A 71,768-nucleotide genomic window follows, 5' to 3' on the forward strand; every position below is an offset into this window, starting at 1 on the left:
ATACAAAGAGTCCAAACAAACAGAAAAACTGACTGTGGCAAAGACTTCTGCAGTTAGTTTGACATCTGATTTGTGGACCTCCATTAACACAGAGGCTTACCTAGCTGTCACCTGCCATTTCATCGATTCTAACACTGCATTGCATTCTGTAGTGTTAGGAGCCTCATCTTTAGCAGCTTCTTCATCAGAAGCTTTTCAGCCTGTGACTCAAGGTATATGAGCACATTTTGATTTATTATGAGGCGATCGTGGCTCAAGAGTTGGCACTTCGTCTTGTAATCTTAAGGTTGCTGGTTCGAGCCCTGGCTTGGACAGTCTTGGTCATTGTGTCTTTGGGCAAGACACTTCACCTGTTGCCTACTGGTGGTGGGCAGAGGGAGGGCCTGGTGGCGCCAGTGTCTGGCAGCCTCGCCTCTGTCAGTGCGCCCCAGGCCATTTTTTTACCATTTTATTGTATTTAGTTACTTTCATTTATTTTTTTCTTGCAACTGTGGAAAAGCTGCTATTTTTCAATTAAAAAAAAACTTCTCCCTAGTGTCATAGGCACTGTTATAAAGTCACAAGCACATTCACATCACAACTCCCTCCCTATTTGTTTCCATTTCCAGCTGTGTTATACACAAACATTAATATAATATTAAATATAACTAATATTTAGAGTTTAGTTATTGATGTCATGAAAAAAAGTAATTTATTTATTCAACTTGAAGCTCCACACACTAGTTTGTGTCATTATCCAGATGTACATAAGCATGATTACACAGTTTTACAATCATTCCAAAACTCTGTCCTGAAACTTTCCACTTTCTTTTTTGTATCAGACATACTGAAACAATATTAGGGATAAATAACCATGAAAACAGCTCCAGAGAAAATACCAAACTATACCCAATTTACAGTACTATACTTTGAATAGTCTCATCTTTGAGCTTAGAATAAAGGGAAAAACGATCCCTTTACCCGTCGGCTTCCCGTGGCTGTCTATTGCACCGGCTATTGCAGATAATAATACAACCGCTTCTTGCCAGTTTTTGTGTTTCTTTTTATCGCTGTGTAACTGATTTCAATTGAAAGCCTGCGTGCGCTAGTACCTCTTGCCACGAGTTCCCAGAATTCTTTGCGGTTTTACCCTTGAATGACGTCACATTTTCAATCTCTATAGCTGCAAAGACACCTGCAACCTAGCTCCTCATGTCTAGTTTTATGACCCAAAGATCATTTCCTGTTGTTCTCTTAGGCAATATTCTCTGCAACTCTGCAAAAGCATGCTGTTCTTCACACTTCCTGTTTTGCTAAGCTATCCAATGACCTATGACACACTTTATGATTCAAAGTTGCCCTGCTTTTAAACAGGCCTGTTTTTAAATGCATGAAACAAAATACACAGAAAATAAGCATTTTTCTAAGACACCATAGGCTGTGTCCCAATTCAGGGTCTGCACGCTTGAAGTACGCATTTTAAGTGCGATTACGTTACCGCCACGCGACGACGGCTGTCCCAATTCGAAGTGTACTTCAAATACATACTCCAAATGCGCCGTCGATTTCCCCAAATATCAAGCATAGTCCGGTGCACGCTTCGTGGTCCAGTGCACGCTTCGTGGTCCCATATATCCCACAATTCATAGCGCGGCGGTGGGCGTGGATAATTTTGCCGCAAAATACGGCAGAAGGCAGTGCCTTTGTTTACGTACGCACATGGCGGTGATGTAGAATGAGAAGAGCGAAAGCGGATCGTTAAATGAAACGGATGAACCAGAATTGGTTTGTAACTTCAACTTCAGTGATGTGGAACTGGTTTGGCTTTCGTCCGTCAGATACACAACAAAGCACTATTTTTGGTCGTTGTTATTACCGTGTTGTTTGGAAAATACGGCACACTTAAAATCAATCCTTTGATTATTCTGAAAATTGACAGTGCCCCTTATAATCCCGTGTGCCTTATGTATGAAGTCGGCTTGTGTTTACTGACCTCGAAACGATTTTATGTCGTACACGGCGCTGGAAAATCTGTCAAATGTTTTAGTACGACTTTGCTAAGCTACGAAGCCGCACCGCTTGATGGATTGTCGGAGCATTACGGCTATCGTAGGCAGGAGCCTCGCGGAGTGATACGTACTGTGCTTCAGCATAATATTACTGTATTGTGTGTGTATAACCTCGTTTTAAGTTTTGTGGATATTATACATGGTTATGCTGAGGATATGTTGGCCAAACGGGTGGTTTGGTTAAACTGTCAGCAAGGAATTTGCACTGTTACGTTTTTATATAACTTTAATGCACATAAAAAACAGCTGCTTGTTTAAGTGAAAATACATTGATGGGGTTTTTTGCACTAATAAAGTTGAGGAGTTGTAAAGTATTTTGTCTAGTGTCAATTATATCGTCAGTTATATCGTTATCGCAGATTTTCAAATGTATATCGTGATAAATATTTTGGTCATATCGCCCTGCTCTATTGCTGCCTCTGTTTGGTGGTGTCGAGCCAAACGGACTTTAACGTGTGTTTGAACGAGCTGACGGTTCACTCGTTAAGCTGAAAGAAAGATGCTTTAATCACAGGAGTCACACATGTGTCCACTGCACCATCTGGGAACTCTTCTTGTTTAGCACTCGTAATAACACGAACACTAAATCCTCCTTCTCTTGTGCTGTTTTGTAGCAGTGTATACACCTGAGACTGTCACCTGTCTGTCTGTCCTGCACTCTCTTTTTCTTTCTCTCTGATTGTGTAATAAAAGTATGAACATGTATTTATAAGTTACACTTGTGTTTGAATCCTGCAGCTTATCACACATTTGATTTCCATGTGTGACAACTGCAAGTGTCCAGAGTGAGGACAGACTGAGGGACCCACTGCTGCACATCATCTGTGAGGCTTTGCACCCCTGATGATCCACCAGGACAAACTCAGCAGTGTGTGAGGAAGAGGAGGAGGAAGAGCCAGCAGCAGCTGACAGATGGAGAGAATAGACAGACTGTTCCCTGTTAGTGAAGGACTGCTAGAAAAGTTTAACATAACTAATTGTCTGTCCTGAATCAGTCTTATTAGGTAATGTTCAAATAATTTTATCATTCCAGTGTTTTCAGTGTGGGAGAAAGTACTCAGGGCCTTCAAGTTGAACACTATGAAAGGCAGCAACAAGTTTAATATTCAGAAACCTAAAAGTATGTATCAGCAGCAGAATGGAGCTAAAAATAAATGTTTGTTTCAGTTCTATGAAGCTTTGAGTATTTTGGATTAGTAGCACTGCTGTGTTTGTTGCATCATATTGCTGTAATTGTTTATATGCTTTATATATCCTGAGGTAAGTTGATCTATAGTGTTACATCATATTCTATAAGGATGTTATGTGTTTGTATACTTTCTGCCCAGTTTGACCCATTTAGCAGAAGTCAGCCTGTTTAAGGCTCTGATATCTATTCTGTATGACTTAAAGCAGTTATGACATGGTCTGATTTTCTCACCCAATAAAGGAATATTTAATATATCAGTCTACTCTTCATTCTATCAGAAACAGTTATCACAGCTCGTACGTTTTCTTTTTACACATATATGTAAGCATTGAACCAAATGTAATAATGCCAACATATTAAACGAACAATATTTGTCTCTAATATATAATACATCTGTATACACACTGCCACAGATACTTGTCTTTGACTGAAGATTTAAGGTGATAGGAAATATAAATAACTGCAACTTGAATCTTTGACCCAGAGTTCAAGCTCACTGCTATAATATATCCTGTAATATATACATATACATATCATAATAATCTGACAATACTATAATATTGTCCATATTATATTTACATTACCACAGTGAGATGACTTTAGTCTCATGAACAACATCAGCTAATTGTTATATACTAACTAATCTTGAAATGACTGTTCAATACAGAAATGAAGCCCAACAATCATGTTTTACAGTCCTGTGGTCTCAGCCTCAGATACTCAACTAATCAAAGTGATGTCATGACAAAAATGAATGACCAACAAAACATTTTTCTCCTTCATTTCTGTCACACAAAGCTGAATATAACGTTTCTCGCGGTTAGTATCATGGTTGCTAGGCAACCTGACCAGCGCGACAGAGGCTAGACGTCCCATTTCATAAGCCTCTTACTTCCGCACTTCTCGTACTTATAGTAGGCACCGTACGTAGTACGCGTAGTGCGCGTACTTAAAGCGTGCAGACCCTGAATTGGGACACAGCCATAGGCTGTATCCCAGTTTAGGGTCTGCAGCCTTAAAGTACGCAGCCTCAAAGATCCTCAAGGGCCGCGTACTCAAAGACCGCTAAGGCCGGAAGTGCGAGGCTTGTGTTGCGCTGATACTGTTGTTTGTCAATAAAGTAAAAAAAAAAAAAAAAGCCTCCGTTGCGCTGCCCAGGTTGCCTAGCAACCATGATACTAACCACTGGAAACGTGTCATACAGCTGTGTTTGACAGAAATGAAGGAGAAAATCTTTTGTTCATTTGTTTGTTTGTTTCTACATGAGCTTTGATCATTCTCTGTAAGATTAAAGTCAGCTATTGAACGGCGTATATTTTAAAGTAAAGGCTTTAAAACCAAGTTAGTACAAACATCACTAATGTCACATAACTTTGCCGACATGTGGCCAACAGTAATGTTTAATGTTCTTCGTTATTAAACATTTGCACATAAATAAGTGACATAATATTCAGTACTTAAAGTGTACTCTTCGGCCGCCCCTCATCCGCCGTTTTTTTCTGCAAATTTATCCACACCCATCGCCGCGCTATGCATTCTGGGATATGTTGGGCCACGAAGTCTACACTGCCACAGCCTTAAAATTCAGGGAAATGAAGGACGCATTTCAGGGCCGCATTTCGAGCAGCCTTTGAATTGAGACAGCCTTCGGCGCGCCGCTGTGACGTAATCGGCCTTGAAATGCGTACTTTAAGGCTGCAGACCCTGAATTGGGATACAGCCATAGAGAAGACTTTCGTGCTTGCAAACCTATGCGTAAATATGCCTAAGAATTGCGCAACAGCATTTGCGGTGAGGCTGGCTTGACTGTGACTTCGTAAGTGAACGCTCACTTGACCGCAGTTAGCAACCGCCAGATTATAATGTTGCAAGCAATCACAAACTCTACAGTCTGCCTAACTCCAGTGTATACCAAGCAGTCTATTGTTCGCAACAGAGATAAACTCAACATAAACTGAACCCGCATTAAAGTTAGCTCGGTGCTTACCTTTAGATGAGCCCACAAACCGACAGAAACTCCGTGACAAAGCTGGAAGTCTTCTAAACACAGGAAACAGATCAGGGAGCAGAGACCCACGTGGTTCACGCTGATCTCAGCTACGATCCAGGAGACAAGGGTGTGCAGATCGATGCAGATATCGATCCAAACGTTGGTAGTGGTATATGTTCCTGTAAGTTTACTGCTTTACTCCCGTTTCATGAAAAGCAGCTCTCTCTATGCTCGCCTCATCTACCGCGCGCACACACCTTGCTCCGCCCCCTTTCCCGGGCTCTGCTGTGATTTGTTGCTGTGCGGTCACGTGACTCAGGTGCATAACGAAAACACGTGGGGTGTTATTTCAAAATTAGGGCCTAACTTCTCACTGTAATTTCCCTGTCATGAGTGAATTAGTGATGGTAAATTTGATTATTTTTACTGAATCGAGTTTTAATGAGTCACTCACCAAAGTGAATCGCGTTTTTTGAGCCATTTGATTCACTGAGTCAGTTGACCAGAGAGTGCAAAAAATGTACATTTTCACTCAAACTTAATTTGTTTCTTTTTTCATGTAAATCCTACTGCTAAGATGAATGATTCTAAAAGAAAACAACTATTTTATAGAGCAAAAAAAGCAAAAACATTTCTAAAACTAAACAATTTCCTATCAAAATTGCTTAATAAACATTTATTTTGTATATTTTTATTTTATTAGTATTTTCCTTAAATGTGTCAAATATATATTTTCTCATCTAAATTTCCACTGAGCTGTGAGCCAGGGGGCGGTAATGCGCCTTAACATTGGTTGCCAACCAAGAAGAAGAAGAAGCTGTGAGCCTGGAGGGAGGGGGTGAGCGAGTCCTGAGTGATTCGCTCGCTTTATGATTCAGCACAGGAGGGAGGGGGTTGATGTACACATTTTACGTGCAGTACTCGAGCTGACTTACCTTTGTTTGAATGACGACTTGTACGCACTGACTCCACAGACAAGGTACGAAAATATGTCAGGCTACTTAGTTACTAAGCAAACTCAAATGCCACAGGTTGCAACAAGAAGCTGAATACATTCAGGCCTTCACTCAAGCCTGTTTCTAGATTATATGTACTATATGTGTTTTGTAAGCGTGTATGCAGTTTTAATCTTCTGTTGCTCTAAGTCACCTACACAATAGATTGCCTGGACATTCGCGCCAAACAAAGCTTGAGACCTTTATTTGACTGAGCTTTAACTCTTTACTGAGCACAAAATGCAATGTGTATAAAATGGTCTTAGCTGTACCTGTAATAAAAAGGTTAATGTAAAGTCAGCAGGTTTTAATAAACATCTTAATGCAGTATCAATACTATAGATTATATCATTAATGATGCTGAATATATTGTAGCCATAAAATTATTTCTTTAATTCCACATTCCCTCTCTTGACGTCTCCCTCAGAGACGTCACCACACCGTTTGTTGTGTCACTCCTCGGCCCACTCAGTTACTTCCAGCTCCATCAATGGCATCATGGCCATTGGGGCCTGTCCGAAAGTCTCCTTATATTTCAATCGCATCGCTATAAGTGGAACGTTAATTTCTGCCGATAAGTTCCACTTTGTTCTTACTGTTGCTGCGGTGATGACGTCACATGCTTTTACGACGGTCCTGCCGTATCACGAGTCGGAGGAGCACTAGGCATGTTTTTCTTCATGAGTGTGGGGGAATAGCGATCTCCAGCCGTGTGCGTTCCTGTGCAAATGTGAGTCAAAATCCCTCCAGTTCTACGAGTCTATTTCCACTTATAGCACGGGTTGTACTTTGACGTTAATTACAGGGGGTTTATGCTAGGAGATTTATCGAGATTGGTAGAGGCATGTGACTTACCACCGTAGCATTTGTTGCGGGTTGGATCTGTGTACCGCAGTCGTGTTATTTAGCCACTAGAGGGCACTGAAGACCATGTAATTGCTGACCTTTCCTAATTTGGGGGCATTAGGTCTTTTCTGTTGTCTGAGATATGCAGATATTCTTGTTTCCTGCCTGTTCAAATGGGATTGTGGGACTTTCTTATGTCAGAGCATTCAGCTGATTATTTGTGTTACAGTTCATTATATTGGCATGATGTTGGGAAGTGACGATTGTTATATTTACATGTGAAAATTGTTTCTCCTTGTTTCTTGTTATTCAGAACCACACGTCTGTCCACCCCTCCCACATTTGTTAAGTATGCCCACTGCTGTACTGTTGAGCTGCTGTTGACTTCCATTAAAGTATATCCGGACATCACTCTCTGTGCCCCACTCTCTGACCGGAGTTTAAGTCCTGAGGGAGCTATCATCCCAGCATCCCAGAGATAACTCTCTAACAAGTGGTCCTTCGAGCCGGATGATAGCTACACTGAGGACGACATGGAGTTTAAGCACCAGGATATCCCCGACATATCCGTGCGACGGAAAACTCAGTGAGAGAGACATCACCCGGCTTACTTTGATGATTATGAAGTTGAATACCAACCCAAATCAGGTACATCCACTGATAAACCAACAGCAGGTGCAGAGGCAGGGATGGCTATAGATCAGCGCTCTGCCAAGCAGCGCTCGACCTCTTCACGATCACATGCCTCAGGTTCTCAATGCAGCAAACCTAGATCCCAGGCTAGTGGTCACTCACCTTCGGGAGGCTCTATCATCGCAGGGCTAACTGATTTGCAGACAACGATGTTGGAAGAGAAGATGAAGGGCATGGAGCTAGCAGAATTGCAGCGGCAGATGATGGAAGAGAGCCTAGCTGAGGAACAGTGTTTAATCTTGGATGCTCAGGCCCGGGAAGCCCTCAGTAAGAAGGAAGAACTATAGATGCAGCAAGAAAGGCAAAGACGTCAATTAGACGAAGAGGCACGTACTGCTCACAACACCAGAGAATCTATTACCAGACGTCTATCAATGCAGCGTCGACTCAAAGAGAAGGAGATGGAGCTAAAGAAAGCTTCCCTCATTGCTGCTTTTCTTCGTGATCAGGAAGATGGGCTGCCACCACCTAGACCTTTAAATAACTGTGAGTATGACTCGGGGCTTCAGGCTTACAGCAGTGGTGTAAACTCCCAAGTGAATCTGTCAGAGCAGCCAGCACATAACGGACAGCGACGTAATATGACCAGCTATGCGAATGCTTTCCCACCTTCGATCTTGCCAGTGGATGCATCAGTACCAGATACGCAGCCCTTACATCCCCCCAGCTCCTCGGCTGACCTGGAGCCAGTATCTGAACCTCTCCATGGGTGTCCAACGCAACATACCAGTCCCACTATGGATACTCCCTCAGCTGGTCATCAGTATGGTCAGCAGCTAGGTGGAAATCACCCCCCTATTACCTACTCGACTCAGACTCTCCGACCTGCAGCAGAGGACAGCTCTAATATCCCTAACCGACAATCGCAGCCTCCTGGAAAGGTGAAACATCAGGGATGGCTTCCTCCAGTGCCATACTCAACACCTAATCAGTTTCTACCGCTTCCTGATTTACAGTCCCGCCTGCGGGATAAAGTCGGACCAGCTGGCTGTGGGCCCACGGCGCCGTCTTTACAGTCAGAGATACCGTTGCCACCTACTGACAGCAATGGCAACAACTTGATGGAACTGCTAATTGCCAGCTCGTATGGGATCCCCAAGCCAGCACTACCTTCTTTCGCCAGTGGTAAGGAAAGTGATTTTGCACTTCTTAAGATGGCTCTGGACAGTCTGCTTGGCAGCCATACTCATCTCACAGAGCAGTTCAAATATCAAATCCTTCTGGAGCAGTTAAAACTACCAAGTGCTTACAAACTAGCACAAGCATATATGCATGATCCCCTGCCATATACTACAGCACTCCAGGCTCTCCAAGACAAATATGGTCAACCTCGTCAGCTCGTACAGAGTGAACTTGGATCTATCCTGAACTCTCCCCAAATCCGGGTGGGGGACCCAGAAGCCTTCGACAATTTTGCTCTGGATGTGCAGGCTTTAGTAGGTATGCTTCGATCACTGGAAGGTGAAAACAGCTACGAACTGCGATGTGGCTCTCATGTCGATAAGTTACTGAGTAAGCTCCCAGCAAGCTACAGAGATGGGTTTGTTGAGTACAGCCTCAGTCGTGGGATACTGAGAACTGGAACTGACAAGACATATACCCTGCCAGATTTTTCGGCCTGGCTCCAAGTGAAGTCGCAGGCCAAGCGCATATCCAGTAGGGCAGCTGACATGTTTCAGGATCAGACCAAACAAGGTCAGAAAGGCAGGAAAAGCCAAAGATATCCTTCCACTGTGTATTACAACACAGACAACAGGAAGGGGGATGGAGCTCAGCTGGAACCAGGTCATCGGACACCTCCCATTAAAGGGAAGATTAAGCCAAAACCTTAATGTCCATACTGTGACAACCGTGAGCACTACCTTAATCTTTGCCCCAAATTTAAGACACTGTCCACCACCCAAATTGCAGAGTGGATCAAAGATAAAGGTTGTTGGCATTGTGGACGTAATCACGCACCTGATGTGTGCACCCTGAAGGCACCCTGTAAAGTGTGCAAACAGCAACATCTTACAGTGCTGCATGAGGTTTGCCAACAGGAGCCCAGGAAAGTCCTGATGGTTGGCACTGCCCCAGATACGTCCACCATCTACATTGATCACCCAAACCGTCCTCATAAGGTCCTGCTAAAGGTTGTGAAGGTGTATCTGTACAATGCTGAGTATTCATTAGAGACCTTTGCTGTACTAGATGATGGTTCTGAACGATCCATCATCCTACCACCAGCCGTGCAGCACCTCAATCTAGGGAAGGAAGCCGAGACACTTCCATTAAGAACTGTTCGTCAGGATGTGATTCACCTGCAAGGGGCCTCGGTCTCCTTTGAGATTTCCCCTGCCCATGATCCTAAGGTGAGATACCACATCCATCATGCCTTCACTGCTGACAAACTGGGCCTCTCCGAACACAGTTATCCGGTTAAGGCACTCATGCAAAGATATGCACACCTGCAGGGACTCCCACTTTCCCCTGTCGACAGGGTGCAGCCTTTAGTCCTTATTGGCTCAGACTTCCCTCATCTGCTTGTCCCAACGAAGCCTGTACGGTCTGGCCCTCCTGGGGGTCCATTGGCAGTCTGTACCCGCCTTGGATGGGCTCTGCAGGGTCCAGCTAACTTAGCCCAGTTCGCTGTGGAAGAGCAACAGTGTCTCTTTACTGGGACCACAAGCAATGATCTCCTTCAACATGTAGAGCGATTGTGGAAGGTGGATGTACTCCCATACACAAATGTGAAGACCGCGACACGTTCTAAGGAAGATCAGAAAGCACTTGAAGCTCTTGAGCTGCGCACAACCAGGGTGCAGGTGGAGGGAGCGACGAGATATGCAACGCCCCTCCTCCGTCGCAAAGACAGTCCTCGCCTCTGGGCACCCAGGCTGGCCTTGCTACCACAGCTACGGAGTACTGAACGTCGGATAGCGAGAGACCCAGGGCAGGCTGAAACCTATTGTCAGGAAGTGCATAAACTGGAGGTGGTAGGCTATGTTGAGAAACTATCACCTGAGAAGGTGGATTGTTCGGGCGAGTCATGGTATCTACCCCACCATGTAGTTCACCACAACAACAAGGCTAGACTTGTATTCAACTGCTCATACCAATACAACGGGCTAAGCCTCAACAGCCAGTTGCTTCCAGGTCCAATTCTGGGACCTTCACTGCTTGGGGTCCTCCTCCGCTTCAGGGAGCATACTGTGGCCATAAGTGGTGACATCAAGGCAATGTTCCACCAAATTCGGTTGCTGCCCGAGGACAAACCTCTGCTCCGCTTCCTATGGAGGTCTATGAGGAAGGATGAGGAGCCAAGCGTGTACGAGTGGCAGGTTCTGCCTTTTGGTACAACGTGCAGTCCTTGTTGTGCCACCTATGCCCTCCAAAGACATGTCAGGGACAACAGCCAGGGTAATGAAGATATCTTGGACACGGTGGAGAGGGCCTTCTACGTCGATAACTGTTCGCATAGTCTCCAATCTGCAGAGGAGGCTAAGACACTCATAGATCGGATGCGGGAGTTACTCGCCAAAGGGGGATTCGAGATTAGGCAATGGGCCAGTAACGTTCCATCGGTGGTGGAGCACCTGCCAGTGGAAGCCAAAGCAGCCAGCACAGAGCTTTGGCTCTCCCAGCACAACCAAGACCCAGAAGAACCAGCTCTGGGCCTTCGTTGGAACTGGCTCACTGACCGCCTTGGATACAGGCATCGACTTGTGAAGTACTCTCTGCCCACACTGAGAAATGTTTACCGGGTGATGGCATCACAATATGATCCTCTGGGCTTCCTCATACCCTTCTCAACTCGAGCAAAGGTTCTAATTCAGGATCTTTGGAAGGCAGGAGTTGGATGGGATGAACAAATCCATCCTACGGCCCTACTAGACAGATGGACACAGTGGGAGAAGGAACTAGTGAACTTGCCACAGGTGGAACTACCAAGATGCTATGTCCCACCAAGAGCAGACGTCGGGAGACCAGATAGAGGGGCTCACATATTTTGTGATGCCTCCGAAAGAGCCTATGGAGCAGTAGCCTATCTGCGAACACAGGACTCCCAAGGCGACGTCCACGTGGCATTCATGATGGCGAGGTCAAGAGTAAGCCCCCGGAAACAGATTTCTATGCCACGTTTGGAGTTATGTGCCGCTCTTGCCGGAGCCCAACTGGCTAGAGTACTGGAGACCGAGCTGGCATTTCAACCCAGTGACATCACTCTATGGAGCGACTCAACAACAGTTTTGACCTGGATCCAATCTGATTCATGCCGCTATAAGGTCTTTGTTGGTACCAGGATTGCCGAAATACAAGATCTTACTGAGGTGTCAAGTTGGAGATATGTCAACACCAAGGACAATCCGGCTGATGACCTCATGCGAGGGAAAACCCTTCTCGAGCTGAGTCAACCAAACCGTTGGACTCAGGGCCCACCTTTCCTTTTAACGAACCCTGATACCTGGCCAACTCTCCATGAAGGTGAAGGTCAAGAAGACGATGGGGAACTGAGAGGAACAGCATTCTGTGGAACCACCACCACATGCAGTCCACAGCAAACGGTGCCAATTTCCAATTTTGGCAAATGGAGTGAAGTGGTTAAGGCTACCCATCGGATCCTTCATGGGGCGGCTGCTGATCACGAAAACCATGTCATGACTGCTACAGATGCATCAGCTGCTGAGCTGCATCTCCTGAAACAAGCTCAAAATGATAGCTTCCCCGAGGAATTACAGGCCCTGGCTGCTGGTAAGGCAATTCATAAGCAGAGTCGCCTGCTAACACTTGCTCCAGAGTATGACCCGACTATTGGACTGATAAGAGTTGGCGCATACGCCCCCTTTTTCCGCCAACAACATGTCAAGGGTAGGGATGGGTATCAAAACCCGGTTCTTGTTGAGAACCTGTTCTCACTGTTTCAATTCCTTGGAATTGTTTGCCATTTTTGCAAACGATTCCCTTATCGATTCTAGTCGCCCCGAATGACGTCACCACGTAGCGGAGCATCATTTACCTGGCAGGAAACACGGCACGTAAGCGGCTCAAACGCTCAAAAGTTTGGTTATACTTTACGAGAACGGATGACAAGAGGGCAACTTGCAATACTTGCTAAGTAGATATTTCATTTAAGGGAGGAAACACTACGAATATGCAAAAGCATTTGCTCACAAAACACACGATGACCTTAAATGAAAGTCGTGTTTTTAATTCCGCTCCGGACTCGTGAATCTCAACCCAGCAGCGGTAACGTTTGCACGTCCTCTCCCGTTAATGCGGCAGGTAAATAATCAACATCACTCCCCCAGCTTGGATCAATTTCTCCCAATTTGTACTTTGCCTCATCTGTTGAAAACTTTAAACATGTATAAAACATTGCCTGGTCTTGGCATAAATGGTCCCACTGTTGTCTGCTTTGGGATTGGAGGAAAAAGACTAGATAACAGAGTGCAGTTGGCAGTACTCACTGCACTTTTAGTCAGTCGCAGCATACAGTCGTAGCCCCACTTATCCTCTGGATACAGTGGTGCAGGCTCTGTAAACAAACGTGGTCTAGCAGAAGCACAGGCAACACAATCAGATACATGTTGTTGTTTAGCATTTTGAGCCACCCAGTCAAGCCATAGATTACTATCACTGAAACCAGTGGCACGCTCAATTAGTTCCTGAGGCTTCATCTTAGTGTAATCCACCGTCAGGACTGGTCTCCCTTTTGGTTCTGGCTCCTCTTGGGCTACAGTCAACGTCCCGTTCCCCAATTTCCCCTTTGTGTTGGTTACCGAAGTTATTGTTTTGTCAATTGTGTTATTGACATTGTTTGCTGTGAACGGCTGAGGCTTTGGATTAACTAAGTTTACTCTAATTACCCCAAATGGATCAGTTACTGACATGTCCACTCCAACTACCAGATAGAACACACCTCCCGGGCTATTGGTTCTGGGCAGAGTGTTCCATGGACCTAGGGAAATTGTGACAGGGTTCTGAAAAGCAGAAAAATCCCTCTGAATGGCTACTCCCTTTAAGCCATCCGGCACATATGGCTGCCACCCTTTTCCTGTCCAACTTACCACGTTTTCCCAGGAACACCATTCCCCTGCTGTGTATACTCCCACTGACCGATGGATCCCTGGACTGGAATAAGGGCTCCCTCTCTTGGTGCATATCATTGGGTGATTACAGACCCACACATCATATCCATTCCAACTGCTGCTAGCCCCTTTACACACTATGATGTCACACAGGTCGAACGTGAATGAGCTTGTGGACCCTTTAACGTAGTCCAATTCTATGCCACTATATGTGCTGAGGCACCCATCCCTTTTACTTGACACCTCGTGCTTTGGTCTTTCTAATGGTCCTGTTTCAATAAAAAGTCTCTCTGGTAGCGCTGGGCTGGAATAGCATCCGTGTTCAGACAAGTCTCGTGGGGCGGTGTGGGGATTAGAGAAATATTTTGCTGCTATTGTTAATAATCATCATCATTACCATTGCATTAATAATTAATATTGATATTGCATTCAGATGTTTAAACATATTGGCACCCAATTAGCCTTTATTACAGGTGCAGTGATAACCACTTTAAACTGTTGAGTTAAATCAATAATCTTAAATGCTTTTGAATGCTTGTTATAATCTTAAATGTGTATGTGCTGATTCTGTTGCATTATAAAAGAAAGGCCTAACTCTGAGTACACTCTGTGCTAAAGTAGACAGGAAGTGCAGGCTTTTGCAGAGCGTGCTTGTGAAAGTTACTTTGAGGAGCTGTGGGGAGGATGCTATTTGAATAACCAGGTTATTCATTATTGTCTTTTATTCATTTATATCTTTTGATTAAGCTTTTAGAGGTTCTTGATTAAAACATTTATTCAATATATTACACATATAGTTTCAGTTGTGTACGTGCTGGCCTTCTGTCTGGTGGAAAAGGTTACAAGGTTCAGCTGGTGAGGTGAGAGGTGTAACTGAGTGCATTTCATGCTGACGCACACACACACACGTACACACCCATACACACACAGTAGATAGACTCATTTATAGGTGAGAGGTTAATCATGTTTGCTTGCAACTGCATTTTTGTGCGTGCAGAATTGCTAGTTTGTTGCAGAGCATGGCCTGAGGTTTTGGAGAAGCGAGAGTCAGAAGGTTGACAGGAAGCACCTGCCGTGGAGATGGAGACAATGTTCTTTTCAAACTGTGTTAAAAGTCATTGTGGTTTTGATCATAGCTGGACTGGCCATCGGGCATACCGGGCATTTGCCCGGTGGGCCGCTGGTGATTTTTTGTTTTTATGGACCGATCGATTTTTTTTTTTTTTTTGGAAGGGTATAAATAATGAAAGGTGTTGGATTGGCCAATTGGTCATGATCGACTCTGGGCTGGACCAATTACAGCCGAGGAGGTCGGATGCACCCTCCCCCTTGTTTAGCAATCTTATAGACGAACTAAAGAAAATGGAGAACAAAAAAAGGAAAGGAGGTGCAGAAAAAATTAGGGCCAAAAAGAAACAAGCCCTTCAGGCAGACGCTGCCAAATGTGTAAAAATAACTGAATTGTTTGGCGGTAGCTATGGCATAGCTTCCACAGATTTAGCAACATCAGCAAGTGGTGGAGGCCAGCAGGTGGATAAGGGAAAGGGGAGGCAAGAGGAGGAGAGACCCGAGGTGGCCGCCGGTCATAGTGGCAGGTGAACTGAACTTCAGGTAAGAAGTTATGACCTGCTGTCTATCTGTGTCAGATATAAACCAAGTTTAGTTGTAGTTTGTTTTCGTTGTGATGACTTTTTACAGTCGCTTAGAATAACTGGTACTGCGTACTAGCTAGCACGACGGAGTTTATATACTGCTGGGCGGGTGCTATGAAGTTACTGATAGTAAATTTTATTTTATGCTTAAGGTTAGTTTCTCAAACTCCTCAAAATCTTAACAAATTGTGCCAATCCTTACATGTTGCACCAGGCTGATTTATCATCAAAAGTGGAGAAGTCTGTGACAGAGGAGACAGAAGAGCAGCAGAGAGAGAGATGGAGCAAGAGAGAGAAATAAAAGAGCAGGAGAGAGAGATGGAGATGGAGAGATGACTTTATGTCATCCATGAGGGATGCATTTGACATATGTTTCACATATTATAGCCCAACAAGTTACTTATAGCAATTTAAATACGAGCAATCAGTTTTTGGCAAATACCGGAAATCAGTTTTTGGCAGACAATCACTTTTTGGCACAACACCAGCTATTGCAGTTATTAATACAACAGCTTCTTGCCATTTTTTGTGTTTCTTTTTATTGCTGTGTAACTCAGTTCAATTGAAAGCCTGTGTGCGCTAGTACCTCTTGCCACAAGTTCACAGAATCCTTTGCGGTTTTACCCCTGAATGACGTCACATTTTTGGTGGGCCGGTCTCTAGTCAAAATGCCCGGGCCAATTTTTTGTCCCAGTCCAGCCCTGGTTTTGATTTGACGTTTGCATGTATTGTATCTGATGACGCATGAGGGGGCGTTAACCCTGATGAATCAAAAGCAATCTGAAGTGTCTTTTTGGGTGGAGATCTACAGCTGATGTTTTGCAGTGTACATCTTACCACACTGCGTGTGGTCATTAAATCAGTTGTTTGACCAAGCTCTTCTGGACCATGGTTGTTTTTACTCTCCTCCTCAATATTGAACCCTTAACAGCGGTCTGCAACATATAAACAAGGAAACGCACAGCCATAACCAATATTATTTGATATAGCAAACCTAAGCCTGTAAGAAGCATTTTTATCAATTTCCCTTCATCATGTGTCTCATTGCGTGGTCCTGATCTGTGTGTGTGCATTGTGTTGTGTGAATTTTGTACTTTAGCATAAAATTTCAAGTTTTTTTTTTTTTTTTTAATCCTGTCTTCTCTGGTTCTCAATTTGTTACCACACCTTTCCGCTGTCGTGGCGATCTCCTGCGTTGCTCCACTTCTTGCTTCGGCCTTCCAGGTGGACTACTGGTCGGCCCGTTGCACAGGTGAGAGGGTTTATTCTGCCTCTTTTTATTTCCACCTGTGTCGATTGGAGATGGTTTTTCCTCCACCAGGCTGTCGTCTGCTGTGGCGCACTGCGTCTAGTGGAACCAGGTGTCGCCTTTTCCTTTCAGTTGGACTGCTGTAGCCGTCCGGGCAGTCACCTCGTACGGACCGGTCCAGCGGGGCTCTTTCCACTTGCGTTTAATGACCTTCAGCCACACTGCTTTCGCGTCTGGGACCTCTCCGTCTGCCGTGGGTCTTCCAGAGGAAACCTGTTTTGTGAAACTGGACACAAGAGCTTTTAATTCATTCAAATATTCTGTGTGAGACCTGTTACTTTTGGTGATCTGCTCCACCAGGACGGCTGTCCAGGGTGCCGGAAGCTGCCTCCCTGTTAGCAGCTCATAGGGCGTGAAACCTGTGGATTGGTTAACAGAACATCTGTGTGCAGATTTTAGCCAATTTGTTTTTCAAATTTAGGTTCATTCTCTCTACTTTCCCTTGAGATTGAGGGTGATACACTGTCCCAAACTTATGTTGGACCCCCAACATCCTTTCCACCTCTGCTAGGTCTTGGTTCTTAAAATGTGTCCCATTGTCTGATCTAATTCTTTTGGGGAACCCATGCCTAGGTATGTAGTGATTGATCAAACACATCAAAACACTTTTAGCATCCTCCCTTTTAGTAGCCCATGCTTCTGGCCAGCTGGTCAGAGCATCCACACACACCAACAAGTACCTGACTCCTCCAGGCCCTGCATCAATCATGTCTGTGAAATCAATCACAATCTCTTCCCGTGGCCTCTCGGGCAGGAGGCACTTACCTGCTTCTGGCTTTACCACTGGCTTTGGATTGTGTGCCCCGCAAATTAGGCACGTTCTGGCTTTCTCCTTTATCATATCTTTAAAATGAGGGTGCCACCAGTGACACAGATTTCTCTCCATCTGGGTCACTCCCACATGGCCAAGCCCATGCGCCTCATTTATCTTCTGTTTCGCCAGTTTATCTGTCAAAACCGGTCGCCCATGGGGTCCTCTCCACAGACCTCCTTCTCTCCGGGCTCCTCGGCTCTGCCACACCCCCTTTTCCTCTGGGGCTGCTTCTTCTTGAGCCTGTCTGGCTTCTTCCAACACATTGGTGCTTGGTTCAAGTTCAAGTTCAAGTTCAAATTTTATTCGCCACATGCAGGTTGCCCTGCAGTGAAATGAACCCGCCCCCTGACCTTACACACACAACACAGACATCACATGGGGATACAAGTCAGAGAACGGTTGCATTACAGAAAAACCACTGAAATGTACACTACAATGGGAAAAGTACAAGAGGAAAAAAAGAGACCCCTACTCATGCTGGGCTACAGGAGGACAGCATGAGAACAGGAAACAAAAAAACTCCTCTGCACAGAAAAGCACAGAAATGTCCACAGTACAACATTATAGAGCACGTGACCAGCAACAGGGTTGGGTAGGGGATAAGGAGTAATCCCAGGCAACACAGCAGCCATCCTGCCACTGCGCCGACTTTCCAGCACGGGCCCAGACCCACCTCGTGTTCCCAGGAGGCAACAAGCATCGAAGGCATTGGAAGGGGAGGGGGGATGTGTGAGTGCTCATCAGTGTAAGTGTATGTGTGTGCGTGGCCATAGTTCAGCTGAGACAGTGTCCTTCGCCCTATCAGGCTAAGTAAACAGTCTACTAGCCAACCCAGGTGGCCTTGCATGGGATGGAAAGAATAGTCATCACACAGTCGTTATCAGGGAGTTTTTCCAGCCTTGGACCCGCAGCTGGCGTCGTGGTGTCCGCATGTTGATGTTGTTGATTTTTCTTTTATGCGAGCAGCTCAGGAGAATTTCAAAGCTGTTCTTTAACACTCTGACACTGGTCTCTCAATCTCCCGTTGGAGAACCGCGAGCCTCCCCATGATGGTATCAAACTTCTGTTCCGTGGTGTTGTCATTCTTGTGATTCTGAGACCCCACAACTGCAGTGAGCCGTTCTGCGATGTGATCCAACTTTCGCTCAAGGGTCTCATTTTGAGCAGGCCTCTCTTTGATGTATCCCAATATACGCTCAATGGTGTTACTTTGAGTCTTCACGGCAGCTGTAAGCGTCTCCAAGGTGTTAACCATGCTGCGTTTGTTGTGAGAGGTCGTGCCTCGTCCCATCGCTTCGATTCCAGCGGGCAGCCTTGGGGGGGTTTGAACAGCCGGTTCTGCTCTTAATTCTCCGATAAGCCAGGGCCAAGCCAGCTCCGATCAGCAAGAACCCTGTTATCATGGTTCCGAATAGGTAGATATCTTCAGCGTCCTCGATCGACAGTCCCGCCAGGCACATGATCTTCTAGTTCTGCCACCCGTCCATCGTGTATCCGGCACGGAAAGTCCCTCCAGGGCACTCGGGCTCTCCCGAGCCCAGACTTCTCGTTGAGAAAAGGGTGTCAATAGCATTCAGAGACCAGTTGATCAAATCCATAATTCTCTTTTAGGTTTTAGAGAACGACAGTGAGAGACTGTTCGAGGGAAAGTAATACACACGAGACAAGACAAGGACACAAGAGGCTAAGCAGGGAAGATAAGGGGAAGGAGGAGAGGAGAAAAGTGCGACCGCCTTCGCCAAGAGCCAAACGAGAAAGGTTCCTCTTCAGCAGTTACCTGACCAATTTGCCTGCGTCCTTTGTAACCTGCTGCTTGTTTTGCGGCTTCATCCGCTTTCCTATTTCCCTTTGCCACCATTGTGATTTCTTGCGAGTGTCCTTTGCATTTTATGATACTTACCTCGTCTGGGTCGTCCAGAGCCTTTTCCAGTTCCTCCATTTCTTTCATATGGCAAATGGGAGCATTTGTTGCCGTTCTGAAGCCTGCCCTCTTCCATTGAGCAAGCTCCACGTGAGCTGCCCCAAAAGCATAAGCTGAGTCAGTATAAATGTTCACTCTCATATTCTTGGCCAATCTCAAAGCTCTAATCAGGGCTATTACTTCTGCTCTCTGGGCTGACTGCTGCCCCTCAACTCTTCCTGCCTCTTTAACCTCATATTGCTTTCCCTTTCTGCAAACCACAGCATAGCCTTCTTTCAGTCCTTCTTCATCATGATGGCAGCAGCCGTCTGTGAACCAGTCCTCAGCTCCAGGAATAGGTTCTGCTTTTAAGTCTTCTGTCACTTTTTCTTCAGCTTCTGCTTTTTCTGTCATGTGGTTTCCCTGACCCCATTAAATCTGCCATATTGATCCCCTCATGTGTAAATGTCAGATTTGGAACTTTACTCAATCTCTGTTGTGTTAGTGGTGTCATGGTGAATGCTTGTGAGTTGACATATGCCACTACACTGTACTTTTAGTGGATGTTCTCTCACTACGTGTGCTGTTTTCTGAATTATTTTAGCTACCCCAGCTGCGTGTTGTGTGCATTTGGGATGCCTTGCTTCTGTTGAGTTCAGTCTTATGCTGATATACATAAGCACATCTCTGCCTCCCCCCTTTTTCTGAAACAACACACCGTTCACGATTCCGTGTGTTTCAGAAACATCCAGGTAGAATGGTTCATCATAATTTGGTGTTGCCAGGTCTGTGGCTCTTGACAAATCTTGTTTCAGTGAAATGAACGCTGTTTCTGTGGCAGGCGTCCAAGGCAATTAAACATACAAGTTATTTATTTTATTTATTCATTTAGGACAGTGCATGTTAATGAACATAAATGTGAAAAAAAAATTACATGAATGTAAACATACCAGATTATAGCCAAGGGCTAATTTCCATTTCCAAGTTACAACAGAGAAAGATTTCAAGTTTTAGATAAAGAAGCAAAAATACAATTTAATGTTGTAACTTTGATGTTCACCTTCATTCTAACCTCATAAGAGGAAATGGAAGAGAAAATATATCACATTTTACATTAACACCATCCTCCCTCATGGTTTACATTAGGCCACTAGAGGGAAATGTTGTGCTTTAAACACTAACATGGATACAAATAGATCATCAGTGTTCTCTCATTTCTCCCGCTGTGACCCAAAAATCAGGGTCAGTAGGCCATGTTGTTGTACATCTTGTAGGATGTATTAGAAACACATGTGCAGGACAGAGGAGAGAGGAGGCTGCACATGTGATCCTTTCCAGAAGCTTCTTTAATGTATCAAAGAGGTGTGACACACAGGTACAGCATACAACCATGGAGGGAGAAAGGAGGGAGGAAGACTCTTTAAACAGCGTGTCAAACTGTCTGTCTTTCAAAGTCTGTCACTTTGGTCCATACTGTGAATTTAAAGTCAGCATAAAAATCAAACGTGAAGAACACTGTAAACACAGCCGTAGCTGTAGCGCTTAAATCCTCGTTTCCTTGATTCCTCTCTTGACTCCTCTTCTTACATCTCCAGTTAGTGGTTCCCAAACTTTTTCTTTGCTCTGCCCCCCCCCCCCTTTGTTTTACAAGAAAAAATGCCTCTCTGTGCAAAATGGGTTCAAAAACATAAACAACTGTGGGATACTGTTTGTCTTTGATTTGAACCATCATGGCAGGATCAGCCTGATATTATTTGTATCCCACTGTAACTTTACTGTATAAAGAGCTAACATCTCCAAAATGTCAGGAGTAGTTAGTCATTACAACAAGTGTTTGTGAACTAAAAATGAAGAATGTGGGATACTGTTTGTCCGTGATTTGGAGAGCCCAGCGTGTGATAGGGGAGACCTATCTTGGCACTTGTGCAGGTGAAGCCAAAGGGAAGATATGCTTCACCATATTTTCTAGTCTTTGGCTTGGAAGGAAGTTGGTTTGGAAACCTATTCAGCTATGCTTCATTTCCTGCTTTGCATTTCTGTGGGTGCACCATGCTAGCAGTGTCCAAGTGTTTTGGTTTTTTTTTTTTCCTTTTCATACCGCGCCCCCCGCAATGGCTCTGCGCCTCCCCTAGGGGGTGGGCCCCACACTTTGGAAAGCTCTGAGTTAGAGGGAGTGAGACATGAGGAGTTTAAGATGAATTGTAGGAAATACGAAAAGGGAGCATTTAAACCAGTCAGTGAGTGTTTATATGCTGTCCCGAATACTTTGATGTTGGGCTGAGAACAAACAATCAAGAGTCGACCACGTTTAAACAATTACAATCTTTAATAATGCACATATCTGCTTTATTAAGCGCATAAGTGGGAGACATACACGCTACCACCCAGAGCGCAGTCTGGTAGATCTCAAAGAGAAAATACACAAGCTTTACTATTTAAAGGGCTGTATGTGCCCTGTGTGCATAAGCAGATAATAGTGGAGTGCAACACAAGAAAAATAATAAAAAGAAGTAAATCACACAGCCACAGCTTTACAATGACTAGTCGTTTTATTAACTTGACAGGTAGCGAGTGTCAGGGTGGGCATGGCCAAAACAACAAACAAAACACACTGGAAATGAATCAGAACTAACTTACCTATAGTGAGTCAACCCCAAAAGAAAATACAAACCTCTAACCTGTCTCCCTACCCGAAACAGGAGAAAAAGGTTGTAAAAGAAACGGCTTCCCACCCCTACAGCTACCATGTCCAGATAAACGACTCTCTACACTGTTTTTACTGCAGCCTAGCTCTGTCACACGGCACGAAGGGCCCCAAACGCGCAGCACACTGGAAACAGGAAGTAGGACGAGGGGCTGCCAGCCCAGTCAGGTCCAATTTGTAGCTGGCCTCATTCCCTCTTCCACCTGGAAACTTACATAACACAGAAATCACAGAGTACAAACAATGCCCTCGCATGGTGTGGCGAGTAACAGCACCACACGGCAACAATGACCTGGGTCATAACACATGATGTAGCAAGATCTGACAAACTAGATTTATTAAATTAAATTAATTAATTAATTAAATTAGATTTATTAAAAGATGCAAATTATGCAAAGTTCACTGTTGACGTTCAGCAGGGATGTGATACTGAAGTCTAAAGGGACCGTTTGATCTGTTGATCAGTAAGACACTCAAATCTCAAGACAAAAACCTTGAGTAAAAATGAAATAGACATACAGTACTGTAGGCCTGCTGTCTGTGCTCATTACATCTGTTTCTGCATGACTTTAAAACACTGACAATACCCAGAACTCTGAACAGCAGCAGCAGACTCAAAACTGTAAAAAGCTCTGAGACATTTCAACCTGCTGCAGTTCAACAGGATGCTAGATAAAATCCCGGTTCTGTCGTTAATATTTTCTGCAGATCAGAAAAACAATAACAAGAGCAACAAGAAGCACAGCAGAAACTGACAGACCAACAATAATTCCAACAGATCCACCCACTCCGTCATCTTCCTTTCTTCCATCTTCCATCTTGTCTTCATCCTTCTCTTGTCCTTCTGTCTGACCTGCAGATGAGAAACAAATGTGAGGTGTCAGCTGTCAGGTACAACAGTGATGAGTGAAGAACAGAACAGAATCCATTTCCTCTTCAAACTGCTGTCAGACATTATCTACTGCACCCTGATCACATCACTCAGACCAGCTGCTTTCTACAAAGTCTCATCAACAACATCTTTAGAAACAAACATCAACAACCAGGAAGCAGCTTCACCTCTGATCACACACACACTCAACTCTACTCACTCACCTGGAGGAACAACCAGGTAGATGATGCTTAACTCCAATGAGTGTGCTCCATCCATGAAGACACCACACTCGTATGTTCCAGCATCATTAGCCGTCACATCCTTCAGAATCAAAGACACATCTCCATCCTTCATCTGTCTGTCTTGCAGATCCACCCGGTTCTTAAAAGATGGATGCTGGTTGCCTGGATAAAATAATAATGGATTGGATTTATATAGCGCTTTTCAAGGCACCCAAAGCGCTTTACAATGCCACTATTCATTCACTCTCGCATTCACACACTGGTGGAGGCAAGCTACGGTTGTAGCCACAGCTGCCCTGGGGCAGACTGACAGAAGCCATATCGCGCCATCGGCCCCTCTGGCCAACACTAGTAGGCGGTAGGGTAAAGTGTCTTGCCCAAGGATACAACGACCAGGACAGAGAGCCCGGGGATCGAACCGGCGACCTTCCGGTTACAGATACGCTTCCCAACCCCCTGAGCCACGGTCGCCCCAAGTGACTATCCTGATAATAAAGCACATATTCTGACTTCATTTCAGCTCTACTCCACTCTACAACTCTGGTCTTGTTGTTTGGAGCTCGACATGTCAGAGTGACGTCCTGTCCAGACTCAGCTGTGATGATTTTCTTGTCTGAAAGAGGAAACAACACAGAGCAGAGAGGTTAAAGGTCAAAGTACAATTATGATCAGAATGATTGACTTTAAATATTTTGTTTATTTCCTTTGACATTTGAGTTTTTAGTCATGTTGGATTTAATGAACCTCTGAACATCCAGCAGGTCACCAGTGACCCACTGAGGGGGAATTTTAGCCTCACGCTAAACATGCAAAGTGTCAGAAACTACAAGATGTTAGCTTCCACAGAACAACAACAACATGCGCTGATAATAAGTGAACATAATGTGTGAGAGAAAGCAGCCTCTCATTATGCTGCTTAGAAATATGGTATCTAACCAGATTCTTACTCTGGATGGCATTACCTTGGCCTCCAGTAACGCTGTGAGGAACCTTGGAGTCATTTTTGACCAGGACATGTCCTTCAACGCACATATTAAACAAATATGTAAGATTGCTTTGTTCTATTTGCACAACATCTCTAAAATTCGAATGTCTCTTGCTGACGCTGAAAAACTAGTTCATGCTTTTATTACTTCCAGGCTGGACGACTGTAATTCATTATTATCAGGATGTCCAAAAAACTCCCTGAAAAGCCTTCAGCTAATCCAAAATGCTGCAGCAAGAGTACTGACAGGGACTAGAAAGAGAGAGCAGATTTCTCCTGTTTTGGCTTCCCTTTATTGGCTTCCTGTTAAATCCAGAATTGAATTCAAAATCCTGCTCCTCACATACAAGGTCTTAAATAATCAGGCCCCATCTTATCTTAATGACCTTGTAGTACCATATGTAGTACTGGTGGTGGTCAGAGGGCCCGGTGGCGCCAGTGTCCGGCAGCCTCGCCTCTGTCAGTGCGCCCCAGGGCAGCTGTGGCTACAACGTAGCTTGCCATTGCCAGTGTGTAAATGTGTGTGTGAATGGGTGAATGACTGAATGTAGTGTGAAGCGCTTTGGGGTCCTTAGGGACTGAGTAAAGCGCTATACAAATGCAGGCCATATCACCCTATTAGAGCACTTCGCTCTCGCACTGCAGCCCTATTTGTTGTTCCTAGAGTATTTAAAAATAGAATGGGAGGGAGAGCCTTCAGTTTTCAGGCCCCTCTTCTGTGGAACCAGCTTCCAGTTTGGATTTGGGAGACAGACACCATCTCTACTTTCGAGATTAGGCTTAAAACGTTCCTTTTATTAGTTATTAAAGATGAAAGAAATTAGACCGTTTTTAACTCTCAGTGATGCCGCAGTGTTCGTTTAACTTTGGGACCTGAAGAAGACGGAGTTTTGGACCCAGATTGCTCCACGTGGCTCCTGACTATGGCAGCCGTAATGCTCCGACAATCCATCAAGCGGTGCGGCTTCGTAGCACAAAGTCCTACTAAAACATTTTATGACAGAATTCTGTGCGCCGTCTACTACATAAAATTGGTTCGAGGTCAGTAAGCACAACCAGAATTCATACATAAAGCACACGGGATTTTTGGGAAAATAAAAGGATTTTAAGTGTGCCTTATAGTGTGTAAAATACGTTATAAAGCTGAAAAGAATATATCGCGATATATATCGTCACCCCCTTAAATACTCTTTCTCATTATTGGATTCACCTGTGTATGTAGGTCAGGGGTCACTGAGCTTACCAAACCAATTTGAGTTCCAATAATTAGTTCTAAAGGTTTTGGAATCAATAAAATGACAACAGTGCCCAAATTTATGCACCTGCCTGATTTTGTTTAAACAATCAGTGCACACTTTCTGTAAATCCAATAAACTTCATTTCACTTCTCAAATATCACTTTGTGTGTCTCCTATATGATATATTTAACTGACGTTTTTATTGTAACAACCAACGATTTATACAGGAAAATAATGACGATTAACAAGGTTGCCCAAACTTTTGCATCCCACTGTATGTAATTGTAAGGCAGTGACTGGAATAAGTCACAGGGTGTCGCTGTTGAGCTGCATATACATTATAGATTTAAGTCATTTGTCCTCTGCAGGACACCGTATTTCAGGTTTCTCTTTCGCGCAGGTGCCATCTTTGTTCAGTGTTTACTGGGGTTTGCAAAGGTGAGCACTGCCAGTGGCATTGTAGTGTTCTACTGTGTAAAATAATGATTTTTTAAATTGAACTAAGGGAAAGAATAATGAATCATTTGTTAATAAAATTAAGTTATTATTTACTAATGATTAGGAATAGAGCCCACGGAGCTATGACTCTGTCAGCGTGGCTACAGGCCAGTTTCTTCTTCACTTAGTTTTTTTTAATTGAAAAAAAAATACTATTTATAAATACTTTAATTTTTGCCACATTAAGTAAAATTGGCTAATAGTCCTTACACAATTAGAACAAATACAGACTTTATTACCAGTTACTGTCAGACAGTGGTAAAAATCTTAATGATCACCTCAGAAGTTATTTTTGTAAAATCTGTAGGAAGGAATAGATCCATTGTGGAGCTAAAAATTCAGAACAAACCAAACCTCACTTGGTTTGTTCTCTCTCTCTCTCTCTCTCTCTCTCTCTCACACACACACACACACAGACACACACACACACACACAGATGGTGGAGGTAGAAAGCAGAAATGATCAGATCAGTGAGAAGCATCAACCCTGACACACTGTTAAAATAAATACAGCCTCCATCACCAGCTACTGTTAGTGGTAAAATGTTAATGATCACTACAGAAGTTTTTATATATGATCTGTTTTGTCCTTAAGTCTCTACACAGTCTCTAATCAGTACACACTTCCACTGTGTGCTGTAACATACGCATTAAGGCTTGTTGCATCGCTTCCTGTTTCTTTCCAGTTCTCTCGGTGCTGTCCACTGATTTTTTTTTGAGCTAACTAAACAACAAATGGCTTTCATTTCTATTGCAAAAAGTGAATGTATAAACTACACATCTAAGTCTAAAATGAAAGCTCAGAAAAAAGATACAGCAGTCCTCTTTAAGTCTTCATCATCATGTGATTCCTACTTCAGTACTTCCCCCTTAGTGTTTATGTAGAAAGATGAGCTGCGGCTGGAAACCACAAAGTGAAAACCGCAATACTGTATCAGTTCTGAGACAACTAGAGACACGCAGTCATTTTCTCAGAAGCCTCATTTTGATCAAGTTGCTTCTTTTCAACCTCCACCATGTTCTGACCAAATGGAAAAGTCTTGACTTTACTTTTTAAGGTTCCCTGAGATAACACGTGTTATGAATTACAACTACATAACCAAATAAAAATTCAGATTCCTTTTGCACTAAAACAGTCAAAAGAACCAGAATCCAATCATTTAACCAAGGATGAATACACAAGCACAGACAACACAGTTGTTTGTATGTATAAATGAATTTCTTCATTTTATTTATACAGTTTGCACCTTTGATCCAGGAAGACGATATTTTGTCCCCGTGTATACTTGAGTGTATATTGTTGGGTTGACTGTCTTTTCTTTAATTCTTTTCATGAATAATATTCCAAGTTCCTCCTGACATGTCTAAATGTTAAAACTGTCAGAAACACTGAAATTAAAATTTTACACATTTAACACGGTGAATTTTTTGTATGCTTTCACAACCTGTGTTTCTATGATGTAGCAGAGTGAAGAGATGCAAATGCAGACACAGGAATGCAAAACATAATCTTAACAAAAGGTGAGCCTTTTATTAGCTGCGTATGACACAAACAAGGATAAATAAATCGAAGATGATGCTAAATAAACTCGGTAACAAAGTAAGCACTAGGAACATGGAAAAATCTGTAACAAGGCGAGACAAAAAGATGACTTGACAAGCCTCAAAGGGAGAACAGGCACAATACGTACTCAGAAGGGTGACAAGGGAAATGGAAACACACAAGCAGTAGACTTGATGAGACATCATCCACACTGAACACAGGGCGCCAACTAAAACAGGAAACACACCGAGCCGCAGGCTAAGACACACAACTTGACACTGGGTTCATGGAAGAAACAAATTAGGGGTGGGTTTGATTGTAATTAAAATCTATTCTAGCTTGGATAACGTGATATAGATTCATTAAAATCCTGAATTGATTGATTTTTAAATATAGATTTATTTTGCCCAAAACGCCAGAATCTCATGTTACAAACTCACAAAATTTCAACAACCACCAAACAGCTTAAACAGTAACTGAGAGCAGGAACATGGATTCTGCACAAAGATGTAAACACGGACCCGCCGACGGTTCAGAATCAGTGAGATTTTGGCTTTCTCGCCCGACGGCACGGACACGGTCGGGGCTGAAAGCCGACAGCTCGCTGATTCTGATGCGTCAGTGGGTCCGCCCTTTGTGTTTACACCCTTTTTGCGTGGATTCTGAAGCTGCCAGTTTTATCTCTCTCCAAACAATATTGACTGAACCAGCAGCAAAAGAAAATCCAAACTACGCTTCACATTTCGCTTCGCATAAACATCGTCATGAATTCTCTCTTAATTTTGCTCTTAAAATCACACTTCATGCAGAGCTCCCTCTCTCTCTCTCTCTCTCTCTCTCCCTCTCTCTCTCCCTCTCTCTCTCTCTCTCCCTCTCTCTCTCTCTCTCTCTCTCTCAGTACACTTCAAGAATAGTTTCCCATCTAAAAATCTCTGTTTTCTGCATTATTCGCTAGCTTATTACGCACAAGTCTACCGTTGTGTACAGCTCTGTCGGCCACTGTTTTTTTTTCCCTTTTACTTACTTTTGAAAAGAAAGCCTCATTTCTGCTATTGAATAGGCTACTGAACAAATTAAAACTTTTTAAAATTATGCAAAATTGCAAAACACTTGGCTGTGTCTCTAATGAAACCTCTGTAATTTTGCTCTGCTTCACTTCAGCAGCATCAGTTAATGCTCATATGTTCATTAATGGTTTTCTTTCGTTTTTGATCTACTGCAGAATATTTTTAAGGTCATCTGCTATAAAATCCCAGGCCAGGAAAATCACCTTCATGTTTTTCTGTGTTTTATCCTCAGTTACTTTGACACAAGTGTCGCAAGTGTCAAAGCTTTGTTTTTATAGATATAATAATATGGAAATGTACTGATACGTGATCAGAATTATAATATTTCTGACTGTCTTGGGAAAATTTCCCCGAATCGAATCAAATTGAATCGGAATTGAATCGATTCTAGAAATCAGTGACCGTACCCAGGCCTAAAAAGACAGAGACAAGAAAATAAACACAAGGAGGGGAAGCATGGGAACAAAAGAGGGAGACAGAAAAATAGGACACGATTAGGAGCTGGAGAGCAAGGAAGAGACACACAGATAGCGAGGGAGCGAAGGACACATCGATGAAGACAAAGGCACAAAGGGAACCTAAGAACATAAACCAGAAATCGCAAATATACTCAGCTCCATAAAAAGTCAATACTAAGTTGTATAAAACTAAATCATTAACTCATGTGAGTCGAACAGCCAGAACCATGACGTATGAAATTGACCACAGACTGGTTAATTTCATTCACGCTAAATCATCATTCGGCTTATTCCTGAAAACTAGAAACATAAACACTCATGGCATCTTCAATGCCATCTATGTGGAAATGTTTCTGTGTTGTCTTTAACTCTGTTTTGATATCTGACTTGTGGTTTCTGAGGATATCAGTCCATGACATTGGTTTCATCGGACTCAAAACAAATTGAAATCTGTGCATAAATGTAAATGTTCTCAGAACTAACTGGTTCGAGTCACTTGTTTTAATGTAATGATGTCTTTCTGACCTTCTCCCCAAAAGTATTGCTGAGGAAAAAGTAAACAAGAGGGTCGAGGCAGACGTTGAAAACTGACACCATGGTGGTCACCTCCTTCAGGTAGTAAGAGACTAGACCAACGGAATCATCATCATGAATATAATGCTTAGAAAAAGGTATTTGACGCCTTCCTGATAATATTACGTTGAAACCAAGCACACCATTTTTTTTCATGTGACATTACCAATAAGTTTGATGTGTCACATGGCCCTCTTCCTATTGAAAAAACAAAAGATGTATCCAAGATGGCCGACTTCTAAATGGCCACCATGGTCACCACCCATCTTGAGGAGTTTGCCCCCTCACATATACTAATGTGCCACAAACAGGACTTTAATATCACCAACCATTCCCATGTTATTACGGTGTATCCATATAAATGGCCCACCCTGTATATTGAACTGTTGCACCGTTGCCTCACTGTAAATAAATCCACTGTCTTCTTCAAAGGAGGTTTGCATACGAGTCCTGTTTTTCCACACCAACCATGACAATAACAGTGCAGGGACTGGGCAGCTCTTTCCAACTTGCTGGGAAAGACACATGACACGTGAGATAAAAAAAAAAGTCCTTGCATGGTTGCATCTACCCACCCTGCCACAGCAATCCAATGAAATGCCAAGGTCGGCATACTGGCCTTGGCTGCACCACTGAGAACCACCAACGGCCAGACACCATATAATCACTGGGACAGGAGAGAGACCATAGAAGTGAACAAGGTGCAGGATGTAGGGTACTAATGTATTTATTCTCACTCTTTTTTATTCTTACTCTATCTCTATTCAAGTACAATGCCTTTGCACTTGTATTTAGTTTATCTATTCTGTATTCTGTAAAGTTGTATATATGTATAATTGAATTTTTAATTTTTCAATTTTAGTTTTACAGTTTGCACCTTTGATCCAGGAGGACAATATTTTATCCCACTGCATACTTGAGTATATATTGACAATAAAACTTAACTTGACTTGACCACACCAACCTCAAAACATTTGTCTTTATTTAAGCCAAAAAAAATGAAGCACACACTTAGTTTTACATTACATAACACACCTTTGACATATTTGTGGAAAAACTCTAAAGTAGGAAAATAGGTTATAAATTTTGTTTTTTTTTATTTATTTATAAGCAAAAGGAATTCGGTCATTGTCTTTTGTTTAATTTTCATTATGAACTGTACAAATTACTGCTGAACGGGATAAAAGTTCCTATTTACATTGAAATTGGGGGAAGGGAGGGAAATGGAAACAGATGGGGAACACAAGCAGTAGACTAGACAGAGGGAAGCAAAACTGAACCCGCTGAACACAGGGTGCAAAATAAAACAGGAAACACACTGAGCCACAGACTAAGACACACAGCTTGACACTGGGTTCGTTGAAGAAACAGACATGGATTCACATGACATAGAGGGGAGAAGAGGAATGAAACACAAGGAGGGGAAGCATGGTAACAAAAGAGGGAGACAGAAAGATAGGACACGACTAAGAGCTGAAGGGCAAAGAAGACACACAGATAGAGAGGGAGCGAAGGACACATAGATGAAGACAAAGGCACAAAGGTAACCTCATAAACAAAAGCACATAAACTAGAAATTCGCAAACATACTCAGCAACGTAAAATGCAATACTAAATTGTATAAAACTAAATCATTAAATCATGTGAGCCAAAGAGCCAGAACCATATGAACAACATTTGAATTTGACCACAGAATGGTTCAGTTCATTCATACTAAATCAGCCTTTGAGCTCATTCCTGAAAACTAGAAACATAAACACTGATGCCGTCTCTGTGGAAATGTTTCTGTGTTGATTTTAGCTCTGTTTTGATTTCTGACTTGTGGTTTGCGAGGATAAAGGTCCATGACACTGGTTTTATCAACTTGTAAAACAAAATTGAAATCTAAAATGTACATTTTCACAACTAACTGGTTGAAGTCACTGGTTGTCATGTAATGATGTCCAGCTTGTCCCTCCTGCTCTCATTCTCCTCGTTTCTAGTTGCATGTTGGGCTCTCCAGGATGCCTTTCTGACCTTGTCCCAAAAAGTCTTACTGAGGAAAAGGTAAACAAGAGGGTCGAGGCAGATGTTGAAAACTGACACCATGGTGGTCACCTCCTTCAGGTAGAACAATACTGGACCTACTGAGTCATCGCTCCACAAAAACGTAAAGGGAAGACGAACCAGGTAAAATGGGACAAAGCAAACACAGAAGATGCTGACCAGCACCAACATGTTTCTGCGAGACTTCACCAGCTTCTCAGAGCCAGAGGAGGCCAGCTGCTTCTGCTGTGCCTCCAGCACTCTGCGGGAGATGCTGTAGTAGAAGAAGACCATGGATATGAAGACTAAGAGGAAGATGAAGGCAGAGAAGGTGTTGATAATTCTGAAAAACAGGCTGACTGATGGACTAAACAGGTGAACGCAGCGGCTAGGATTAAAGGCCAGAGGTTTCTGGGAGCTGAAAAAAATTATGATATATACAATTGTTGGAGCGAGGAGAAAAACCCAGGTGATGACAGAGATGATTCGTGCAGTCTGCAGTGTCTGCAGCATGTGAGTTCCTGAAGGATGGATGATCCTTAGATACCTGGAGAGAGACGAGAAATAGGCAGAATACAACTTCACTAAAGGTGCCTAATCTGAAGAAGTCAGTTAAGTCAAAAGGATACATTCATGCTTTTGTCAGGAGCACAGGGTAGTGGTTAACCACTTAATCTAGTTTTTACATTATCGGTAACTACAGCCTTAAATAAGTAAAGGTTCCTTACCTGTTGGCAGCGATGTACCCCATGAATAATATACTGGCACACATGTTGATGAAGAAGGCAGAAGATCCAAAGCTGCAGTAAAGCCTACGAATGATGGGAGAGCTGCTGGCATAGTAGGTAATGCGGAGTGGCAGACAGAGGCAGAGCAGGAAGTCAGCAGCTGTCAGGTTCTTCAAGTAGACCATCAAGCTGTTGGATACCTCAGGCCAATCTCGACAAAGATAGACCTTCAATGTAAAGCCATTGAGGAGTAAACCCACCTGAAAATAGACAGATTGGATGGAAAGCACAAGGATTGGTACATGCGCCGGCACATAAACCAATTTCTAACAGAGCACAATTTGATAATTTTAAACTTACTAGGAACACCAGACTGTAGACCACCATAAAGTAAGGGTTAATGGATGTATCGTCAACGTCATAGGTCTGGTTCAAAGATGAAGTCAAATTTTTTTGGACAACCATGGTTCTTGTGCTGAAAAATAAATCCACTTTACTCAGTTAAACTGTGTAAAAATCCTAGGTTCATCTTTGAAATGATTCACCTCCACGGTCTCTTGGTTTGTTGTGTTAAACCAATTTTGGACCAATTTTAAATATTGTGCTACATGTTATGTACAGTCTGTAGTTGTAGAAGGAAGCATTCATGAGTGAAGATGAGTCAACCGTCTCATGAATCTTATAACAATCCATTAAGCACAAGCTGAAGTGGTGAACTGTAGGCAGAATCTGGACTCATCGCCAAAATTGTGTTGTTGTTAGCCATGCAACTTTTGCTTACCCCAATTAGCAGATTTTTATCTCAAAACAAGACAATTTTGTCAGATGTAAGAATATTTGGCTTATTTCAAGTAGAGCTTATTTGCAGTGTAACGGTTTAGCAGGTGGTCACAGACTTTCTATATTTCCCTCCTGACTGATCTCTGGTTTATTTGTTTTTGGTTTCCTTATCATTTTTAGCTTGAAACAGTAAATGTCGACTATACAGGTGTTTTCTTCTCTTGAGAGATGAAACCAGCAAAATTAGTGTTCTCAAACATTTTCAGCATATTTAAGTGCGAGGTAGTTTGTCAGTGCACTTGGCACCAGGAAATGCTGAGGCTTAGTCAAAAGAAGATTTGTATTCATATATTCAGATTACCTTCCTGAACACTAGCAGAAGCCTGCTGACTTTTTTCCTTTAGTCAGGACTGGTTTAAAATGGCTTTTACTTTCTATCAGAAGTATGAAAGATGTGAGAATGAGAAATATCAGGACTCACTCTGGTTCTGCAGCTTTCTGAGAGGAGGAAAAGTTGCTTCAGCTGTTCTGAGTGTGACGGTACGATGTAGATCAGGAAATACACAGTGGGATCACACTGCCCTGCCCACTACCATATTTCCGCTTTCTCTTCGCTGTTAATCGGGCGACTGTGGCCTACTGGTGTTGGCCAGAGGGGCCGATGGCGCGATATGGCAGCCTCGCCTCTGTCAGTCTGCCCCAGGGCAGCTGTGGCTACAACCGTAGCTTGCCTCCACCAGTGTGTGAATGAATAGTGGCACTACAAGCTCCCTTGACACCACCTGCAGCTGTACCTCTGGGCCTGTGTGGTCTGACAGTCATTTGTAGCTTCTGTTCTCACCGTGGAGCAGCATTAAGAAAGGATTTCCTATAAGCCCTCAGCAGGTTTCAGCAGCTCTGATTTCTCACAGTATGCGTAAGTTTTAACCAGACCTGTGTTGAGAAATCACAGCTTCACTCATCAGTTCAGTGAAAAAAGCCAAAGGAAGTAGCTGGTGTGGTGCAACATAGAAACATGCAAAAACCTGCGAGACATAAAACTGTTTTTAAAGGACGAGCTGACACACAGAAAATCACAGGCGCCAGTCATCAACTCTGAGCTTCAGCAAAGCTCTGATTCTAGAGTCTAATACTTAAAATAAACCTTTGAATTGTTCAGCTGCTTTCTAGTGTAGAATGTAAACATGAACTTATTTAAACCAGTTAACTGTCCTCTTTTTGTCTCTTTCTCTTTCTAACTTGTGTTTCAGTCCTTTGCTGTGAACTTACAGAGCTGACAGCCGCTGTTATGTGATTTCCTTCTGATGTTTTTGTTCTGTTTGTGAGACTAACAAATAAAAGGCATCTTCTTTTCTCCACTTGTCCAATGAGTGTCTCAGCTTCCCATTTGAGCATTTGGCACCAGGACACCCTAACCCTTTGTCAATTACAACTTTGTGATAGTATCATTAGATCTGCATCCTGGATACAGGCAGAAGACAGCTGTGGTTCTGATGCAGATGTGTGGAGGGAATATTTCAGTGCTAAAAGTCATCTTTTAAGTAAAGCATGGAATCAGTAAAAGTACAAAATATCTTAGGATGAGCAACCAGTAGGATTTAAAAGCGTTTCTGAAGTTTTGTTAGGTTAGCAGGATAAGCTGCTTCTATCATTGTATGCTCTCAATGTAATGACATAACTGTACAGGGTGGGCCATTTATATGGATACACCGTAATGGGAATGGTTGGTGATATTAAAGTCCTGTTTGTGGCACATTAGTATATGTGAGGGGGCAAACTCATCAAGATGGGTGGTGACCATGGTGGCCAATTAGAAGTCGGCCATCTTGGATACAACTTTTGTTTTTTCAATAGGAAGAGGGCCATGTGACACATCAAACTTATTGGTGATGTCACAAGAAAAACAATGATGTGCTTGGTTTCAACGTAACTTTATTCGTTCATGAGTTATTTACAAGTTTCTCTTTGTTCACAGCCATTGACATGTCGAAGAGGTTAACACGTGAGGAGCGGATCGAAATTGTGTTGATATCTGGTGAACGCAGTAACCGGGTCATTGCAGCAGATTTCAATGCAAGACACCCTACGAGACCACCCATCTCCCATGCTACAGTCAGCAAACTGCTTGCTAAGTTTCGTGAAACTGGTTCAGTGTTGGATTTGCCAAAATGTGGACGCAAGAAAACTGTCACTAATGAAGAAACATCAGTGGCTGTCCTAGCTTCATTCAGCAAGAGCCCACAGCGTAGCACTCGCCGCATCTCACTGGAGAGTGGCATTAGTCGAACATCCCTTCGGCGGATATTAGCTACTCACAAATGGCACCCTTACAAACTCCAGCTACTGCAGCATCTCAACGAGGATGACCCAGATCGGCGCACAGAATTTGCAGAATGGGCAAAACAAAAATTGGAACAGGACCCTCAGTTCACGCAGAAGTGATGAGGCAAACTTTTATGTGAATGGTGAAGTTAACAAACAAAACCACCGCTATTGGTCTGACGCTAACCCACATTGGATGGATCCCTCCAAGACTGTTGGAACAACAAAAGTGATGGTTTGGTGTGGTATATGGGGTACAACGATAGTGGGTCCATTCTTCATCAATGGAAACCTCAAGGCCACTGGATATTTGAAATTGCTACATGATGATGTGTTTCCCTCTTTATGCATTGAAGCTGGCACGTTCCCTGAGTTTTTCCAGCAAGATGGTGCACCACCACATTATGGGTGCCAGGTCCAAGCATTCCTAGATGAACAGTTTCCTGGAAAGTGGATTGGTCGTCGTGGGCCAGTTGAATGGCCCCAGATCGGTCTCCCGATCTGACCCCCTTAGACTTTTATCTTTGGGGTCATCTGAAGGCAATTGTCTATGGTGTGAAGATACGAGATGTGCAGCACCTGAAACTACAGATACTGGATGCCTGTGCTGGCATTTCTCCTGCGGTGTTGCTATCAGTGTGTGAAGAGTGGGAGAAGAGGGTTGCATTGACAATCCAACACAATGGGCAGCACATTGAACACATTTTATAAGTGGTGAGAAACTTGTAAATAACTCATGAAAGAATAAAGTTACGTTGAAACCAACCACACCATTGTTTTTCTTGTAACATTACCAATAAGTTTGATGTGTCACATGGCCCTCTTCCTATTGAAAAAACAAAAGTTGTATCCAAGATGGCCGACTTCTAAATGGCCACCATGGTCACCACCCATCTTGATGAGTTTGCCCCCTCACATATACTAATGTGCCACAAACAGGACTTTAATATCACCAACCATTCCCATGTTATTACGGTGTATCCATATAAATGGCCCACCCTGTAGATTAGGAAACACACAGTGACCACACAACCAGCCTGCACTTTGACTTGTTTCCTGTTTGTCTTCAGTGCTATACTTGGTCAACATATCAAACAACTCTTTGATTGGATGTAATGTAGATTAAGCTGTTGATCTTTAGCCCCAAAGAATCCCTGATGCAGGAAGTTGATTTTGGCTCTCTGATTAAAAAGTCCTAATTTCTGATCTTGTGAGTCTTACCCAGTAGATCATGTAGGGTTCAGCTGGAGCTGATGTGGGTGAGGGGACTCGCCCACTACTATCTCAGTATGGTCCAGGTAACCTGCTAAGCCTGACATGTAGAAAACTGAATAAGCCTGCAGGTCGAATCCTATCAGTCCCACCTGATGACGGAAGTGCGCTCCTATTGATTCTGTTATTTCTGGGATGATTTTAGTAGCCTGGACAGCAGACTCCAAGGAAAAAAATTGTAATCAAATTTAAAGAATAACACTCAGACCTTTTTCTTTACAATTTGGAAAAAAGGTTAAAAGGCCAAAGTCCACAATTTAGAATTTAATTGCAGGAAATTTTAATTTTCCAAAGCAAAATCAAAATCAAATAATAAAAATCACAAAACAATAAGAAAGTCACTTAAACCATACTTATCTAACTTTACTACTCTGAGTTAATGCTGATCTTGTTCTTATCTTTAGTGAGGAGAGGCTGGAGGAGGGATGAGCAGTTGTCAGATCTGAAGATGCTCTTATTCTTATTGTTCTGTGTTGATGATAATCACCCAACAAGAAAGCAGCTGGGCATCCAGTGGAAGTATGCTGTAGATCAAAATCCTTCTGAATTAGCCATCAAACATCTTAAAACTCAGGAGATGATAAGCCAAAAATTCCAAAATCAATTCACAGGTTGACTGTTAGTGTCTCTGCTGGAACTTTTAACTGTGAACCTCTTAGATCCAGTATTCTGAATTGGTCATCTTGCAGAAGATAAAAGGGAAGACCCCATCTTCTCCTCACTTTTATACTGACCCCACCCCCACATTCATTCAGGTTGTTGACATTTAATCATCCAAACTCCACCCAAAGCTTAACTCACTCTCACTCTCTCTCTCTCTCTCTCTCTCTGACTTACATGATTTAACACAAAGTCTAAACTTTTAAATGCTAAAATCACTTCATTACACTTTGTTTTTCTCAGCATAAAAAATTCACATCAAATATAAACATTGAATCACACATGGATATAATTCATGTTACAACCAGTTTATGTGATTCTACTTCAATTAGATTTGGGGGGAGGGGGGGTTTCACATGAAGATTCATTTTAACATTAATCCCTTATCAATTCAATTACAGAGATAGAAATGCTTGGAACACCTGCATATTTCTGGAGCTAAAAAATAAGTCTGCATTGATATTTTCTCTTAAATCAGCACTGTCAGTGACTGATTGTAACATCCTGAGGCAACAACGAATCTTTCATTAAACTTTATTAAAACACATCTGGCTCACTGCAGATTTCCTGTCGAGGTCATTACATTTTGATGATCTTGATTTCATGTTGGTTGAAGCTGTGCAGCTCAAGAAAACAGCTAAGAGTTTAACAGAAGGAAGATTTAAAACAGAAAGCAGTGAAATATTAACCTGTATGTGTCACCACCACCATTGAACATCATCCTCATCTTTTAGTGTAGCTTCTTCAGTTATGCTGAACAAGCATTTACCCAGAAAACAACACGAACCCTGAGGACGCGTTCCCAGTGGTTACCACCTCATCAGCTGTTATTTGGTTCATTGTAGCTCAAGCTGTGCAAACTCACACACACACACACACACACACACACACAGTGAGATGCTGACAAGGAGGGAATCTACCTGTAGTCACGTGTCTCGGTTACTCTTCTCTTAAATGTTCCTCTCCAACAGAATGTAATGTCTCCAGTCAAAGTCTTGTTAGAGTGTGGAAACCTGCTCTGCTCACCCTCAGTCGGTTTCTTTCAGTGTTTATTAAAACACTCAGAGCATCATCTTACATAAATGTGTCCATTCCTCTGACCTGTGACTGCGGCTGCTGATCAGATATTGGAATGATGCTCATAACATTATTGATTATTGCTCTATGCTGATATTTCTGCATTTAGTCAGCAGCAACATGAATACTGACTCAGCAACATAAACATCAGCACACTGACCAAAGTGTTGTTCTCTTTGCAGCCTTAAAGATAAAAGTCAAGAGGAAACTGAAATAATAAAAGTCATTATTTCTCCATCAGTTATGATACATGAAGCTTCAGTGAAAGCTTGAGTAACAACTCTGATAGAGGTCACCTTCATGTCTCCAGACTCTGCCCTGTTCTCTCAGGAGTACCTGATAGTTTTGTTTCTGCCACCTGCATGAGCCAGTATGGCCGTGTCCAAATTCATGGGCTGCATCCTCCTGAGGACCCGGCCTTCGCGGTCTACGTGGGCCGGGTCCTCAGAAGGTCGGGTAGGCCGGAAGTAAACGGCTGGGGAAATTGAACAGTCTAGCCTTCTGATTAGCGTCACCGCTATCTCGGTGGAGTTTAATAAACTCTGCCGTCTGCTCCTTGCTATCTAAAATATAACAGGACACTGGCGTAAATTCTCGACCGTCTCTCACTTCTGTTTAATCAGTTTTCTGTTTGACGTTTATTCAGCTGTGTGAAAACCCCGGAGGAACCCACCCGGGGAATTAATAAAGTTTTATTTTATCTAATCTAATCTAATAACTTTAATCTCAGCCAAACCGATTTACTCACAAACAAATAAAACACTGAAAAAAGCCCAACAATATCATTTTTAGGTTGTCTAAGTGACTTATATATTACGTTTAACCGGAGTAGCAAAAGTCCACGGTGATCTGAAAATGATGTGCCGTTCTCGGCGGCTTCAGTGACCCTCGAGCTCCCGACTAGCTATCGAGCTGGTGGGTAGCAGTTGCTCCGAAGACGTCGAAGCACTTTTGCAAATATGCGATATCTTGATAAACCGAGCAGCTATTTAATGTTTACACAGCTACTTTCTCACCTGAAAATATGTTAAAAGTTTATTTTGTGACCCAGAAAGATTAATAAGAGTAATAATAAAACTTAGTAGCGGCCGCCATTGTTGGAAACTGGAGTTTGGTTGGGCCGCGCTATGAATTCTGGGATATGGTGGGCCACGCAGGACACACCCGACCCATCCTTCAAATTCGGGGAAAAGGAGGACACATTTGTCCGCTGCATTCGGAGGAGTCTACGAATTTGGACAGCCTTCGGCGCGTCGCTGTGACGCAATCGGTCTACAAATGCGGCCTCAGGAGGATGCAGCCCATGAATTTGGACACGACCTATGACTGCGGAACACTGCATAAAAGAAACAGGAAGGATTCAAAAAGAAAACCTTTATTTAGAGAGGATATCTTAATCAAGGTGCAAATACAAAGCGTAAAAGCTCACCTTTAACGACTCTGTATAGACCTGAATTAAACAAATCAGAACAGGAAACATGAAGAAAAGAACACAAGAAAATAATCAGCAATAAAAGACCTAAAAGTAAATCCCTAAACAACAAAATAAAATCAAAAACAGTTAAAGCAGCAAAAACGATTAGAACAATAAGCTTAAACTAAGAACAGGAGTAAAATGAAATCAGTTAAGATCAACATCAGTCCACTAAACAGGCCCCACAAGTGTTTCAGTCATTTCTTTATCAAGCTGACAAAACTTAGTTTGAAATCATAAGCATTAAAAAGGAATTTTAATCATTTGTCAAATAAAAAACTCCATACCCTTCACCCGTTTTCCTACTTGGGCTGGACTGAGGTCAGTTTTGTCATCAGACGGTGAGTCTGAAGGTCGTGCCCACAAGCCAGTTCTTATTGCCCCTGCTACAGAGGCAAAAGCTGAAACCTCTACACAGGCTGTTGATTCCCAGCCTCAGCTTTCTTTTGCATTGCTCTCTTGACCTGTTTATCTCTCCACCTGTGACCAAGGTTATGATTGTACAGAAGGCTTCGATCAGGGAACACGTCCCCGCAGCGACTGCACGGGTACCCGGTGTGAGAGAGTTGATGCTCCTTCAGGCTGTTTTGCCAAACAAACGTTTCCCCGCACGTTTCGCACCAGAACTGTCTCTCTCCAGTGTGCAGACGCCTGTGGAGGTTTAGACTGGACCGCTGAGTGAAGGTTTTGTTGCACTTGTCGCACCAGTATGGCTTCTCTCCAGTGTGGCTACGGCGATGGGTCTTTAGGGCCCCCAGGTATGCAAAGGTTTTGTCACACAGGTCACAGCTATATGGTTTCTCTCCAGTGTGCAACCGTTGATGGCCTCTGAGGGAGCCGGACTCTGTAAACTGTTTGCCACATTCGTCACAAACATAGGGTTTCTCTCCAGTGTGCACACGGAGATGCTTTTTCAGGGTATCTGAAAGTGCAAAGACTGCGCCGCACTCTTCACAGCTGTAGGGTTTCTCTCCTGTGTGGATGCGCTGGTGGACTTGTAGAGTGATTAAAGTGTTGAAAGCTGCTCCACACTCATCACAGCTGTGTGGTCTCTCTCCGGTGTGAATTCTCAGGTGAAGCTTTAAATTGTGTTTTGACTTAAAGGTCTTGTTGCAGTCCTGGCACTGGTGCACACCACATCCAGTCTTCTTCTTCTGTTTCTGAATAAACAGCAGACAGAAAGAGAGAGCAGTGATGCTGGAGTCAATGAAGGAACAAAAAAATCACTCTCCGAGTGCTTTTGTTTTGTTCGCACTTGCCGAAGCAAGCACTGTTGTTTTGCTTGTTTCGGCAAGCGCGTACGCTAAATTGGATACGATACAGAGAAGATTAGCATGGCCCCTGCGTAAGGTAACTTACAGCGTTCCAGCCTGATAATTCAGAGTAGATGGCATCTGATTACATCTCCATATTGCCTTTAGCATGTGAAGTAGTGATGCATGAATCATGAACGAATCGTTCAATACTTGAGAATCACTTTACTGACTCCTGAATCATGATTCGCAAGCCCAACTGACTCATCCCTGTTGCTGTTAGCAAACTAATTTTATTAGTAGAAATATATCTAGTTATAATTAAAATTGTGGAGAAAAACACAACATCCAGTATCTTAACAAAAATATTTCTGCTCTGAACTGGAAGAAGAAACCCTGAGTAGAAGCTCACATCAAGAAAATAGCTCCTCGGTTCACAGTAGCATCGCTCTGCTAACATGCTAACAGCACATTTGAGCTACTCACCCCCTCCCTCCTGTGCTGAATCATAGAGCGAACGAATCACTCACTCGCTCACCCCCTCCCTCCAGGCTCACAGCTTCTTCTTCTTCTTGGTTGGCAACCAATGTTAAGGCGCATTACCTCCCCCTGACTCACAGCTCAGTGGACATTTAAATGAGAAAATATATATTTGACACATTTAAGGAAAATACTAATAAAATAAAAATAAACAAAATAAATGTTTATTAAGCAATTTTGATAGGAAATTGCTTAATTTTAGAAATGTTTTTGCTCTTTTTTGCTCTATAAAATAGTTGTTTTCTTTTAGAATCATTCATCTTAGCAGTAGGATTTACATGAAAAGAGAAACAAATTAAGTTTGAGTGAAAATGTAAATTGTTTGCACTCTCTGGTCAACTGACTCAGTGAATCAAATGACTAAAAAAAAAACCGCGATTCACTTTGGTGAGTGACTCATTAAAACTCGATTCAGTAAAAAGAATCAAATTTACCATCACTAGCGTGGAGCCTGTTTCTCAGCAAAAACTGAGTGCTTGACCAAAACCGGAAGTGTGCCGTCAGAACAGGAAATACATTTTAGCGATATTTTCCTTTTATCTAAAACGTATGTAAAGAATGAATTATTCATTTTAACAACACATTAATTTTTTTATGAAAAATCCTTTCATAATTATTATCATAGTTATAATTTCATAATAATTATATTATTAAACTTATTAACTTATTTATTCAGAGAAATGTCTTAAGGGCAACAGTGCCTATTATGAATATTATAATATTTAATATACAAAGTTGGCAGGTGATCCTTTATCCTAATCAGGGTGACGCTGACTTTTGACCTTGAAGCATTACATGCTAAAATGGTATATATATATATATTTTTTTAATCTTTACACATATGACTGGTGCAGAATTCTTTGAAATCTTTGGCTTCAAAAAGCTGCAGTGTCTAACTTTATGGGTCACTGTGACATCATAGGATGTTGTAATGAAAAACTAAAAGGTGTGTAGCACAGCTCTCTCCATGCCCTTTCATATCATGTATTACTCAATATGGTTGATTGAAATTATATTTCAAGGTTAACTTTGACCTTGCTCACTAACAGTGAAGGCCAAGGTCAAATGCTTAGCTAACCTTGGTACTTGTGTCCTTTAAGGTCTAGTATATTGCTGTGACATTTGAATATCATTCATAAAAATTTGTGCATGATATAAAGCTTTTACTGATTTTCTATTTCCTGGCTGTAAACAACAGTGAACACTGAGCTGAAATGAGATGAGCGTTCTGGTCCTGTTGTCAATTATTATTTTACTAATGAACATCAATACATTAACTTTGTTTTCTCTCATATATCCATTTGTCACATGTTCTATCACAAAGTAGGAAATCTGTTGAAGTCAAGCCTGCTTTGGTTCTGTACACAAACACTGTTACCTTGTCCTCACAGCTACTGGCAGAGAGCGAGTACCAGAAATGGAAAATAATCTAAGCTCCCCGTGAGCCGGGGCCTCCGTGGATTCCCTCTCACGGTTCATAAAGAGCTTAATGTGTACAGAATAAAGCCGTAGCTGATGTTTACAAAAATCAGTTTTACAGAAAGCTGGGCTGCAGCTGAGTGGATTCCAGTGCTTCAGAGCACCACACAAAGGCCAAAGGTGGAGGCATCTGCTTTCTTCTTCACTCACAGTGTTTACACATCTCTGCATTTAATCATTACTAGACACTCCCCCCGGTGAGTATTAGCCCTTTTCCATTAGTACCCACTCAGTTAGGGTTGACACGGCTTGCCATGGTTTTCAGTGTTTTCCATTAGGTGGCAATCTGAAAATATCACATCAACAGATTAACCAATCGATGTCGTCCAGTCATTGGTGTCACCTGATGATTCATGAGAGCGCTTCCTTCAATGATGGAAATGACTACACACAAAAACAACAATGTGTTCCCAGAGTCTTGTGGTCAGAGATATTTTGCACAAAATAATTTACAAAAATCTTTTGGTTTGAAAAGTTACAAAACTCATTTCAGAACTACGCAACATATTTATGACGACTGGGCTGAAGACCTCAGTGTTCCTCTGTCTGAGGACCAATGGTAAAACTGTTTGTCCAATATTCAGAAAGGCTCAATAAACGCCAGATATAAACTAATCCACTTTAAAGTCATTCACAGATTACATTTTTCTAAACTTAACCGGATCTATAATTCTGTATCCCTCTTATGTGATAGATGTAATATCGGTGAACGTTCCCTTGCACATCTATTTTGGCATTGCCCTGTCTTGAAAGCTTTTTGGAGTCAGCTTTTACGTGGTTTTCAAACCAATTTAGGAAAAAAGTACCACTTGATGGTACACTGGCTATACTTGGATCCTTTGGATCAATCGAATCTTTTTCCTTTTCACAACAGATAATTACAATGGGTATGCTGGCTGCAAAGAAACTTATTCTTTCACAGTGGCGGTCTTCTTCGGCCCTGTGTTTAAAAGGTGGCTTAATAAGATGGTGTCTGTGGCCGGGGAACAGATAAGATTTGATAGAAAAGGGAAACTGGCGAGTTTTTGTATGATTTGGAAGCCATTTCTAGAATTCCTAAAAACTAACTAATCATAATTCATGCCTCACACTCCACGTGAATTTTCTTATTTTACTTTTTATTTAGTTAACATTGTTATAATTTTTTCCTTCTTTTCTCTCCTTTTTCTTTTTTTCATGCCAATAAGTTCACAAATGCCAAATGTAGTAATTGTCCTCAATTGAATCTGTATAAGCATGTTGTGTTTAACTTAAAAGCAAAAATAAATAAATAAATAATAATAATAATAATATTTATGACTCCAATTTGAGCTCATACTCAGGCTGCACACCTGCTGAGCCCTGCACGATGACCCCGCGGGGCTTATCTGGATCATTAACATCATTATCACTGTCATTACTTTCCCTCGTGTTAAAGGCTGCATCACCTCGACACAAGCTACCGTAAAGAAAGCACAGAACACATCTAATAACTCCCACTGCAGCCAGGGTGCGTGTCTGCGATGCCTGTTGCAAGTTAGCTGTTCAGAGTCAACTGTACACGGTGTTTCTGCCGTGTATTCTTCCACCCACACCGAGAAGGGTCAGATATAAACCCACGCGTCCTGCTTACTTACCTGGGCTCCTGAGGAGGTGGCGGAGGCTCCAGCAGTCTGCTGCTCTGGCTCCTGGCTCTCCTGCATCATTCCGGTCCTACAGTGTGAACCCAGCAGCGGCGCACTCGGTCTGTGGCAGGAAAGCACACCGGACAGCTGACATCTCCTGCGCGTTCTCGCGAACTCACCAAAAAGCGCGTGCCGGAGAATTAAGAGCCGCCCCCCAATTCCCGTTAATGTGATAAAGACGCAGATCTCGCGGTGTTTGCTTACCGACACAAAGGCATTTTCATGACGGGAGCGCTGTACTCAAGGTTTTTAAGGTTTCACAGACTCGAGGTTCAGAATTACAGTTTAAAGACATAACTTCATATAAAACTTTTAAAGTGAGAAGTTTTTTTTATTTAAATAATAAAAAAAATCAAAGCAAAGCTCAAAATCTGCAAATTCTTATCACAGATAATGTGTACATGTCCAGAAAAGACGAAGAATCACTACAGTAAGAGCACATCTGCTCTCAGAGATAATGAGATCATAAAATCAGGTTACAGTTAAAAGGCAAAAATAAAAACTTTAATCAAATTTAATCAGAAGGAAAACCAGTGCAGAAAATTATCAGACAAGATCAGATTCTTCAGACTCGTGCAGCTCTTTGTTCTCATACAGATTATTAGTGCAGCTAATCATAACGGTATAATTTACCCCCCCCCCCCTTAGCTCACTAGTGCAAGATGTATGATTCAAATATATTTAAATACATCTAAAGAATAAAACACTTCTTATGTGGAATGGAGATGTAAATGCTCCAGAAAAAAGCATCAGTGTGGGAGTCACAAAAGGGTGCAGCTTGATCAACGTGGACATATTATTGTTTGAAACAACCAAACAAAACATTAAAACAGTAAATTGGATTTTAGCTCCAGTGCAGAACAAACCTGTGAAAGCATCTGTGGAAAAACAGTAAAGAAGCAGAACAAACTGGAAATCTTAGATATTTTCTTTATAAGCATAAGCAGTTTTACATTTCACAAGCTTGGATTTTCATAATGAAATGTACAGATTACTGCTGAAAGATAAAAAGCTCATCTGGATATGTGTAAATGTTAAAACTGTTTCCAGAGACAGATATTTAACGATGTGCTTTGTTTGTATGAATCTGACCACACACTGGTTCACTTTGTTCATGCTAAAGCTGAATGCTATCAACATAAACACTGATACTGTGTGTCTGTGCTGAGTTCAGCCTCATGTTGATATCTGAGCACAGAAGAAGTCCTGTGGTTCATGAGGACGGGGATCCATGATACTGGTTTCACTAATCGGACTCTCAAATGCTGTATGTTGCCTTACATCACTGGTGTTGATGTAGTGATGTCCAGCTGCTCCCTGCTGCTCTCGCTCTCCTCATTTGCTTGTTGGGTGTTGGTCCTCCTGGACGCCATTCTCACCTGAGCTCGAAAAGTCGTACAGAGGTAAAAGTAAACCAGAGGGTCCAGACAGACGTTGAAAACTGACACCATGGCGGCCGCCTCCTGCAGGTTGTACAAAACGTGACCCACAGAGCAGCTGGTCCACAGAAAGGGATAGGGAAGTCGAACCAGGTGATAGGGGACAAAGCAAACACAGAAGATGCTGACAAGCAGAAACATGTTTCTACGAGACTTCACCAGCTTCTCAGAACCAGAGGAGGCCAGCTGCCTCTGCTGTGCCTGCAAAACCCTGCGGGAGATGCTGTAGTAGAAGAAGACCAGGGATATGAAGACTAAGAGGACAATGATTGCAGAGAAGGTGTGGAGGATTTTGTACAGCAGGCTGACTGATGAACTAAAGGAATCAACACAGTAATTAGAGGTCAAAGGTTCCTTGGAGCTGATAAAAAAGCTGATAAAAGTGATTGTTGGAGCCAGGAGAATAACCCAGGTGATGACAGAGATGATTCTCGCTTTTCTTACTGTTTGCGGGATGTGAGTTCCTGAAGGATGTACGATTTTCCGATACCTGAAGACAGAAGAGGAAGGAGGCAGAATACAACTTCACTAATCAGTCACAAATGTGCCAAATCTGCAAAGGTCAATATTGAGCCAGAAAAAGGTACATTCATGCTTTTGTCAGGAGCACAGGGTGTGTACTTAACCACTTAATCTAGTTTTTACGTTGTCATGAACTACAGTCTGAAATCAGTAAAGATTCTTACCTATTGGCAGCGATGTACGCCATAAATATGATGCTGGCGTACATGTTGAGGAAAAAAGCAGAAGCTCCAACTGTGCAGTGGAGCAGCTGAACCATGGCAGAGCTGCTGATATAGTGGGTGATGCGCAGTGGCAGAGAGAGGCAGAGCAGGAAGTCAGCAGCTGTCAGGTTCTTCAGGTAGACCATGAAGCTTCTGGATGCCTGCTGCCGAGCCCGACAACAGTAAAACTTCATGATGAAGCCATTGAGGGGTAAACCCACCTGAAGCGACACAGAGAGGATGGAGAGAACAGGACGTTTGTAGATGCACAGAGAACCTTAAACCAGTTTCTAGCAAAACACAATTTGAAAATTTGAAACTTACCAGAAACACCAGACTGTAGACCAGCACAAAGAAAGGGTTGACTGATGTGTCAACATTACCACAGTTCTGGTTCAAAGCCGATGTCTCGTTTTTTGAGTAAATCATGTTTCTGGACATGAAATAAAAAACACTTAATAAAACACTCTTTTAAACTGTATATAAATGCTAGGTTTCTCTTTGAAACAATATTTATTCATAGCATTTTAGTTATCTGTTAAATCAGTGTCAGACAAACTTTAAATATTATGCTACATCTCTCTTTGAGACAGCGGTTTTGAAATATGACCTCTTCTGGTGAAGGTTTAGACAGTTAATTAAATTTAGTTTCTATGTGATGCACACATATGTTCTTGTAGTGTTGAAAGTAAAATTGAGACAATTAAAGGCAAATACAGAAATCACTGACACCATCTTTTGTGTACAGTCTGGAAGGAAGCATTCATGAGTGAAGATGAGTTAACCCTCTCATGAATCTTATAACAATCCATTAAGCACAAGCTGAAGCAGTGAGCTGTAGGCAGAACCTGGACTCATCGCTGAACATAACGTTCCTCTATATGTTCACGTTCCAGTGCACATGGTACTGACACCAGGCCTGGCGGTGAAGGGCAGTCATGGCAGGCTTCCTGGGACCCTATGAGCTGGAAATTTAGACACATGAACCAACCTGTTCATGTGTCTAACCGTTTTCCCCCACACGGTAACACACCCGCCGTAGGTCAAACTCTGGTAATTGGTGATTCTCTTCTGAGATATGTGAAGCTAGAGACACCGGTAACCATAGTCAATTGTCTTCCAGGGGCCAGAGCAGGCGACATTGAAGGAAATTTAAAACTGCTGGCTAAGGGTAAACGTAAATTCAGTAAAATCATAATTCACGTCGGCAGTAATGACACCCGGTCACGCCAATCGGAGGTCACTAAAATCAATATTGAATCGATGTGTAACTTTGCTAAAACAATGTCGGACTCTGTAGTTTTCTCTGGTCCCCTCCCCAATCAGACCAGGAGTGACATGTTTAGCCGCATGTTCTCCTTAAATTGCTGGCTGTCTGAGTGGTGTCCCAGAAACGATGTGGGCTTCATAGATAATTGGCAAACCTTCTGGAGGAAACCTGGTCTTGTTAGGAGAGACGGCATCCATCCCACTTTAGATGGAGCAGCTCTCATTTCTAGAAATATGGCAACAATTGCATGAGTGCTGCTGATATGCAGATGAAGAATAAAGTAGTTGTGGTAAACCAGTCACATGAACAATTTAAGATGACATTTTAAATTGGTATATAGGAGGCCACATAAAACCAGAGTAAAAAAAAAAGCAAAAAGCAAAAAAAGTTTGGAAACCACACACACACACACACACACACGCACACACACACACGCACACACACACGCACACACGCACACACACACACCCTGAAGAGAAAAAGAAGGAACACACACATGTAAAGGAAGCTCTTAAAACATGTGGTTATCCTAATTGGGCGTTTATAAAGTTAGCAAGGAGGCACAGAAAAGAAGATCAGACACCAACTAGGGAGGATAAGAAAGACAAACACAACAACACTGCCATCCCCTATGTAGCCGGTGAAAAACTCAAGAGAGTCTGCAGAGAGCGAGGAATGCTCAGACCTCTACATTGGAGAGACCGAGCAGCCACTTCATAAACACATTGCACAACATAGAAGAGCCACCTTTTGTTCCACCTCCATCTGCATCTAAAGGACAAAGGTCACTCTTTTGAGGATGCCAGTGTTCACATTTTGGTCTTCTCTGACCAAAATGTGAGTAAAAGAAGCCATTTATGTCCACTGTGAACAACCATCTTAGTTATGCTGCAATAGGTGTAGACTGCTGGGGGGATTCCCATGATGCATTGAGTTTTTCCTTTCCAGTCACCTTTCTCACTCACTATGTGTTAATAGACCTCTCTGCATTGGATCATATCTGTTATTAACCTCTGTCTCTCTTCCACAGCATGTCTTTATCCTGTCTTTCTTCTCTCACCCCAACCGGTCGCAGCAGATGGCCCCGCCCCTCCCTGAGCCTGGTTCTGCCGGAGGTTTCTTCCTGTTAAAAGGGAGTTTTTCCTTCCCACTATCGCCAAAGTGCTTGCTCATAGGGGGTCATATGATTGTTGAGTTTTTCTCTGTATGTATTATTGTAGGGTCTAACTTACAATATAAAGCACCTTGAGGTGACTGTTGTTGTGATTTGGTGCTATATAAATAAAACTGAGTTGAATTGAATGAAGAGGCTTTCCAGAAGATTTATTGCCAAGAAGCAAAGAAATAGTCAACCAAATACAAATTTTTCCACGTTATGTGTAACCTTTATATATATTTATATGTTTTCATTTTTTTTTTGCTGTTTTCATTTCTTTAAAGAAATGTAAAGTTGTTTCTTATGTTTTTGTCTCTTTTGACAACTGACTTAAGTTTACATGTAATAAAATGTGCTATATAAATAAAGTTGTGTTTGATATTACAGGCTCTTGGGAAGAAACCAGAGCAGTATGAGTGATTTTCTTAGGAAATGTCATATATTCAGTTTTCAGAAGAAGTTTTATTTCCACAGCTTTAAACTAGTTCATAATACTGCAGCTCAACTACTAAAAACTTTTGTTTTCTTCTTCCCAATGTCTTTCTGTTTTTACAAATTTGTCACACTTAAATATTTCAGATCCTCAACCCCATGTAATATTAGACAAAGACATCCTGAGTAAATACAAAACACAGTTTTTAAATGATGATTTAAAAACACAGTGCTGTATGTACGTGGATCATCACTACTGTGTATCACAGTGCAACACAAAGCCAGTTAAACCTCAGGGATATCATTCCCTCCACGTAGGAAGAATTAATCAGAGGCAACATCAGGAATAGGAATAGTTAGCAGGTGGTCACAGACCCGTTCTCTCTGTAATTCCCTCCTGACTGATTTTTTTCTGGTTTCCTTATCACTTGTAGCTTGAGCCAGTACATATGGACCATTTAGGTTTTTTGTTCTCTTGACGGATGAAACCAATAAAATTAGTGCCATGGATCATAATGACTGTCTTCAAACATTATCAACATATTTAAGTATAAGGTAGTTCATCACTGCACTCGGCACCAGGACATCCTTAGCCTTAGTCACAAAAAGACTTGTAATCATATATTCATATTAGTTTCGTGAACACTAGCAGAAGACAGCTGATTATTTTTGTTCCTTAAGTGAGGATGGGTTAAAAATATCTATTTTTTTTCCCTAAAAAAGTATTAAAGATGTGAGAATGAGAAACTATCAGGACTCACCTCTGGTTCTGTAGCTTTCTGTAAGGAAATAAAGTTGCTTTGGCTGTTCTCAGAGTGATGGTATGACTGTAGATCAGGAAATATACAGTGACATCACACTGCACACTGACATGTTTCCTCTTTGTCTTCCCTGTTAAACTGACAGAACATATTTCCACTACAGATGAGTCATTTTCTGATCAGCTGCTGCTACACTTCTCATTTTAAGTGCTGACTCACTTTATTACCACTGATGGATTTTTTACTAATGTCCTTCATCACTTCATCACTACAGCTAACATGAGACAGCACCTGCAGCCAATTCAAATTGCATGTGAAACCAGTGTCATGAATCACAAGACTTTGTGAACAACTCAAATATTTCCTCAGCTTACAGATCGGTCAATCGACGATGCTGGGCAAGGGATGCAACGAGGCTGATGTAAATCAGGGTTCAATATTAAAGACCAACTCGAGCTACAGCTCCCCCAACAATCCAAGAGAACGAAAGATAAATCTTGTGAACATTCATTCTTGTTAACTTTAAATTTGATGTCATCATATAAGATATGAGAAAAAAATATGCAGATGTTTTAGCATTATGGATAATGCTATTAACTGGCATATGTTAGTATCTTGTCATTTTGGGTTTTCTTGTTTTGTTTAACAGGCAACAGACGGACTGAAAAGGACCACAATATTGTTTTGCCCTCCAGGTGGGCACGTCTCAGTAGCTCTGACATTACATGAAAACTATGAATATCAATGAGTCTGCGGGTTTGGCGGGATTGGATAGACATATTGCGGGAGCAGGTGGTAATGGTCAGAAATGACATTGGAGTGGTATTTAAATGAATAGTTCTGAGCAGGGCTCTTATTGCTCTTCCTGACAAGCTACAAGCTCCCCTGACACCACTTACAGTCTCCTGCCTCTTTCAGGTAGTCACCCTGTGTCCCTCCCTCTTCTTTAGGCAAAATCCAAAAATGTCCTTCCACATTCCTCTTCTTAACACTGCACCTACCGAACACCTCTTCAGCTGCAATCCTCAAAATCTAAAGTCATCTTCAGTACAATAAGTGTTGTCACCTAAGCATGAGCCCTGGTACAGGAGTAGAAGTGGAAACAGGAGGGAAAGAAGTCACCAACACCTGTGATGTTGCAATGAGCTTGACAGAGTGGCAAAGTGGAAGTGATCTAAATCTTGGATTAGTCACCAAACAATTGGGAAGCATACATATGTGCAGTAAGAGCATTATTTTCTTTCTTTTTTATTTTAGAGGGTTGAGTGTTACTCATAATGTCTTGTAAATGATACTATTTGATAATGTGTCATTTGTTTCTGCTGAGACAGTCATTTGTCCATGACTGATGTCTTCTGTTCTCACCGTGGAGCAGCATTATGAAAAGATTTCCTAGAAGCTGTGAGCAGGTTTCAGCAGCTCTTTTTTTCACAGTATGTGCATGTTTTAACCAGCCGTGTTGAGAAATCTCACTGTAGCTTCACACATCAGCTCAGTGGAAACAGCAGGAGCAAGTAGCTGGTGTGGTGCAACATATGCAACATACAACATAGAAACAAAAACATGCAAGACATAAAACTGTTTTTAAAGGACGAGCTGACACAGAAAAACCAAAAAACATGTCATTAAAATCAACTCTGAGTTTGATTCAAAAGTCTGTGTGATTAAGAGCAGTTAAGGGGTCCTGTTTTCTTCTTGTGTACAGACACTGACCATCCAGTGGTGACTCATTTAATGCATGAGTTGCTGAAGACTTTATAAGGATTTAGTGAGTAAACTAACCACACTCAATATCTATAAGTTCTAAAAAGCCCTTAAAAGGCGATAAGTGCACACATGTAGAGGTCACATTGGTCACTGCAGCGGCCATGTTGTTCAAGGCGAGCGAGCGGCACCTCCCAGTGCATGTATGTTGGCGGGACCAGAGCTTTATACAGATTATAAAACAGTTTGGTTAGTTGCAACCTTGGAACTGCATTTAGAACATTTAGTGTTTAAAATACAAGTTTTTATACCATTTAAATAAATGTAGATAATAATTCTAATGGCTGATTCTAGAGTCTAATACTTAAAATAAACCTTAGAATTGCTCAGATGCTTTCTAGTGTAGAACGTAAGTTAAGCATGTTTCTGAATTTTTGTTTGGTTAGCAGGATATAACCTAGCATATATGCAAGGTTATATCCTGCTAACCTAACATTTACGCTCTCAGTTTAATGACATAACTGTAGATTGACACAGACGTGTCATTTTCCAATCAGTCGGTTGCTGCTAATTCACGAGTTAAAAACAATACAACAATACAACAGTGCAACATGTACCAGAAACTATGTTTGAGTCATGATGTGACTGCTTAGTGCTCTGGAATACAAATCAATGTAGTACAACTCTTTGATCAGATGTCATTTAGATTAAGCTCTCAATCTTTAGGCCCACAGAAACTCTGATGCAGGAAGTTTGGCTCTCTGAAAGCAGCTGGGCATCTAGTGGAAGTATGTTGTGGATCCAAATCCTTTTGAATTAGCCATTAAACACAGTAAAACTGTGAACCTCTTAGATCCAATCTTCTCAATTGCTCATCTCGCAGAAGATAAAAGGGAAGACCTCTTCTTCACCTCACTTTTATACCCCCCCATCCACACACACACACACACACACACACACACACACACACACACACACACACACACACACACACACACTTCACATTCCTTCAAGTTGTTTAATCATATAAAATCCCCTCAAAACTTAACTCTCTCTCTCTGACTTACATGACTTAACAAAGTTTAAACTTTTAAATGTTAAAATCGCTTCATTACATTTTCTTTGTTATTCTCAGCATATTAAGCAAATTTAAATATTGTTATAAGGTCCACTCCATCTGTCTTTTAATTAAAGTAATTTTGACATACAACCTATTCTGGTGGAGGTTACTGAAAATTATTCTGACATGATGAGGAAACTTTGGTATTTCCACACACACAGCATCAAGGGAATAACATTTTGTAAATGTTTGTGTGCGGTTTGTCACACAGTGTTTTGCTAGTTAAATGTACAGCTGCTGTATCTCTCAGACATAGACAAAGATGTAAGACAGACAGGGGCGGAGAGGAAGAAGAGACGTTATATTTAAAGGTAAGGACCGCTCACTGGTATTTGATAAACTGCAGATTTAAAGACTACATGTAGTGTCATCATTGTTAATAGAATATTGGATCTGTGTATGAATGGGCGAATCAGGGATGCTGTGTAAAATGTTTTGTCTGTTGACATTTATATTTTCAAATGTCAAGAAGTCAAACAAAGGAAGAACACACAATGACGCATTTTTAATTTTATTCATCAAAATTATTTATTAATCAAACAGACATAACATTGTTGTTTTTCATCCCCCCAAAGAAATTCATCTTCAAAACACCACAGATATCACATAGAAATGATATCTCAGCTCTGTAGAGGAGGGAATCACAATAAAGCAGTTTATTTCAAGTTGTAGATTCAAGCTGCTCTTCATACTTTGGGCCACAAGATGTCACCAAAGAGCACTGTGGTGAAAGGGTTCGAGTAATGAAACCTTTTTCAATACTAGCTTCAGAAGGCTTCATTTGGCCATCACTACTCCTTAAAAAGCAAAGAATGACTAGGCAGTGTAGGAAATAACTGAAAAAACTGACTGGTGGAAATCACACACACAACAAGGGAACTGAGCAAGAAAGAGGTGGGTTAGTGCAGCTCCAACTAGCCTTTGTATTTGTGCCCAGAAAACCACTTAGGAGCTAGCTGACTATGCTATCAGAGTTAGCTCCAACGGCAGACGACTGCAGGGACTTAAGTTTTCAGACCGGCGAGGCTGGAGATCCAGATTTGCAGCTCCTTTGGAGTACGCTTGTAGTTCTTCTTTCTGCGCGCCGGACAGCATGATGGGTGTCAGATTATAATATTATTTTATGCCATGTTAGACCCTTAATTAAAGATGGTGAATTATTATGTAGTTTTAGTTTGCATTATTCTCCTGAATTAGAAGAAGGTGATAACTATTGCATTTGTTAAGCTGAGTTGCATTACATTAGACTGCTGATTTATTGTGAATGAATGATATTGTTTTATGATGCATTATACTGCTGAGTTATGAGAAATACTGTTTGCAGAAAGTCATCGCCTTATTTGTCTGATTAGAAGAGAACAGAACATACTGGAGTTTTCTGCCCCATCTCAGCAGGAGCAGATAAACAGGGAGCCAAGGTTGTAGCTTAGGCACTGTGTGAGAGAAAGAATGTGAATGTTTAGGCTTTTATGATTAGGTGGGGGCCACTAGAGGCTATAAGAGTTTGATCAATGCTCCACCATTTTGAGATCTGATGCTGTCTGCGTACGGTGTCTGTTGCATCTTCAAAAAATAAAAATACAATAACTGAGACTTACAATGAAGTATCGTTGCAACTGGTTTACTGAACCTTCTTTTCAGTGCATGTACAGAACAGGAGTATCCATTTTCTGCTGCCTCCTACAGGACACACTCTTCTTCCACTTCCTTACACATTAATGTAACACAGAACCAATACTGCCTCTCCTGGCATTACCATTGTAACAACACACTCATTCTGTTTCTTTCAGAAGAATAACAGGAACTTAGGATGTAGGTATCTATGAATAATAACTATTATGTATACTCATATATTTATATAACCTACTAATTTCTTGCGATACCACATCTCCTCCCCCCTTAAGTCAACAACTCCCTTGACTTACAAAATAACTGTTTATCTAAAGAATGCTTAACAAGCAATCAACATGTAATTAAGGTAACCATACAACCATACAACTGTACATAGGTTTCCATGTTTCTCTTTTTTTTTTTTTTTTTTACTAACTAGGAAGGTACGTCCTTCCTGTGAGATCAGAGCGCATTGTTGCTCTATTTCTGGAAGATCTCACTCTACCTAACAAAGTCCTTTAAAGTCTCTGGTGGACGTCTCTCTCTCTGGGAACGTCGCAACACGGGTGTCACTGAAGAGTCTCCGGGAGCCGGAGTCTCCGGAGCATAAGGCAACTCCATTGCCGGAGGTTGTGGCGCTGTGTCCAACTCCGATGGCAAGCAGCACTCAGGCACTGATTCTTTGTCAAGCAATGGCTCCACCTCCCTGTCTGGTGTACTGGGAACAGTGTCAGCCACTCTTGCTCTCACCTGATCCACGTGCCGCTTCACAGTTTGACCTGATCCAATGGTAACAATGTAAGACACTGGACCCGATGCTCTCACAATGACTGCGGGAATCCACTTCGGGCCATAGGAGTAGTTTCTGATGAAGACCTTGTCTCCTGGTGTGAAACTTCTCAGTCTTTTCTTGGTGTCATGATTTTCTTTCTGTTTCAATTGTTTGTGCTGCACTTTTGTTTTCACATCAGGCATGAGCAAGTCCAAAACTGATCTGAGTCTCCGTGACATCATCAACTCTGCAGGTGATAAACCAGTAGTGGCATGCGGTGTGATGCGATAACTGAACAGAAATCGGGACAGTCTGGTGTGCAAGGTATCACCTTTGACTTTCTTCATCCCCTCCTTAAAGGTCTGGACCGCCCTCTCAGCCAGCCCATTTGAAGAAGGGTGGAAAGGTGCTGATCTCACATGGTCAATTCCATTCTGCTTCATGAATGACTCAAATTCAGCACTTGTGAAACATGTTCCGTTATCTGAAACTAACATTTTAGGTAGTCCAAACACACTGAAACTCTGGCGCAGTTTCTCTATAGTTACCTGTGATGTAGAGGATTTCACAGGGTAAATGTCCATCCACTTGGAATGAGCATCCACAATGATTAGAAACATCTCCCCGAGGAAAGGCCCTGCATAGTCCACATGGATTCTGGACCATGGTGACTCCGGCCACTCCCAAGGGTGTAATGGTGCAGTAGGTGGTGACTTGTAGTGTTTCTGACACTCCTCACATGCCTGCACTTCTCTTTCAATGTTCTCATCCATCCCTGGCCACCATACATACGACCTTGCCAAGCCTTTCATCTTCGACATGCCTGTATGAGTCTGGTGCAGGAGTTTCAATATTTTGTCTCGGCCTTTGGTGGGAATAATTACTCGGGCTCCCCAGAGCACGCAACCATCCCTCACACTCAGTTCCAGCTTTCTCTGTCGATATGGCTTTAAACAGGCATCGGTCTCAGTTGGCCAGCCTTTTAAGGTGTACTCGTGGACTTGCGACAACAAGACATCCTTAGCTGTCCATCGTTTGATCTGTGCAGTGTCCACTAATGTGTCATCCAGTACATCCATCATTAAAACCTGCTCAGCCATCTCTTGCTCAGGTGCTGAGTCTGGTACCGGCAACCGGCTGAGCGCATCCGCGTTTTCATGGTGTTTTCCTGGCTTGTACCTGATGTTGTACTCGTAAGCACTCAATCACCTTAACAGGATCCCCTGTATAAGTTTCGAGCTTGATTTTGATGGGCTGCAGGCTGGGGGGCTTGCTGTCTTTCCCTGTTTCTCTGAATGTTGCTTCGTTCATGACTGTTAGGCAACATCCAGTGTCTATTTCAAAGTTCACCTTTTTTCCATCAATTTGCATATCCACAGTGTAGGGGTCTACTCTTCTCAAGTGTACCACACTGCCACGCCCTAACTTGAACAGTTTTCTTTTGTGCCCTTGACTGCACTTGACACAGTTCAACATGAAAGAGTCATCTTCAGAGCTATCAGTTTTGTTGTTATCTGCTTTATCGCCCACATTGTGAGTACTGTAGTGTGAACTCTGCTTTTTTTCTTTCTTTACATATGTCGATCCATACTTTTTCTGGTTCAGTTTAGTCTTGCTTCTACAAGCTCTAGCTATGTGTCCCATTTTACCACAAGCATGACATTTTTCTTGTTTGTACTTACAGTCTGCTGCTGTGTGCTTGGTTCCTTTGCAACGATAACACTCTTTATTTTCTGTTTTAAAGGTACGACTCTCCTGTTGTCCTCTAGCGAGACTGAAACATTTTGCTGACGCTCCTGAGGTCTGCAGATCCTGTGCATTTTTATTTGCAGTCTCCATGGCTACTGCAATTGACAGAGCCTTGTCAAAAGTGAGATCTATTTCTGACAAGAGACGTCTCTGAATTCGGTCATCCTTAATTCCGCAGACGATCCTATCTCTCAACATCTGTTGTAACGTGTTGCCATAGTTACAATCCTGTGCCAGGCGACGCAGCTCCGCTACATATTCCATGACGGTTTCATTCGGCTTGCGGGAGCGAGAGTCGAACTTATACCTTTGCACAATTTCACTGGGCTTCGGATCGAAGTGATTTTTCATCAGAAGCACCAGCTCTTGGAAGGTTTTGTCTTTGGGCTTGGCCGGGCTGAGAAGGTTTCGCATCAAGCTGTACGTCGCTGCTCCGACGACACTTATTAATATCGCTCTTTGTTTCTCTGCATCGTCGATCCCGTTAGCTGCGAAAAACTGCTCGAGTATTTCCGTATACTCATCCCAAGTCTGATTCTTTGGATCGAACGCTACTAGCGTGCCAATTGTAGCCATTTCCGCTTCGAGCTTACTGCCTTCTATTTCCAGCCGAAAACTTTTGCATTCTTTGAAAAGCTAGCCAAACCTGTAGCCGACTCCATCACTTTTTTTTTTCTTCTTCTCTTTTCTTTCAGTCCGATCGCCCAAACTCCTTCCCCCTAAACGTCCTCGTCGCCAAAAAGATGTTGCATCTTCAAAAAATAAAAATACAATAACTGAGACTTACAATGAAGTATCGTTGCAACTGGTTTACTGAACCTTCTTTTCAGTGCATGTACAGAACAGGAGTATCCATTTTCTGCTGCCTCCTACAGGACACACTCTTCTTCCACTTCCTTACACATTAATGTAACACAGAACCAATACTGCCTCTCCTGGCATTACCATTGTAACAACACACTCGTTCTGTTTCTTTCAGAAGAATAACAGGAACTTAGGATGTAGGTATCTATGAATAATAACTATTATGTATACTCATATATTTATATAACCTACTAATTTCTTGCGATACCACAGTGTCCATCTCCCACGCGTGTGATCATTAAAATCATCGTTTGACTCAACCCGGCCGGACCAGTGTTGTTATTGTGGTTTTTCCTCTTGTATCCATCCCCAATATTTGAATCCGTAACAGTTTGGGGGCTCGTCCTGTGGTATTGGGGTGGAATTTTGGAGGTTTGGACGGTCCGAGGTTGTCGAACGGACAGGCACAAGCCAGTGGTCTGACGTGAGTGGGCATAAGCCGGCTTAAACAAAGGTAAGGCACTACCTGTTGAATTATTTCCAAAGTGTGCCAAATTGGACATGACAAAATTGAAGTCTACTCACTGAAATTACTGGTAAATGTCTGTTTTGATTTTGATGAAAAAAAAAATCTCATGAGTTGAAGCAGTTAGAGTCTGCTAAGAAATAAATGCAGTTAGAGTCTGCTAAGAAATTGGGTTGGAGTCCCAAGTAGTTTGATAGGGAATTGGTCATTTTGTGGGTCGGAGTCCCAATTGGTCATAAGAGTGGACCTGAGTGGTCATGTTGTGAGTTAGAGGCTCCATTGACCACTGGGTTGCACCTGCCTCAGTCAGACTCTTGTTTTGGGGTGCTGACTGTTGTTTCAAAGTGTTATAAATTATTATAGGACGGCAGTTGGAGTCTGCTAAGAAGCGCATAGCCCGGAGGTTACGCTCCCTCCTGGCCGTGGACGCGCGACCTTGACCTGTCGGCGAACAGGGTTAGTTCAGTTTGGCTTAACTGTGGGGTACAGGGCATCCTGGAATAAGCTAGGAGTTAGAGGCTCCTTACCGTTTGTAACGGTATCTGCGCTTTTTTGGACACTGTTAAATTGAGTTAGGGACTTTAGAGATGAGGCCAGATACAGTTAGAGGCTGATACTGGTTAATTGATCACAAAAAAGTTGGACTTTCTTCGGTTGGACCCGTTAACTTAAATTTGTCAAAATTGTGTAGGTGCTAAAGCTGTCAGGCCTGAGAGTGATTGCAAATATAAGACGTCTTTGTAATATAAAATAATAGAGCTGTGAGTGAGACTGTGTGTGACGACAGCGCGCTACAGCGCTGCGAGCTATTTTTAGACGGTGTGTGAACATGCAAATGAGGTGGCTGCTGTGAAGCGCACAGAGGACTTTTGCTTCCTGTTTAACGTGTTTTTTGAGTTTTATAATTATGATTTGCAAATACTGTTAAAAACCTGTAAATAAGACGCTGATTTTGGTGATTATAATATTACAAATAAGGTTTTGAATGACTAGGGTGAATGTTTGATGTTTGGCTGGGTTTTGATATAGAAAAGACAAATCGTGCATGATTTAGACCGGCACTTCAGTCGGCAGAGTAAGACTGAGTGATAAATACAGCTGTGATTTGTTTCAGTTTTGTGGTGTGAAGCAGGATTTATAAGATTTTTAAAGTGTCCCTTGGTTCAGCTCAATAATATAAGCGGTTACATTTGATTTACTGTTGGTTTTATCATAATATAGGGTGTGATCAAGCACGAATTTCAGCTGTGTGTGTGACAGGAACTCTGCATGCCCATAAAAGGCAACGGCCAGACTGTGAGAAGTATGCAGAGAGAGAGAGAGTAAAATCTAGTCAGATGAAGTGAATCAGGAGGTTTTTAGAAAAGAAATAGTAAGTGAATGTTTTAGTGTGTTAATACAGGTGGATTTCTCCCAACCTGGAAACCTGAGTACAGCGGCAAAAGCATAAACAGAATTGGGACGACAGACAGGCCAAGCTTTGGCTCAAAAGTTTACAGCTTGACCCCAACTCTGTCCCCACCCGGAAAACAAGCTTAAAGGACATCTTCTCCTCCAGTTATCGGTTACCACCACTGGAAATTTTCAGGCAAGTTTTTGACTGAATTGTTATTGGCACCATGTGTCCCTGAATCTCACAAGCAAGCTCTAACTCCTGGCTGTAGACATGAAATGCTGTTATTTAAGGTAGGAAATCAAAATTTGGGAAACAAAATAAAAACACACACACAACCAGAGAAATGTATGAGAAAGGCACGTGTTAGAGAAATGCCTTGTTTGAGAAAAAAGTTAAAATAACCCACCTACAAACACACACACACGCAATGAAGAAACAGCTTACATTCATGAACACGTGAAGATTTTCCAGCAAGGTTAAAGCAGCGAAACTTAACATACACCTGTTGTTGAATGATGAAGTTTGTCCACTACTAACAAATAAACTTTCTGGGTTGCAGGACAACAACTTAACTTCAAAAAAAAAAAAAAAAAGAGACACTGGTCTGACCAACCAGTGACGACACGACAAATTTAGTGGTTAGAAGATTCAAATTGTGACATGTTTTCTGCTGATTGATTAATACAAGTGATTACTGAATGAAAGAAAATTCCTTTTTGGGCTTTTAAACATGATTTTAAGAATTTTAACATGTACCTGTGTTGTCCTGTCAGCTTGGTGGGTTATGAGTTGATTATATAGTGAGAAAAAACAAAAAAAGGGGGAGAGAAGGCTGACACAGGGCCTGGCCCGGTGTTTCTCCCCTCTCTGAATAACACAGCCAACACAACATCATTTTCCTGTTCGTCTGTTTTTGTTTTGTTTTTGTTTTGTTTTTGTTTTTTCTCTTTATGCTTGATTACAGGCTGCTTTGCCGAGGCTGACCTGGACTCCTGCTCTCCCCTCTACCATCTTTGCTCACTCCTCTACCATCTTTGATGTGACCCTGACCAAGTGCTGCAGCAGCTGGACCCACAACAACAACCTGAAAATGTCAACAGTGCTGCAGGAAAACGATCTCATGCAGCGGAGACGGAGAGCGTTAAATCCAAGGCCCGTTTCACTACACGGGGGAGATTTCCAGACAGCTTCAGCTGACAGAGCTGTGACGAGACGCCCATTAAGCCCGGATGAAAAGTGAGGGTGAGCAAAAGAATGCTGACCTTAACAACTCTGCATTAAAACTGTGCAGGACAGTGACCGACCAACACGGATGATCGGGCAGCAAAAAGGGCGTGCCAGAGACAGGAGGAGTAACTGAGGTCAGGAGGCACCTCAGAATGGACAAAAGCACCAGAAGAAAATAAGCTGAAGGCACAGGTGTCGGGGCTCGGCCAGGAGCTGACCTCTGAGAAGAGCCGGACAGCAGAGCCGCAGAAGGCCGTGGAGCAAAGCAAGGAAAACATCAATAAACTTCAATCTGACGTGTACGGAAAAGACTCTGAGGTTTCTGCCCTCAGTAAGACCTCAAGGCATCAGAGCAGAAACTGAGCATGGCTCAGGAGGAGCTGGCTGCTAATCGAACCCATCAGTCAGGCTTAGAGTCCCAGACACAGGACTTGAAACCAGGCCGGAGCTTGCTGGAGCAGGAGGTCGCCAAACCTGACAAGAAGCTCCTACAGCAGGAGCAAGCCCTGAAGGAGCTACAGAAGCAAAAGGTTCAAGTTAAGGAGGAGCTGGACAAGGAGAAGATGCAGGACACTGGAGAAAAGGACTGCCTCAATTGGGGCCAGAACCAGTATGGACAGAACTTTGAGCAGCAGCACCAATGGATGCAAACAGACTGAAATGGAGGAGGGCAGGACCCCAGGGCACGCCTCAGGCCGTGGTTTACCCAGAACACCAGAACAGGAAAGTGATGAACACAAATACACACACACACACACATCTACATACACTGACTCAGAATGAAGAGAAACACACATATGAACACATATGCACTCGTTGATTCACTGACACACACACACGCGCTGAGTCAATTGAGTGAGAAATGACGCACACACACGCACACAAATCGAAATGCTGATTCAGTTCACTGAGAAGTGATCCACACACACACACACACACACACACACATATGCACACGCTTGTGCAATGAAGAGTGATACACACACACACACGCTGCTGCAATGAAGAATGCTTTACTAACAAATGCTTATGCTGACACGCAAAATGCTGCACACAAACGTCCAAATACAGAATCTGTTACAACAACAAGAAGCCATTGATTGTTTATTGGTTAAATGCATTTCATGTCACCCAGAGGGCATTTGTGTAGGTTTAGGGGACAAGGTCTAAAGCAGTTTGGTTATGAAAACAATGTCTGTGCGTGATGTCTGTTTATGGCTCAAGGCCTCGACTGAATTGTTTACTGTGCTTCACACAGCCTGATAAGGAGCAGTGGTACAGAGTGAAAATGATGAATTAACGGTGTGAGTTTTATTTCGGAGCGCCACATTTTTGTGATTGAGACTTAATTGAAGGAGGAACACACTGAAAAAAAAAAATAATAATAATAAAAAAAATAGAGAAAAAAGGGGCCAGCCCTTGGATTTACATAAGCATCTCGCGTGTATTTAACACAATTGCCTCAGGCTTTGAAGATCTGTACGAAATTCAACAACTCAATTTGTTCTCATTGAGATGACACGATACAATCTAATAAGAGTGGTTAGTTGCTGAACTCACGGAATTCACAACACCGCATAAGATTTCAAACTACAGGAAAATCACTGGAGTTATAAGAGGCAGACAACGACACACACACCCCATGCATGCTGTTGCTATTTATTGTGGATTAACCTGTCAAGGGCAAGAACAAAAGAATTCTACATCAAATACAGGAAATCATAGCTTTCCTGTATTTCCTACATTGTTGGCATGCTGGTTGGTGCTGTTGCTCCACAGTAAGAAGGTCCTGGGTGCAAATCCACAGTCTGGCTAGTTTGCAGTGGTTTCTCTCTGGGTGTTCTGGTTTCCTGCCACAGTGAAAAGTCATGCAGCTATTAGAGCTAGGTTAATTGATGATTCTAAATTATCCATGAATGTGAGTGTGAATGGCTGTTTGTTTCTATCTGATAGACTGGTGAGCTGTCCGGGGTGTACCCTGCCTGGCAACCTATCACTTCAGGGTTATTTCCCAGCCCTGCTGCAACCAGGATAAAGATAGGAGGATGGTAGTTGTTGTAGACCCATTTAATTTTATGGTAACCAGGATCTAGACTTTGTTGAGCCGTATGCAATATGAAGACAACATGTAGTATTTAAGTGACCAAGTAGAATTTGAATAAAAGTTATTGAATAGTGTTGAAATAAACTGACAGAATTGAAGGATCAAAATATTCCAGGAGCTCAACTTACTCCATCTGAACATGTTTCAATCGTGTGTTATGAACACAAAATGCAGGTTTACTGAATATGAAAAGGTTGTGTTGATTTAACTCAGTTGTTTAAGTTTCTGCCAAAGCAAAACATTTGTGTGCAACCAGTGTCCACTATTGAATCAAGTAAATCCAACACGTTTTTTGTCAGTGCAAAAAGGAGTTATGGTCCCTGTATCCCTACACAATATTGTCCCAGGAGGGAGAAAAACTTTCTGGTGAATTTTAGTTGATTTTTGGGTTTTGCTTAACACTAGGTTGATTTCATCAGTGAGGTTTGGATTGTTTTCTTTCTCTAAGAGAGAGAAAGATGGTTTTATGCTTCGACATGTTTGCAATGGGCCCCAGTATTTGTTATTATATGAGTATTTTATTGGTTACGTTTGTTTTTGCTTTTGTTACAGTGCACTGAAATAAGAACATCTGAGAGGTGTGATCCACTGGTGGTGATATTTTGGTATTTTGTGAGTTCCTGATTTAACAAATCAGCTCTTTAATCCAGGCCTGAGAGATTGAACTTTAAAGCGCTATAAAATATTCTTACTGAAAACAGTCGCAAAGTGTTTTTCTCCATGATTGTAATGGGCTTGGGAGAAATTCACTTATATGGGACATTGATCACATGAGAAGTCCTGAGCCTAAAAGGATTGCAGCGAGTCAATCCAGTCCAAAAAACAAGGAACTGTTTTCCTTTAAAATGATGACGTCATCTTGCTGGTGAGGGAGGCTCGAATAGGTTGCGTGTGAGACTCCATTATCAGCAACTTCTGGTATGAATGTGTGTGGATGTATGCATGTAACTGGACTGTGATGGACTGACGACTAAAAGTTTTAATGGACTTGATACTAAGACAAAAACAGTACTGACTTTAGGATTAGTAAATGTCCACAAACAATTCACCCAGCCTAAAAAAAAAAAGGTGGATGTTTTGTCTTGCTTTGATTTGTTTTTACAAGAACAGAAGGATGACAGAGACTAAAGGGGGAGGCTGTAGCTTCACATCAGTGTGAACTGCAGACTTAACCCTTTGGTGGCTAATTTTGAGTTACTGATGTTTGCATTAAGAAAATTGTGTTTTAGTAGCTGTGTTTCGATTAATGTATCACATTATATTGTTGGGAAGGTTAAATGCTAAAGTGAAGAAAAGCTTTGATTTCACTCATGACTGAACATGTTATTATTAACCATAGCAGGCCACGGTAAAGAGTCAATTAACTTTTATAGAGGAAAAGAAAAAAGCCAAAAAAAAAAAAACCTCTATTGATGTCTATGAATAAAAGGGGAATGATAGGCTTGTCACATTCAAAATGGAGATATGTAAGGATAAACACTGGTCCCCATCTTTTAGGTCCTTTCATTGAAATAGTCAATAATTCAGAAAAATAGAGATATGACCGACAGGGGCATGTGCTGAGAGGTGGTGCTGCACAGGAACAAGAGCAAAATAAAGAAAATTATTGTGTTTAGCTTTGATAAATTCAAATTAAAATGTACCATTACACTCAGAGGATCAAGATGAAATCAAATATATGCTAATTTTGTATGAAGTACATGACTGGTGACTGTTCTGTCCTGAGCTTTTGTTTTTACAGCACCCACTTGACCACACCAACAGTTTCTCGCCACCAAAAGGGGGTACTTGCAAAGAATAGGGAGGAATATCATCAAAACTGGGAAAGGTAAGCCCCAAAAGGGGGTGATAACACCATAAGTTTCACTTATGGTCAAATTCTCAAAATTTGATCCCAGGCTTGAAAAATTCTTCAAAACATTTAGAGACAGAGTGGAGTTTTAGATAAATATAATGTGCCAAACCACATGCGGACGGAGAGTTGGAATCGATAAGATGGTGAAATAACACACAGGAAAAATATTGAACATGTTGATTATGTTTATTCAAGTGTGCAGAGATTGGCTAATCTGACCAGGAAATGTTATAAAATGAATTGTCAGAACAGTCAGCGTTAAAGTCACCTTTGACAGTCCAGAGCAAGGTTATTATCGTTAATAATTCGGTCTAAACTGCTGCAAGTGAATTGGAAACAAAATTTGAATGAATTTAGGACACTTCATACTTATAACACAAGTGATTTTAAGCCATAACTTGATTAGGTAAAGCTATTAAGATAATTATGAGCTGCCTTGACACAAAGAAAGTGGAGTCCTTCACCCTGAAAGGGTGGAGTGATGCTCTGCCTCTGTAGTCAAGTTCAGACATAGGCCTTAAGCAATCATGAGCCACTAATAAGCATGACATAATTCACAAATTTAAATAAAGCACATTGGGTGAGCGACCCTCACAAAAGAAAATCTATGAGCACGCAATAAAGTGGATTTGTTAGAGCCCGTTTAACATTTGCCTTTCAGAAAAATAAATAAATAAATAAATTGATTTGCATTTACAGACACACACTAAAAAAAAAAATCCCATTTGACACTGATAAATCCCTGTTCAAATAGAGTACATGTAAACGAAATAACGAAAACTAGAAGTGAAAGAAAAAAACATTTTCGTTAACGGAAATAAAAATAAAAACAAAAAAGGAAAATTAACTAAAACTGTAATGAGCGTTCACAAAACTAACTAAAATTAACTGAATTTATAGCAAAAATGTGTTTAGTTTTCATTGAGGTGTGCGTGTCCTACAATAGTCACGGGTCAAAATGAAGTTTAGTTTCCAGATTTGTTCTTGCCGTCTCATTATGCCAGCAGGTGGCAGTACGTTAGGCGAGTCGTCTGTGTTGCTGCTCCGTCCACGTGCAGAATCATGTCAGGAAAAGTCGGGAGAAAGCGCCAGAGTCCAATTTGGGATTACTTTGAATATGACTGTGTTTAGTATAAAGCAAGTGTCTTGTAGTGAAAAGAGACAAATTATGAGGGACACTTCTAAGGGGGAAAAATCCCACAGACCTTAAAATGCACTTGAGAAGCTCACACAAGAAGGCTAACCTAGCTTACCTTGAAAAGGTAAGGGGGAGCACACTCCCCCTCCTCAGAGAGCTCCCCCCACTCAACCCTCATCCCCAGAAAACAGAAGCTAACCCCATGCAAGGCAGCGTGATGCATCCCAAGACAGCAGGACTGGGACATCTACATAACTGTGTGAGTCAATTGCCTACAAAAAGATTATCAATTCACTTGAACCAAAATTGCAAACACCCGGTGCTGCAAGAGTTTATAGTCTCAATACCCAAGGATAAGCAGAAGAGCATGACTGATAGGATGAAACTGGGATTTTGGTACACTTAATTATTGCAAACACAACTAAAACTATAACTGAAGCTGATCAAAACTAAACTGAAACTAAGGATTTTCAAAAATAAAAATAAAAACTAGACTGAACTAGCAAACAGTTGGTAAAACCTAATTACAACTGATATAAAATTGGAAATCTGAAGTCGAAGCTAAATAAAAATAAAAACTAATGAAAATTGCAAATCTATTAGAACCCTGATCCAGACTAAGATGGCGTTGGACATCTTCAGGGCTGAAAAAGGTTGGTGTGACCAAGGTGTGGTTTGGCTTGTTGTATGTATATTTCGAGATGATATGGCTCTGGATGGACCAGTTACCAGGGCATGGAAGGAGGACTGACTTATTAAATGAGGAGAAGGAATTTTCTGGGATTGAAGATCCTCTGGGTGAGTGGTTGACTAAAAGCATGCATAAAATAAAAGCTATTTTTCATTATTGATTGGTAATAGATTGATAATTGTCCACATTTACAGCTGTATTGACTTGTTGTGGACGTAGTCTACTTCATGTTTAAGCACTCTAATTAACAGACTGAAAATAGAGACATTAAAGGGAGAATATGCAGCACCACCCTGTCAGACGCCAGTGGCGATGGGGCTCAGTGATGAATCAGGTGAGCTGGATTCATGGCTGAATCAAAACAAAGTTTCCCTTGCTGTGGTCAGTGAGGGAAAAACAGGGGGAAATAAAATTAAAAGAGGCATGGATAAACGTTTATTTGTGAAGTTTGTAAACGGGATAAAAGGGGGTGTTTTACTGTTATTTTAGCATCAGCATTATTATTGCATCAGAATCATATAACAAGCATTGCATTAATGAGTTATTGAAGCTTTTGACATTATACTAACATTTGTGTTCCGGTGATTGTCATAACCTCAGGTTAATCTTCTATTTACAGGTGTCAGGATAATCGTATGATCTTTCATTGCAGGTGTAACCATGATCATTTTTATACATATTGCAGTTTGTTGCTCATTATAGAGTTGTGCTCAAGTTAATAAGGGTTAAAAGCTACAGTCAGCGCGATGTCTGGCTGATCTATGGACTGGAGTGACTTTGAGCATAGAAGGCCGCACGCGCTTACACGACACAAATATCATGCTTTTCTTGGCTCCGGGCGGAGCCTGCTGGAGCTACGACACTGGATAGGAGAAAGTCTGATACTTTCTGAGGGATGAGGTCACTAACCTTTTCTTTTAATTTTCTAGCTCCGTTGATTTGACACATGGGAATGTGTCAAAAAAGGGGGGAAGTTGGGTTTTAACATCAAACAAGGGTTATATGAACATTTTTAGGACTTCATTTGTGTTTTAATAACTTAGGTATGGTACAGCTTAAGCTAATACAGGGAGTGCAGAATTATTAGGCAAATGAGTATTTTGTCCACATCATCCTCTTCATGCATGTTGTCTTACTCCAAGCTGTATAGACTCGAAAGCCTACTACCAATTAAGCATATTAGGTGATGTGCATCTCTGTAATGAGAAGGGGTGTGGTCTAATGACATCAACACCCTATATCAGGTGTGCATAATTATTAGGCAACGTCCTTTCCTTTGGCAAAATGGGTCAAAAGAAGGACTTGACAGGCACAGAAAAGTCAAAAATAGTGAGATATCTTGCAGAGGGATGCAGCAGTCTCAAAATTGCAAAGCTTCTGAAGCGTGATCATCGAACAATCAAGCGTTTCATTCAAAATAGTGAACAGGGTCGCAAGAAGCGTGTGGAAAAACCAAGGCGCAAAATAACTGCCCATGAACTGAGAAAAGTCAAGCGTGCAGCTGCCAAGATGCCACTTGCCACCAGTTTGGCCATATTTCAGAGCTGCAACATCACTGGAGTGCCCAAAAGCACAAGGTGTGCAATACTCAGAGACATGGCCAAGGTAAGAAAGGCTGAAAGACGACCACCACTGAACAAGACACAAGCTGAAACGTCAAGACTGGGCCAAGAAATATCTCAAGACTGATTTTTCTAAGGTTTTATGGACTGATGAAATGAGAGTGAGTCTTGATGGGCCAGATGGATGGGCCCGTGGCTGGATTGGTAAAGGGCAGAGAGCTCCAGTCCGACTCAGACACCAGCAAGGTGGAGGTGGAGTACTGGTTTGGGCTGGTATCATCAAAGATGAGCTTGTGGGGCCTTTTCGGGTTGAGGATGGAGTCAAGCTCAACTCCCAGTCCTACTGCCAGTTTCTGGAAGACACCTTCTTCAAGCAGTGGTACAGGAAGAAGTCTGCATCCTTCAAGAAAAACATGATTTTCATGCAGGACAATGCTCCATCACACGTGTCCAAGTACTCCACAGTGTGGCTGGCAAGAAAGGGTATAAAAGAAGAAAAACTAATGACATGGCCTCCTTGTTCACCTGATCTGAACCCCATTGAGAACCTGTGGTCCATCATCAAATGTGAGATTTACAAGGAGGGAAAACAGTACACCTCTCTGAACAGTGTCTGGGAGGCTGTGGTTGCTGCTGCACGCAATGTTGATGGTGAACAGATCAAAACACTGACAGAATCCATGGATGGCAGGCTTTTGAGTGTCCTTGCAAAGAAAGGTGGCTATATTGGTCGCTGATTTGTTTTTGTTTTGTTTTTGAATGTCAGAAATGTATATTTGTGAATGTGGAGATGTTATATTGGTGTCACTGGTAAAAATAAATAATTGAAATGGGTATATATTTGTTTTTTGTTAAGTTGCCTAATAATTATGCACAGTAATAGTCACCTGCACACACAGATATCCCCCTAAAATAGCTAAAACTAAAAACAAACTAAAAACTACTTCCAAAAACATTCAGCTTTGATATTAATGAGTTTTTTGGGTTCATTGAGAACAGGGTTGTTGTTGTTCAATAATAACATTATTCCTCAAAAATACAACTTGCCTAATAATTCTGCACTCCCTGTAGTGACCCAAGAGGTCTCCGGACTTTTTTAGAGAACCAGTGAGAAGCATAAATCATTGTTTAAGCATTAATCATTGAAATGAATTGAATAGCGTTTAGAAGATAAAATGCCTGTGTTCATGAGAAGCTGAGTACCACACTGGAGAGGAAACCGTGGGACAGTAGGTGGAAGGAAACACATGAGTGGTTTTAATAATTTCTTACACACCTTGCAGATGTGCTTATAAGGAGTTGGCACTTGGTCTTTTGAAGGTCATGAGCTTCGTCCGGCGTGATGGTCCGGACTGATATATTGCAGGTATTGACTTTGAGTGCAGAGGGCTAAATGCAAACACGCTTACACACACATAGGATATGATTAGAATAAGTCCCTGGGACATTCTGAATATTCTAAACCAATTCTGAATCACCAGAAGGTCAGTAGATAACAACAGTAGATTATTAGGGCTAGGCAGAGAGGTGTTTTGGCTTTCTGTCTCTTACAGAGAAAGGAACAGACACCAGACGAGGTCACAGATATACGAGGATCCTTCGCAGCAGAGGCAGACACAGTGACTGCCGAGACACCAACTGGGTCCAAGTGTCATGGCGTTTGGGCTCTGATAAGTCACCTCAAAAGGATGGATCCCATAAACACAGCAATAACCATGAATGGGTTGGCGGAGATCCAGGAACACCAGACCAACGAGGTTCGAGAGGCTCTTGGGCAAAAGGGGGACACGTTCCTGTTCCTTTTTCTGGGGAATACACGGGATACACAGGACCCGAGGATACACAGATTGTTGTTTGACATCGGGGCAGAATAATCCCCTGATCTGTGCAACGACTGAAGGGTTGTCTAACCCCTGAGGTTGAAGAAAGAAGAGCAGAGGATCACCCGACTGGAAGACACTGGTGGCTGCAGCAATAAAATAAAGGCTAAAAGCTCCTCGGACAGAGGTTCTAGTCTGAGTACGTGTGAAGGGTATAAGGTAGCACCAAAATAAAGCTGTGGGAGAACTGGGGAGTGTCATCTGTACCTGCTACTGTTGGAATAATATGTGACCAGTGGTAGGTACCTATTTAAAATAGGACAGAGCCGTAGGCGCACAGTCAGTTAAAAGAGTTTAATTTTGAATACAAAATAAAAGTAACAGTGTAACAGCGGCACCTAAAAACAATTAAAAAGCTTTACCTTATTAAAAACGATAAAACTGTATGATTGCCCATGAGACAGGACAAGCGCTGCGGGGAACCGTTTAAGAACAAATCGACATAGCACACAGGTTAAAAAGGGACGGCAACTCACACATGACCCCAAATGGGCAAAACACTATAGAAACAAAACAAAATCTTCAGTGCCGTCTTTACTCAGGCCCACCGCTGTGCATGCAAAAGCGGCAAGAGAAAAAAGGATTTGTTTTCCCTGCAGCGCCTTCACCGTCTGCGACTATCTATCTATCTATATAAATAAAAGAGGGTTTAAAATACTAAAAGAACCAATATCTGTGGTGCCTGCTGATACAGAAAAAATTAAAACAAAAACAAAACAATCGACAGCCGCAGCAGTCAGTCTGTCGACTTACACCAGTTTAAAACAAATTAAAAACACACTGATGTGTCGGGTCCTCTGCCCGCAGCCAGAAATCCACCTGGCAAAGCAGCAGCTCGGCACTCTGTGAATAAAAGGCAGGAGATCACTTAGCTGGACAGTAAAACA

The 71,768-nt window shown here is 42.1% G+C and overlaps 4 protein-coding genes and 1 pseudogene across 4 annotated transcripts; 1 reads left to right on the forward strand and 4 right to left on the reverse strand.

Annotated features, from left to right (window-relative positions):
• Window positions 1-22,900: 22,900 nt before the first annotated feature.
• Window positions 22,901-26,005, reverse strand: LOC146389694 (programmed cell death 1 ligand 1-like). The gene is made up of 4 exons (XM_084919435.1): window positions 25,972-26,005; window positions 23,797-23,937; window positions 23,304-23,492; window positions 22,901-23,061 (listed from the first exon to the last, which is right to left on the reverse strand). Exons 1-4 carry the CDS (start codon window positions 26,003-26,005, stop codon window positions 22,901-22,903), a joined length of 525 nt encoding a protein of 174 aa, XP_084775561.1.
• A 4,818-nt stretch (window positions 26,006-30,823) lies between these two features.
• LOC146389695 (P2Y purinoceptor 13-like) lies at window positions 30,824-32,995 on the reverse strand. The gene is made up of 3 exons (XM_084923039.1): window positions 32,799-32,995; window positions 32,439-32,698; window positions 30,824-32,257 (listed from the first exon to the last, which is right to left on the reverse strand). Exons 1-3 carry the CDS (start codon window positions 32,901-32,903, stop codon window positions 31,615-31,617), a joined length of 1,008 nt encoding a protein of 335 aa, XP_084779165.1. The 5' UTR covers window positions 32,904-32,995; the 3' UTR covers window positions 30,824-31,614.
• A 6,913-nt stretch (window positions 32,996-39,908) lies between these two features.
• Window positions 39,909-45,083, reverse strand: LOC146389696 (uncharacterized). Its single transcript, XM_084923038.1, has 2 exons — window positions 44,912-45,083; window positions 39,909-41,183 (listed from the first exon to the last, which is right to left on the reverse strand). The coding sequence occupies exons 1-2, from the start codon at window positions 44,978-44,980 to the stop codon at window positions 40,434-40,436; spliced, it is 819 nt and encodes a 272-aa protein (XP_084779164.1). The 5' UTR covers window positions 44,981-45,083; the 3' UTR covers window positions 39,909-40,433.
• Window positions 41,304-41,374, forward strand: LOC146389697 (U6 spliceosomal RNA; annotated as a pseudogene).
• Window positions 45,084-46,236: 1,153 nt separating the features above from the next.
• On the reverse strand, window positions 46,237-47,552 carry LOC146389698 (P2Y purinoceptor 14-like). Its single transcript, XM_084917789.1, has 3 exons — window positions 47,448-47,552; window positions 47,085-47,344; window positions 46,237-46,888 (listed from the first exon to the last, which is right to left on the reverse strand). Exons 1-3 carry the CDS (start codon window positions 47,550-47,552, stop codon window positions 46,237-46,239), a joined length of 1,017 nt encoding a protein of 338 aa, XP_084773915.1.
• Window positions 47,553-71,768: the final 24,216 nt, after the last annotated feature.

Source organism: Perissodus microlepis, chromosome 3 (assembly GCF_051167445.1).
Source record: "Perissodus microlepis isolate ML-2025 ecotype Zambia chromosome 3, ASM5116744v1, whole genome shotgun sequence".
NCBI lineage: Eukaryota > Metazoa > Chordata > Actinopteri > Cichliformes > Cichlidae > Perissodus > Perissodus microlepis.

Excerpts from the sequence above, each read along its gene's own strand:
- LOC146389694 (XM_084919435.1), bottom strand. The coding sequence starts at position 26,005 with ATGCCACTGGCAGTGCTCACCTTTGCAAACCCCA. Across the intron at positions 23,493-23,796 it reads TTATCAGGATAGTCACTTGG|ATCCAGGCAACCAGCATCCA; the intron begins GGCGACCGTGGC and ends CATTATTATTTT. Across the intron at positions 23,062-23,303 it reads CTACCTGGTTGTTCCTCCAG|GTCAGACAGAAGGACAAGAG; the intron begins GTGAGTGAGTAG and ends TCTCATCTGCAG.
- LOC146389695 (XM_084923039.1), bottom strand. The coding sequence starts at position 32,903 with ATGGTTGTCCAAAAAAATTTGACTTCATCTTTGAACCAGACCTATGAC. Across the intron at positions 32,699-32,798 it reads TCTACAGTCTGGTGTTCCTA|GTGGGTTTACTCCTCAATGG; the intron begins GTAAGTTTAAAA and ends GTCTATTTTCAG. Across the intron at positions 32,258-32,438 it reads GGGTACATCGCTGCCAACAG|GTATCTAAGGATCATCCATC; the intron begins GTAAGGAACCTT and ends GTCTCTCTCCAG.
- LOC146389696 (XM_084923038.1), bottom strand. The coding sequence starts at position 44,980 with ATGATGCAGGAGAGCCAGGAGCCAGAGCAGCAGACTGCTGGAGCCTCC. Across the intron at positions 41,184-44,911 it reads CCACCTCCTCAGGAGCCCAG|AAACAGAAGAAGAAGACTGG; the intron begins GTAAGTAAGCAG and ends CTGTTTATTCAG.
- LOC146389698 (XM_084917789.1), bottom strand. The coding sequence starts at position 47,552 with ATGATTTACTCAAAAAACGAGACATCGGCTTTGAACCAGAACTGTGGT. Across the intron at positions 47,345-47,447 it reads TCTACAGTCTGGTGTTTCTG|GTGGGTTTACCCCTCAATGG; the intron begins GTAAGTTTCAAA and ends GTGTCGCTTCAG. Across the intron at positions 46,889-47,084 it reads GCGTACATCGCTGCCAATAG|GTATCGGAAAATCGTACATC; the intron begins GTAAGAATCTTT and ends TTCTGTCTTCAG.